Source organism: Dermacentor andersoni, chromosome 7, assembly GCF_023375885.2.
Source record: "Dermacentor andersoni chromosome 7, qqDerAnde1_hic_scaffold, whole genome shotgun sequence".
Lineage (NCBI taxonomy): Eukaryota > Metazoa > Arthropoda > Arachnida > Ixodida > Ixodidae > Dermacentor > Dermacentor andersoni.
Genome location: NC_092820.1, coordinates 166,093,871 through 166,165,704, shown reverse-complemented (window position 1 = coordinate 166,165,704; position 71,834 = coordinate 166,093,871). Strand labels below are relative to the sequence as shown.

Sequence of the window (71,834 nt, the reverse complement as noted above, 5' to 3'; positions counted from 1 at the left end):
GGTTTTAAGAAAAATATGTGAATTAGCCTTCCTTCACTTATGGGGATGCGAGCTGTTGCAACAACGGCGATAGCAAAACTTGTGTCGGCGCCTGCCGGCAATTGGAGAAAACCTCCCTGATCGACTACTTTCTGCAGCTGCCGGCAGGCGACGACACAAGTTTATGCTATTGCCGTTGCTGCAGCAGCTCACATTTTCAGCAAAATTTGAGCAAGAACAGTGCAGCGGTGAACTCAAAAGCTTTTTTCGAACAGGCGCAGCGAAATATGCAGGACCCTGTATAATTGCATTGTGTGTGTTATGTACACGTCAGTGCACTCCTCGGCATTGTCCCTCTACCGCTGGCACACCGGGCACGTAACTCCATCCCCGGTAAAGTGCAAGACCCACGTACCCCGCCCCCAATCCCCGAAAATAATTTCTGGCTACGCCACTGCCGGATCACAACTTTACGGTTAATTGTAGTATACTGGAATATGTTAATTGCTGCTGAAGTGCTGTCGATGCACTGTCCCATGTCCCACAGATATCCGACGGATATCCAGATAAGGACTTCTTTCTTCACAACGGTGTACCATGCAGCGACCTTTGCATATATTCAGCTTGCAAGTTCGTCAATACTGCCACGTAATCGTCCCATATTTTGCATACATCTGCCCGGTAGAAATTAACAAGGAAAGTTGGGGGGGGGGGGGGGGAAGCGTAGGTAATTTTCTACAAGGGACATGAAATGTATTGCATGATGTTTGAAGCGAAATTACGTGACGCCTTTACGCTGCGGCACGCCATCTCGCCGTCATTGTATGCTTGTGGCTTGTCGTCGATGTGGAAGCATGATTCAATTTTCGCGCCATGTCCGCGACAAAAGCTGCTAGCGCCATCTGTGCGAATGTTTAAAGCGCTCGCTGCTGAAAATAAAGCTAGATGTAGTTTCTTCTATTTTGATTCCACAACTTTTAATTGAGTGTATGGCCTCCTAGCGCAGAAGATTAAAATGATAACTCCAATGCAATCTCTGGATCACTTAACAACTGTTCTTGGAAAAAATATTTTCGGTTCCTCTTCAACACAACTGTTGCAGGTTGTGCCACTTTCCTCGGCTGCGCACAGTTCGCTTTAACCTTGACATGAGCAACCGTGTGACATCTTCCTGAAGAGAAAGAAAGAAGCGATGAGTGGAGTAGTGTATGTACTGCGCGCCCCTTTCCCTGCATTACATCAAAGCCTCTCATGGCGGATTCGTTTCCCCTATCCCAAACTCACAAAATGTACGAGACGCAAGGGACGCGTGCGGTGGTGCGAAACGAACATTGCAAACAATATGTACGCAACCATTGTCCTCAGCTGTATTTAGCTGTGTACACACGCATGCCCGCAGCAGACGACGTGGACTTGGCGTGTTCTTTTTTTGTTTTTTTTTCTCCAAGGGCACGGCAACGCGATTAGCCCTCCTCGCCACCGCTCCAGCCAACTGCGACGACCGCGGGAGGCCGTGCGAGGATGAGTTTGGAGACACGAAGATAAAAACAAGATAGTTTCGTCTATACAGAAGAAATAAGAGGGAGAAGAAAAAGCAAAACTGGGCGCTTCCACGTTTCCTGCCCCGACATCCACATCATCCGTGCGTGCGCTTGGCGTTGGCGGCGCTGTCGTAGGTTATACTGTCCGTGCTGCTGTGTCGTGTCTCGCGCACTGTCACGCATCGCCTGGTAAGACTTCGCAGAAGAGACGGTTTTCACTGTTTAGTGAGTTAGCAATTCTATTCTAACTGTTTAATGTCGACCTGTGTGCGGCCTAAGCCAAGGCTACGCGAGGAGCGCCCTAGAGAGGCGTGTCAGTGTGTATACGCTCAAGGAAGCAGCAGGTGGTTGCTGCACGAGGATCGACGTCGCACGCGAGTTGCAGACTTCTCTGGTGTTTGGCACATCCTCTCATTCCTGCTATTCTCTTTTCTTTTTTTTTCATCTTCAGGTCGGCCGTGAAGGGACTCTCTACGCGGCGATCACAACGGCGGCATCATGTTGTTCCGGTTAATCAAGTGCGCTTTTCGATTCTTCATTTACTTCCTAATCGTTTTCCTCGCACTGCCGTTCATCCCCCTTTCCCTGGACTTCGAGCCGGTTGCATACAAGTGAGTTTCCTTCTTTTCCGCGTCTTCGCTTTCATGTGTGTCTTGTTCGTGCTTTGCAATCGAGATCGCTTCCTGAAAGAATCTCTCTTGCTTCAATGTCAGATTATTGCATATTCTCGCATACGACAAGAAAATGATATGTCTGCTCTAACCGGTCTGCTTATCGCCAACATATCCGCCAATTATCGCCAATTATCCGCCAATTATCGCCAACATATCCGTAATCTGCGGCTCCGTACGTCGTCTGCACTTTCCTAAGCCAAATCCATTTTCTATGTCAGTTTCTGTTCTCAGCGCTGCGAACCGCTCTTTGCGATTGCGGACAGGAAAAAGCGAAAGAGATCGCAGTTTGCAGATTATAAGCACTTGACACTCCTCGCGTTTAGCCGAACTACGACCTAGCCGAATGCGGTATCGTCGTACGTTCGAAAACAGCTCACTCGGCTTATCAGTTTAGTGACACCGTATAATCAATTGTCTTGTTTCATTTTCTTTCTTTATTTTTTTTTCGCTTGGGAGGTATACACGTGAAGCTGCAGGTTGGAGAGTTGTTTGCGTATTGTTTCTCTATTATTTATCGCACTCTTCGAGATACTAAATGATTGTTTAACAGTAAACAACTTGGAATGTTTCGTTGACCCTTGCAAAATTAAGTGTGCACTTGTTAGGGTGTGCAAACTGAAGGTCTACAAATGGTGTGTTTTGCACTATGCAAAAGCTCCTTATTTGTACAAGCAGCTGCATAACTATTCACATTCAGGAGGCCCGCAAAACGTGCTTGCACGGTTCAGCAATGCATATAAATGTGCAACGTTGCCAACATTATTTTGAAATATCATAACACTTCCAAAAGTATTTTTCATTATGCCAGTCGACCTAGTAATACTATTGCTGTAAACTTATGCCCATTTTAGTAAAGCATTTTCTACACTGTTGTGCTTGAAGAAGCAGTTCAGCCTTGTGTGACTGCAATGCATTGACGGAGTTAAGCACCTTTAGTATCTTTAGGTTGTTCACTGCACTGAAGCCACTGCTTTAGGTTGTTCACTGCACTGGAGCCATTCTCATGTAATCATCCTAGCGAGGTTTATTCTTTCACCCTTGATAGGTGATAAAAAGGAGCCAGCTCACCTCCATGCTTCTTTCTCTGAAGAAGAGCCATTCTGAATTTGACCAGTCTGGAGCAAAGCTCATTATATCCTGCTCAATGTGTGACTAATATCGGTGTCACATAGGCACTTTCAATCACAAACTGAGCCTGATCAGGATCTAATTTCGCAATCGTGATTAGCTATTTTGTGCAACCTGTGGAAAGGAGCCAATTGCAATTAAGAAATTTAGTCATCATCGAAAGTGCCCCATGTGACGGAGTATAAGAGGCCTCGCCACGCAACCTACTCCCCTTGACCTTGAATTTGCCAACTGTAGCAATTATAAGTACGCTCATTGGTGTAGCCAGCGGAGGAGGGGGTTGAACCCCCTCCCCACCCCCAAATTTTCTGACGAACCCCTCCCCTCTTTTGCACGAAACAGAAAGTTTCAGGAGGTGGGCTCCAAAAGAGCGACATGGATGAAAGGTAAAACCTGGAATGTGAAAGCAAGGCGGAAGCTAGTGGCAGTCCAAAGGGGTGGGGAGGTGTCATGGGGGCGATTCCCTCTCCCATGCACAGAACATTGCGGTCCCACCCATGGGACGCCTCTGCCTCATGCCGGATCATGTTAACCATAACTGCTGAGGGGAAATCAGCGCTAAATATTCCACACACAGATAAAGATGGAACGAGCACATGCATAAAACGTGGGGGCATTGTTGATTCCCTCCATACATTCTGGTACTTGACTGAATTGACGACCGTGCTGCACAGAAGAAAACTATTCCGAAGATATTTCGACTTGCCTGTCTAGGAAATTCATAATAAGCACCCCCCCCCCCCTTTCTATATCTTTCTTTCCCTTGTCTCTGGCTTTCATTATATTAATAAACTTGAGGAGAGCTTGCTGTTAGGCTAGTTTGTACACGCTGGTAAGAATGTAAACTGGACAAAAAACGAGACAAAAAGGAAAGACCTGCCGAACGCTGATTTGCGCATGGTAAAATATATCAAGGATGTGGTTGCTGGGCCAGGGAAGCTAAGAAACTGCCACAACAAACAAGTGAGAGTCCAGGTAAGTGAATGGCCTTGAAGTCCACGCAGAAACAGAAATATAGCATTGCTAGGAGCCACCACACCATTCAGCAACCTGGTGAATGTTGAAGAGTGCAATGGAAAATAATTTTAAGTAGGGGAGTGAGGGGATGGATACGAGGAGTGGCGGGACGCGCATAAAAGGCGTCAAGAACAAAGTTGCCAGATAATTATGGACATAGGGAGAGCATCTTGTCACTGCCTGGTCTCTCAACACCAGATGGCCGTGGACAATCATTCAGCTGAAGCTCACCTACTATGTCATAACATGTGCTGCAAAAATTTTCCATATTTCTGCTCCAATTTTGTGTTCATTTGGGTACAGTTGACATTCTGAAGTATTCAAGAATTATTCGGAAAATATTCGCATTTCTATATATCGACTATTCTAACAAGAACGATTCAAATAGGACACTGTTGGATTCATTATTCAAAAGTTTCAAATATTTACACACCCCTAAAATTTGCCTTCACCAACCCTTTTCGGTTAAAACTAAATTCTGTTAAAAAAATATTGTGGTGTAGCTTTTGTCATGGTTTTTGAGCTGGAAATGCTGCACCATATATGCAGCTGGTTTCGTTGCACTTGGCCTTTAGTACAAGGTCAAAAGAAGCAAAGAGACACAGCACCATGTTTGTGTTCACTTCTTTCGTCCCTGTTCTTAGCGTGGAATTCACTGTGGCCATTAGTTATCAAGCCACCCAAGCTTTTACAGTCATTGATGAAGTGCACTGACCATCTCTTCTTACACACTCCCTTCACTAGGGTCACACTGCCTGAATTCAAGGGTGCACTAGCCCCTAACCAGGCATTGGATGGTGTCGAGTACCTGTTCCTAAACCAACTTGTGGGGCCTGAATCTCTTGAAGCGCATGGAGGTATGTTTATACCCGTGTCTGGTTATTTCCTTTCTTTTTACATACTCTTCTTTCGATGCAGAATAGAATTGACTGCAAAAACAAGTACAGCTCAGGTGATCTTAAGTAGTTCTAGCTCTGTCAGCTGTAAAAGAGTGCTATCTTAGGCTGGTTGGTGCATGTTGTAGCTAAATAGAATATAACAGTGCATGGGACAGGACAAACTAAAAGAGTGCTTCTGTAACAGTGCTTCGCCCATTTCCTTCTGTTGGTCCTTTCTCATTCCCTGTTACTCTTTGTCGCTATCTACTGTGTAGTCCTCTGTAGTGCACATAGGTCGGCAGAATAAGTATCAGCTCACTTATACCCACTCACTCATATTTTTGCAGGCTATGTATTCACTTGCACTCGTGTATACTCGCACTCGTCAGAACTCACTCATATTCCTATTCACACCCACTCATGCTCATCAACAGTCACTCACATTCATATCCGCTTTATTCACGCTTACTGGCACCCACTCACACTATTATTCATGTCTGCTTCCATTCACCAGCACTCACTGACATGCATACTCATGTTGATTCGCTGAGAATAAATCACGTTTGTATTCGCATCCACTCGAACTCACTGTCTCTGACCTTCCTTCATACACCCTCTAACTGGCGCTCTCATCAGTACTCATGTTCAATCACACCCTCCGTCACTCACAAACCCTCTGTCTCACACTGTGGAGCGAATGTGTACTACTAGGTCAAGTGTGAACCACTGTACTTGTGAGTGAGTATGCCAACATATGGTAGTGCATGTGTCTCATAGCCACTAAATTAGCTTCATAGCTTAGTAATAAATGTCCCTAAACAATAGAGGATATAAGCCACGACTTTCCAAGGTTGAATCACTGACTGCAAAACACCTTTAAATGTGTCAGAGACGTGGTTCAGGATGAACGTAAAGCTGGCAGCTACTGTGCGCTTCATGTCATCGGGAAAGACTGCAACATTGCACCTTTAGCCCTGTGCTTCACATGTACAAACTGCACATGTATTTAGAATACATATAGATAGCTTTCACGTGACGTCATGGACGTCACACGAAAGTATGTCAGGTCTGCCATCTTGATCTTCCAACATTGCTACTAGGGTGACGTCAGTTTATTATATTTACTGCTGCGGGTAACCTACTTCAATGTCATAGAGACCTGGTGAGAACGCTGCTGGCCTCTGTGGCATCTTAGAATAGGGATGCCTCCATGAAGCATCATTCGGCCAATAAAAATGTTCTCTCTCTCTCTCTCTCTCTCTGTGCAAGAACCACAGCAGAAGCATTGTGTGCAACACAAACAGACACAGCTTGTCACAAAGCTGACCCTCCAACATGACAGCTAAGATGATGTCAACGCAAGCCATCTATGTATTCGTTGACCTCATTTCTAAGCTGCACTGTCCACAGTACCCTCAAAGAACCACACAAACATAAGCATTAAAGGCCCCTCACCAGGCCACATAGCAAATTTCGGTTACGTGCTAGAAGTTGTTACGCGCCCTCTAGGGAGCATTCTACCACAATAATTTTTTTAATTGGTTCATTAATAGCCGAGGTAGAAGTATTTCAGTGCTTCGAACCCATGATTTCAGGAGGCGAGCGCCACTGCCAAGAGAGACACTCTCTCCACTTGTCCCGTCTACCCTCCACAAGCGAAATTCCTTGCCTGCGTTCTCTCATACCGGAGCTCGAGGATCGTGTGACGCATACATCACGAGCCCGGCCTTCATTTTTTTTCCCTCACTTTTTTGCTGCGTGGTGCACTTCCGCTGATGGCGTCGCGCGCGAGCTGTTACCATTTGTCTGGTTTCGTGCACCGCACGATTTTGCGCGATGTGCACGAGAACACCAGACTAGTGGTATGTCAGTGCTACACAAATACCGAGGCAGACACAAGCGGATTACAGAGCATGATTGCACGCTGGAACGCGGTAGAAAATGACATAGTTTCGTTGCGAGCACACGACTGCACGACGTGTGAACAAGTAGATGAAACAAAAGCACATCTCGTGCTACGGTACAGAGTAAAGCAAAGACACGCCGACATTCTGTTTGTAGGTTTTGTTATTTATCTAAACTTCAATTCATCTATTGAAGCAACAGATTACACAAATAACAGATGTTGCCTTGAATAATTCTCGAAGTCACGAGTCACTAAGAGCGATGTCGCAGCAAAGACACATGTACGTAAATGCATTAGCACGTGTTTGTCATCCGTCCGGCTCGAAGGACGGCACCTGCGAGTAGAAGGGCAAACGGCGTTCAGTTTCAAATTTTAGCTCTTTCCGCAACGTGTAGCGATGTAATACTTAGCAGACACAATCGTTAGCGCACATTATATGCGCTGCGCTTATCAGCTCAAGATGATCAGACCTGGTGAGGGGCCCTTTAGGCAAACACCGGCTGTGATCTAACATCTGTGTTCTGTTTCTGTGCATGTGTGTGTGGTTCGGGGTGCAGGTCCTGAGCAGAGTGATTTAGAAATTAAGACATGCCGTACCAACTAGTCCCCATCTTCAAATGGGATTATATGCAGGGAATATCGCATATTCATTTTACCGCTTAAGTTTAATTCTTAAGTCTATCCCTTTGTGTTGGCTTTATGTATAGAAACAACAGCCGCTATTTCAGTGTTAAATCTTTTGCACACTTCACTAGTTACAAGCCCATAATCTGTGCCATGCGATCATTTAGAAGCCCTCAGAGACAATAGCAACATATAAAAAGACGTGAAGAAGCACGAAGTCAGTCTAGACAGACATATTACTCATCCAAAACGCTCTGCATTCTTTCAACGGTAAAGGTTTGCCCACTAGCTGAGAAAATTGAAAGTCAAAATATTTTTACAAGTTTCATCGCAAAAGTATGTCTTAGATAAGCCGGACATGTAGATAAGTCAGTTATTGTTAAAGCAGGTGAGTCGTGCAATGATAATTGCACACATCTCCGTGTCTTGAACCTGCAGGCAGCATCTATACTGGCGTTGTCGGTGGACAGATCTTGAAGCTGACCGGAACAAAGATCGCCCGTGTGGCCAAGTTTGGCAAGCAGTGTGGTAAGTGGCAAACAAGCATTTGGTGTGGTTACCTGCAAGATAACGAAGAAACATGAAATGGAGTTAAGGGTCATGTAGCAAGTGATAAAATGTAAAGCTACTGGTCTAATATCAGTATATAGAAACATGGAATTATTGATTATAGACTACACATGTACACAATACTCCAGTTGTGATTAAGAGAAAGAAATGGTGTTGGTCAGGTGACGTGATGCAACGTGAGGGACATGTTGTGGGCTTCGGCATGTTACAGCATACTCCTGTGTGAACTAAAATTCGGCAGAGAAACTTAGGACTACTTACATGCGGGAATGCGAAAGCTTTATACCCCTTTTAGACCTCGGAACGTCATGAACGCAGTCATTCTATGCACTCGTGATATGGCACCACCTCCTCCTCATTGGCTGCACCTTCACGTGCCCAATGACGGACGCGCTAGGCCACAAGCTCAGTCAGCCAGAACCATGGAGCCGCCGTGACATCGAGGAAGCGTACTCATCTCTCACCCCGGAGGCCCAGGTTCAATTCCCACCCAGACCAAAATGTACCATATTTTCTTTTCAAAGCCATTAATTTACTTTGTTTACAGGAACCTCCCTGAGAAATTTGATGTCAGTCCATGCATTTTTGATGTGTTTTTACTCTTTGCGCCATCGTTCAATTTTGGTGCCATCTTTTGGTCACGCTGACTACAACAGATTTTTGCTCAGTTCAGCGTAGAATGCTTTCGCATTAATATAGCATTGCTAAAGACATAAAAGACATATTGTGTAATCTAACGGATTTGGACAGTGCTCTGAGCAAGATCATTTTACGTCACAGCTTGTGGTGTCAGTCGATCAGTAGTGCACATCAACTGTCTGTAATTAAAACCTAATGAGACATGCCGAATTGATTTTAGTTATCCATTGTTCAAAGGAGGTGAATGCAGATGACAGGCATGGGCACCTTTCAGGACTTTGTGAAACTGTTGAATTACAAGTCTGGTCAAATAACAAATTTCAAATTAGCAATGTTGAATGCACTTGGCTTTCCTTTCATTTCTGCCCTATGTCAACAAGGCTGCTGTTGTGCTGCAAGAAGTAGTGAATGATCGTAGTAAAACCGTAACAAAGTCATAAATAAGGTCTTTGAAAAATCGGCTGTAAGAGATTAACGCCTGTGTTTTGTTGAATTCATTATTGTATTTACTCGATAGTAATGCAACTTTTTTTAATGATTTTCGTTGCCTGAACTTGACCTTCGTGTTAAATTCGAATAACAACAAAATTTGTTATTTTAAAACAAGTATTCTAAATTCTATGGATTTCAATGTTACGTTGGCAGCCTGTGCGTTTCGTCTCGACTCAATCTATAAAGTCGACCGAAATCAAAACTTCTTTGTTGGAATCAGCCCCGTTTTCACTACGCTTTTGACTGGTGTTATGGTTACAGTGCTGCATTACCCTGCAGGCTTTCGCACTTTGACTACGGTCATTCATAATGTTATGGTGATGCAGAGTGTTCGGTATGATGGTCGCTTCGAGAGACGAGCAAGTTTAATGGCCGAGAAGCTGGGAAACTCTGCCGCTTCTCAGCGGCTTGACGTCGATGAGTCAACGATTCCCGGAGGACAGCACCAATGGGAGACCCTTTATAAATGCGGAGCTGGTCGGAAGGGCCTCATAGTGGCCTGGTACTATCTCCGAATGAAATGGTTTTGCAGTCTTTTAAGAAGTACTTAATCTCAAATGAGCTCGACGGCACAGATGACTTGATTCTCGGGCGATCACTTTTGGAAATAGTTTCGCTTTCGTGAGACTTGACTCATTTTGGCACTGAACCTCACTATATACACGGCCGGCAGTGCTCTTGGCACTGATAACGAATTTGGCACAGCTTCAGAGACACTTGTCAGGGACGCTTACGGTGCCGAGTCACCTGAATGTTCACGAAAGTGAAACTATTGCCCAATGTGATTGCCAAGGAATACCACCCAAGGAAAGCCTCGTCCCCTTCTCGGACGATGACAAGTGAAGAGAACTCGTGCCCGAATTGATTCTTTGAGAAAAAGGTACCATTAGTCTTTCTATTCATCTCGCGTTACATTCTCAGTTTCATTTTTTTCTATTTCGCTGACTGAAAAGTCGACCCTCGCGTTACAATCATAGTCGCATTACATTCAAGTAAATACGGTAGGCAGTTCATAGCCTGGAATGTTTCCTGGCATTTTGTAGCTTGTGCTGTGTGTAACTGTTCGTCTTCATTTCTGAGCATGCCAGCTTTCCTAAAGCAGTGGGCTGCATCTAGTGCTCTACCTCTGTACAAAAGAGTATTCATTTGCTTATCTTGAATGTACACTACTGTACTTCCCACTTTTAAAGGAAGCAGTAAAGTTGTTGTCAAACCAACATAACTGCAACGATTCATCTTGGTTGAAAGAAGTGTCTGGTAAGACATGTTACACAAACAGGCCAGCATAAAGAAAATATCTCTCAGCCTTCTATCATATCTTGAGCATTAGTGATGGGAGACAGCAAGCTCACTGTTCCCTCTAAGAGTCAGCTATACTGTACATATCATACATCAATTTTTGATATGCAGTTAGTTGCACTACTTGTTGCTTGTACTGTGATCACACCCTTAGAGCACTTTCGATCGCAATCGAGCCCAATAGTATCCAATTTCCCAAACAAGGTTCGCTCCCTTTCATAGCTTGCACAAAGGATCCTGTTTGATTTGAAAAATTTGATCCTGATGAGGCTCGATCGTGATCAGAAGTGCCCCATGTGACTAGGTGTTTAGTTGCACCATATTCAGCTGTACAGTCTTTCATCTTTTAGGAAACACCTGATAGCATTCATGGTGACTTAAATTTGGTTTTAAGGTCTGCAGGTCATTGTTTTGTTTTTACCTACTCATGTGACACGTTACTGTGCTAACTTTTTTTATCATAAAGTAGAAGCTGTGTTGAAGTTGCGTTGGAGTTAATGGTGATGGAATTACTAACTAGTGATGATAATGATTACATAGGGCATGATAGAGAAATAATCTCATCTTTCATGCTTCCCACAGAGGGACCATGGGAAGAGGGCATTTGTGGTCGACCACTTGGTCTGCGCTTTGACAAGAAGGGCAAGTTGTACACCATTGATGCATACAGCGGTGTCAGCGTGGTGGATGTTACAAAGGGTGAGTTCTATTGAAACGGAAACATAAAATTATTGATTAGTATAATTAAGTACTTTTAAGCAAAAAATACTTGCATTCAAAGTAACATTTGTTACATTCTCTGTGACCATTAAACAAGGATTGCCATTTTTTTTTTATTGCAAAGGTAACAAGCATTAGCCAGAATACTGGATCCTGGTAAACAGTTTTGCGAGTCTGCTAAAATACCTGTGAATAAAAACTTCACATAGAACTGAGGTCTAAATAATCCACTCGCATATTAGACTATCAGGACTAGTACAACTGATGCCACAAATGCTAGAAGGTCATGTCTGAGACATACAAACCTTTATGATATGCCACTTGTGGCATTGAGGGCAATGGCTTATTGAATACTTCTTGCAAAAATGTTCTATGCTTTACAAGATAAAATTGATCAGAAAAATTGTATGAGCAGACATTTCACAATTACATAAGAAATTAAGTCAAGCATTATGTTTTGCAAATTTGTCACATACTGCAACAAATAGCTTCTCACACAACTTCGCTCAGTGTAAGAAATAGCCAAACATGCTGACAGGCATGGCAATGCCAGTCATGCGAAGTTTTATCGCCCGAAGAACCTGGTAAAACAAAATTGAAAATTGACTAGAAATTACCATATACCTTTGTGAATTCATTAAAGAAATTTTGAAATCTCCTGAAAATACCTTTCTGACCTCTAAACCAACTTCATATCTGGTAGATCTAGCGGGAAATATATGAATATATGAAGACTGTCATTGAAATGCAGAGATGTGTGTTGACTGTCCCATGTGTACATTCCAGGCTTCATCACGCCATTGGTACCCAATGGCATCGATTTGGATGGTCATCCGCTGGCATTTCCCAACGACCTAGTCATCGACGCCGATGACAACATCTTCTTCACCGAGACGAGCACCAAGTGGCCACTGAATAAGATCCTCTACTCAGTGCTCGAGCACGAGAACTCGGGACGTGTGCTCATGTACGAGGCGAAGACCAAGCGCACCCTCATCCTGCTCGAAGACCTGCACTGTCCCAACGGCATCGAGCTGGGCCCGGATGGTGACAGTATCATCATCGCCGAGCTCACCATGAACAGGCTGCTCAGGTGAGGCTGCGTCTGCTTCATGTGCTCATTGTCCATTGCGGAGCTTTAAGGACATCTCCAGTGATTTTTTGATGTCAACGAATTTCAATTAAATTTGATGAGTGCATTCCTCTGCACACTTCCGTAATTTCTTCAAAGCAGAGGGCTTAAGAGTTGCACAGGTTTTCTACAAATGAAGTTTGTCAATTCTCTCAAGCCACCTGCCTTGCCTTTTCCTCTTCTACTGGCCACATTTTGTTGTGACCTAGACGGTGTCATATGCAGAGCATGCTGGGAATTAATGGCAGACAACAGCGTCAACGAGCCAGCGATTGTGAGCTAGTCTTTGAGCGAGAAGTTGATGTTGCAAGAAGTTACGTCCTCTGTGCACAGACAAGTGGTGTTGCATTGTCAGCGGTATGAACTTCAGCCCTTGCCAGCCACACATACAGTTTGGGCTAGTGTAAATCACGTTCAGCTGAGATTAGGCCTATCACAGTCACTAAGTTCATGCATCTACTACTGGTGGATCTGAGCAACTTACCTGAAGTTAATTAAGCCATTAGAATAAAGAAATGTGCTTTTGTAGTTTAGTTTTGACTGTACGGATTTGAAATAAACCATTCTTCATTTCATACAGTGCACACACGAAAATCGAGAAGCGATGAAATGGCATGCTATCAACATCGGTATGTTGTCATTCTTTAAGGCTACCAGTCGCACTTGCAGGCCTTTCTTTAAATGAAATGTGACTATGTACGTGGGTGTATTGTTACGTATTGTCATGCTGACTCATTATTTAGCTTCCGAGGTGCACCGTTTGCCTGGTATCCCGAATGGCCAGCGAGCAGAGGCCCCTTCGATACAGCAGTGTAAACAACAGGTTCTTTCAGCTGCCAACAGTGTCAATACTGGCATCAGTGTTCCCGCGAAAGAACTTGCGTTCTCTAAATGAATGATTATACACGTAATGTCCTAATCCATGTCTACTGTACAGAACCCACTAATTGTGGGCGTGAAGAGAATATGAAGAATGATAAGCAAGCAGCATAATAACGCATACTACGGTCTCCTGCTCGCTGCTTTCGAAGCACAACTCAGAGTGATGCAGCAATGCTTGCATGCACAAAATCTTTGTGTTTTAATATGTTTTAATATTATTCGATGTCACTGATGTGCGGCTTGCATCATATTTCAAGCGAACGATGAGCGGTCACTCTACCATGCAACAAATGCACTGGTCAGTGCTTTAGACTGTCAGCGACATTCTTCCAAGGAAATTATGCACTCTATAAATCGACATAAAAATGTGGAAAGCAATGCTCGGCAACATCTTATAGTGAGTAAGCCAAACACTTGCCTGAGAAGGGGTAAAACACTTGAAATAGAAACCAGCATGTATGGAGCCAGTGGTTAGGGCTACCCTTGGTTTTCATGTTGCAGTGCGACATGTTGCGCATGAGCACTGGCTCTTGTGTTGCCAGTTCGAATGCAAACAGTGATTCATGCTATTGGATTCAGCAGAATCGTAGTTTTCACTGTTTGACAGCTCTGAAAAGCTGGTGCAGCTGACAGCTTCACCCGCAGCCATTGTGCCAATGCTCCGGCATGGTCACGAATCAGCTGAGCGTGTGCTCTTCACTGCTTTTGTTTGCCGTGCTGGTGAAATTGGGATGCCTTGCGGGCATGCCATTGTTCACGTTAAACAATGGGGTTCACTCCATTGCTCAATCAGGTTTCGTTTTTGTTTTCATTTTTTCACTTTTTTGCTTATTTAAACTTATTTCCAAATTTGCGAAGAACGCGCAGTCGTTCTTGAGAAAATGATTTCCCAGTTAAGGGGTTAAAATATGCCCCTTACATTGTTAGACATTTCTGATTGTACCTTTGCTGCAGACTTGAATAATATATTATAACAACGTGGGATCGACGAGGATGCGGAGCAGCACCACCAACAGATACACTTTATCAGTAGTGAAAGAAAAACTAACCCACGTCTTATTCGTCTCCAGCCTTAGCCTAAAATCTCGTGCAACTTCAACCTCGTCCCCACTGGCACATACCCACAGCAATATAGTCGTGCCGTTTGCTCCCCCGTTAAAAAACACCATCATCCCGATGATAGAGGCTTGGAAAACAGCAATAAAAAAAACTGCGCAGTCTTGTCAGTCTTCATAGTACGGCTTCATACGAAGCACGTGAATGATCTCGATTAAATGCTGTCGGCGCTTTGAACAGTGAGAGCCGTCTGGAACGACTTCATAGTTGACGTTACTGATGCGTCGGATAACTATGCAGCTCCTGAAGTATCTGCGCAGTAGCTTTTCAGAGAGCCCTCGCTAATGAATAGGTGTCTAGACCCACACTTTGTCACCGATGTTGTATGTTACAGGTCTGTGCCAAAGATTGTAGCGTCTGGCATCACAGTCCTGTTGTTCGTGGATTTGCAGATGCGCAAGCTGCCTAGCCACTTCTGCGCGTTGTGTGATCTCATCGGTGCCCGTCTCGTTGGCATCAAGTTCATGAGGAAGCATTGCGTCTAATGTTGTCGTAACCTCACGGCCGTATACGAGACTGAAAAGTGTATTGTGAGTGGTCTCTTGACGAGCCGTATTGTACGCGAAGGCGACATAAGGTAAAACCTCATCCCAGTTCTCGTGCTTTACATCTACATAGAGTGGAACCCCGGTTATACGTCCTCCGGTTTTGTGACGACCCGGGTTTTACGACGGATTAGCGCAGTCCCGGCGAAGTCCCCATAGAAGCAATGCATTAAAAACCCGGTTATTCGACGCAATGTTACGCCTGACCTGCGTTATACAACTACCCTCACGAAGCGCAGAACGGAATGGCGGACAAAAGAAAAGTGCCGCGGGTCTCTTTCCTCGCTCCATCTTTCCGCATGTGGAGCGCTTGACACCGCTCGACCGGTTCACTCCAGCACAGCTTTCTTCCCTGCCTCGTCTCATAGTTTGTTTCTCTCTCCCCCACCAGCAGCCGCCCGCGACGCTCGCTGTGCTGAAATAGCGCCTTTTCTTCTCCACAATCACTTTCTCCCTCTTTTCTCGGCAGCGTCGCCTCTCATCGCATTGGGGAAGTGTTTCTCTCCTTCCAGTTTCCCAGCAGCAGATCGCCGACAAGGTAGCGCGGAGAGGCCTAGGTTTATCGCATGTGTTATTCATCGTAATCCTAGCGACCAGCGTTCAGCGGAGGTTTTGAGTTGTGTGGAGCAACGCGACGCACGATGTTTTGAAAGAGGACAGTTCTGTCGCTCGGCGATAAGCTGAATATTATCGAAGAAGCGGAAAAGCGCCATGGAGCCATGAAAGCCAGCATTGCGCGGGACCTTAGGATACCCAAATCTTCGCTTAAGACAATCCTGGCAAACAAAGCGGTGATGTTGCAGAATGCCAACAAGTTTGGGCTCAAGCGGAAAGTGGCAAAAGAAGGACAGCATGAGAAGTTAGAAAAAGTTCTCGTAAGTGGCTGCATCAAGCACGGAGCTCTGCGATCAACCTTGACGGTGCCATTCTAAAAGAAAAGGCGGTCCTTGTGGCATTGCGTCTGGGTATCGATGACTTTCAGGCATCGAACAGGTGGCTGGATCGCTTTTAAGAACGAAACAGGATTGTGTACAGCTGCTCCTGCGGAGAAAGCACTTCCGTGGTCGTTTCGACGGTGAACGAGTGGATGGAGTCGCTGCCAGAGGTGATTGCTGCATACAAGCCCTGCGACGCTTTCAACGCCGATGAGAGCGGTATTTTTTACCATATGCAGCCAGAGAAAACCCTTGCGTTTAAGGGTGACAGTTGTCATGGTGGCATGCATAGTAAAGAGCGTGCGATGGCACTATTCTGTGCTAACGAGGACAGTTCTGAGAGGCTGCCCATGCTCATTGTTGGAAAGTTTGCAAAGCCACGGTGCTTTAAGAACTTGAAGACGCTGCCATGCAGCTACAACTTCAACAAAAAGGCATGGATCACATTTTCGCTCTTCAGCAATATTTTGCACCAGCTGGATAACGAAATGGGTGCTAAGGCGAGGAAAATATTGCTTTTCATGGACAATGCACCGTGCCACCCACCCGATACATGCAGCCTGAGGAACATAAAGGTTGTTTTTTTTCCGCCTAACTGCACAAGCCAGCTGCAGCCGCTGGATGCCGGCATCATTAAGTGTGTCAAGCAAGGGTACCGGAAGCGGTTAGTGCAGCGTCGGCTGGCGGCTATGGAGCACAGCGAGTCGGAAAAAAAGATCACTGTGCTCGACGCCATGCATTTTATTGCCAGTTTGTGGAACGCAGTGTTGCGAAGTGCAATCGCTAACTCGATCAAGCACTGTGACTCAAAACGAGAGACTGCCTCCTCTGCTGAGGACACAACAACCTCGATGCCGCTTGAGGCCGATGCAGGCTTCGCCGACAACGATTTCGAGGGTTTAAACCTCACCACGACCTTCACCGAGTACGTGGAGGCCGACGACAACGTTGCGATCTGCGGCGAGGTGTCGCTTGATGACGCCATCGAGGAGGCTTTGCCTAGTGCCGACACCGCTGCGACATCGGACGAGAACAACATCGCCACAGATGCCATGCCTGTGCCTACCACGTTCGCCGAGATGCTACGGCACATAGGTGGCATCCGGAACTTCATCTGTTCATGCAATGCCGCAGCGGACCTCCTTTTGGACGTTGCCTAACTCGAGCGAAAGCTCTTGGTTCACGGATCAAACAAGGTCCAAAAGAAACTGACCGACTTTTTTTAAAGTTCGCGCCAGCTGGTGGGAATCGCGGCAGTGGGCAGTGGAGTGCCATAAAGGTTCATTTGAATAAAGCATAATTGGTACCTGTACTGCAGCATTAATTCTTATCGCATTTACTTTTTTGGTAATTTGGCTTTCCAAGCCCTGCAGAGTATGTTAGTAGTTTACATTGAAGTTTCTCGTAAATCTATCATGTGAAATAAGTAGTATTTTTGTAGGCACAATTTATGTTTGGATTTTACGAAGCCTGCATTTTACGACGCTTTTTCATGGTCCCGAGAAAGTCGTATAATCGGGGTTCCACTGTACATGCTTATCATATCAGCCAGTGTCGTATTGAGTCAATCCGTCAGTCTGTTCGTTTGGTGGTGATAGGCCGTTGTCTTCCGGTGGGTGGCACCACTTAGACGTAGAACGATGTCCAAGAACTTGACCATGAACGCAGTATCTCTGTCCATGACGACTACTGCAGGAGCGCCATGCTTTAAAATGATGGATGCGAGAGAAAATCGTGCCGCTTCATCTGCTGTTACCCATTGCAGAGCACCTGTCTGGGCGTATGTAGTGAAATAATTCGTGGCGACGATTATCCACTGTTGCTGGTAGTAGATGTTGGGAAGGGGCCCAGAAAATCCATGCCTACTTGTGCAAATGGTATGGCCAGTACTTGAACAGGGTGCAGCAGGCCTTGACGGATGGATAGTGGCTTGCAACGCTGCCAATCCAGACAAGTCTGAGCGTAATGTTTAATGACCACAGTAAGTCTTGGCCAGTAGTAACTCTGCCGAATCCGTGCCAATGTGCGAGTGTAGCCCAAGTGCCCAGCAGTCACTTCGTTGTGGCAGGCATGTAAGATTTCATGTCAAAGCGATGAGGGAACAGCTAGTAAGAAGTTGCTACCACTAGGTAAGAAGTTCTTGTAGAGGACGTTGTGGCGCAAGCAGTATGACGCCAGCCCTCTTGCAAATAGCCTTGGCACACTGTTGGTTTGTCCTTCCAGGTAATCAGTAAGCAGCAACAATTCAATGTCATCTCGTTGCGGGCATGAAAGATTGGCAGTGTCCACGAGTCCCAGAAAGACCGTGTAATCATTGTCTTGTGCTGCCAGCTCAACAGGAGACCGAGAAAGGCAGTCGGCATCTGCGTGCCGTTTTCCCGACTTGTACGCAACAATGAAGTCAAACTCTTGGAGTTGAAGACTCCAGTGTGCAAGCCAGCCGGAAGGATCTTTCAAATTAATGAGCCAGCAGAGCGAATGGTGATCACTAACGACAGTGAAACACCAACTGTACAAATACGGACAAAATTTCAGAACTGCCCATACCATTGCGAGACATTCTTTTTCAGTGGTTGAGTAGTTAGCCTTGGCTCAGGATAGTTTCCTACTGGCGTAAGCGATTGCCTTTTCGCTGTCGTCCTGCCATTGTACGACTGCCCCTAGATCGACATTACTAGCGCCCGCATGCAATATCGTCGGGGCGTCTTCATCGAACTGTGCTAGCACGGGAGGCGCTTGTATGTGAGCTCGTGAAATGCCCACTGCTGGTCTTCGCCCCAAGTAAATGGAATATCTTCTCTGGTGAGCTGTGTTAACGGCCGTGCCATATGCAAGAAATTCACAATAAATTGCCAGTAATATGCAGAGTCCCAGAAAACGTCGCACAGCCTTTTTGTCTGGTGGGGGTCTGGAAATTAGCGACGGCAGCAATTTTATTCGAACCAGGTCGGACTCCTTGGCTACTGACGACATGACCAGGAACTGGAGCTCTTGAAAACCAAAATTGCACTTCTCTGCCTTCAAAGTGAGACTGGCAGAGCGTATTGCTTCAAAAACACATTTCAGCTTTCGTAAGTGTTCGTCAAACGTTGTGGAAAAGGCAATCACGTCATCCAGGTACACTAGGCATGTTTGCTATTTGAGTCTAGAGAGCACCAGTGTCCATTACATGCTGAAATGTTGCTGGCGCCGAATGCAAACCGAAGGGAAGTACCTGAAATTCATAAAGTCCATCAGGTGTCATCAAAGGCGGTTTTCTCACGGTCTCTCTCATCCACTTCGATCTGCCAATAACCGCTTTTGAAGGCTATTGACGAAAAGTAGCAAGCGTTTTGTAACCTGTCCAAGGAATCGTCAATATGTGGCAGTGGATAAATGTCCTTCTTTGTGACCTGATTGAGCTTCAGATAGTCGACGCAGAAGCACAGGCTACCATCCTTCTTTTTCATTAAAACTACAGGTAATGCCGAAGGACTATTAGATGGTTGAATAATGCCATCTTCCAGCTTTGTCTTCACTTGTTTTTGTATTGCTTCGCGTTCCTTTAGGGCCACACGATAAGGGTTTTGTCGAATGGGTCTGGTGTCGACATTGGTAATTATGTGGTGTTTGGTAACGGCCGTTTGACCAACTCTGGATGCAGATGAGAAACAGCCCTACTACTGAATGATGAGTTCAAGAAGACTCTCTCGCTCAACAGCCGTTAACATCGGACTAATGACTGCCATAGGCGCAGCTGTGGGAATCGTAAAGGCCACCTCCTGCTCTAAGTGGCAGTCTTGTATTTGTGTTACTTCGTCGAAGTAAGCGACAGCAGTGCCTCTAACAATGTGTCGGTGCTCCTTACTAAAATTCATCAGCAAGAGTTTGGCACTTCCGTTGATTACATTGATAAGGGCTCTGGCAATGGAGATGCCGCAATTCAGTGCTAGTACATTGATGTGTTCAGCGACTACAGTCCCATTCTGCAGGCTGTCACAGTGCACGCGTACAAGAGAGCAACTCCACTGCAAAAGTATGACGTTGTCCGCAGCAATACATAAGCGAGGTTGTTACTCCTCATGGTTGACATTATCCGAACTTGTGGCAAACGTGACGCTTCTGTCACGGATGTTAATCACGGCCCCGTACTCACGTAGGAAATGCATGCCCAATATAAGTTCCTTACAACACTCAGTAAGAATGACGAGAGTGGCGACAAAGGTTTAACCAACGATTAAGAGTCGGGCCGTGCATTTCCTGACAGATGTCATCAACTGACCTCCGGTGGTTCTTATGTTGGGCCCGTGCCATGGCGTCTTCACCTTCCTTAGTTTCTCAGCAAGCTGTGAGCCTATGATTAAAAAATGGGAGCCAGAGTCTCAACAAGAGTGGCTACTTAGTGGCCATCAATACAAATGGTGAGGTCAGTGCTGACGACGTCAGTTACATCTTTCGTAGTTGTATCCATTGTATTCATCATTGCATTCGGCGTCTTCTTCGTCATTGGAGTCTTCGTGTCGTCATTTGTCGATAATGATGGATGTGTAGAAGTTAGAGTACTGGCAACCTCACCCTCGAAGATTGCTGCAGCTAGTTTCCCCGTCATGGGCTAAGAGACCTCCCCTAGTGCCGTCGGCAAAACTGCAACAAGTCAGTGAATTTTAGTGCGCTGGAGATGGATAAGGAGAATGTGATCGGGGTGTCATATTCTGCGTCTGACTGTTCACAGGGGCGTCATTGCAGGCGCGTCAACCATCATACGGCGAACAGGTGTAGTTGGCAGAAAAGCTTGGGTATTGAGCGGCGTGATAGTTGTTCCATTTGTGGCAAACTCAATAGGCATGTCCAGCTTCACCACAATGGTAGCACACTGGTCAATGGTCGATGGTGCACCACAAATCAGTTTACCGACGCTGATAGTTCAACGGCAGCTCTCCATAGAGCCAAGGAGTGGCGCGCGCATGTCGAAGATACGGCATTGTGATCGGCAGGGTCGGTAGAGTCGACGAGGGTGACGATATCGACTCTGTTTGTAGCATAGGTGATGTTCTAGTTGTGGGTGCCATCGGTGTCGAAGTTGCATTGATTGGACGGCGAACAGCCTCCGCATAAGTAAGGCGGCGCAGTATGTTCCCACCATCTGGCGCTGAAAAAGCTTGCCAGACTCCTTCCCGGACCACGTTAGCTACAAAAGATAACGCTGGCACCGGTTTCGTAGGCACAATAACAAATCCAAGCTGCTGAAGCTCTTTTCGCAAAGCCTCTCAGACAACTTCACGCAGAGGCCTGTCGTTACTTGCAGCCAGTACGGAAGTGTTTGCCGCTGAGGTACTCATGTCATGCTGGGGGTATAGTTGCTATAGGTTCAATGGTTCTAGCCTCTTTTCTGAACTCCACCACTGTTGTCGGTGGATTTCTCACAAGGCCGACAAACAGTTGCTCTTTCACTCCCTGCAAGAGATACCACAGCTTTCTTTCCTCTGGCATGCAGGGGTCTGCCCTACGGAAAAGACGGACGATGTCTTCTGGGAATATAGCAACACTCTCATTGGGTTTTTGAATGCAAATTTCAAGGAGACACTGTGCATTTTCACCCTTGTTGATGCTTGTAAAAGTATTGAGCAGCTGTGTGCGGAAGTCGTCCCATGTGGCAAAGCTTCTTTCCCGGTTGACGTACCACGTACGAGCATTGTCCTTCAGATAGAAATAGACACTCAAGAGTTTGTCCTCCGAGCTGGTCTTGTGGTTGTACTTGGCGACGTGCTCAAACTGGTCTAGCCAATCTTGGACGTCTTCAAAGGACGTCTCCATGAAAGCTCTCCAGAACCACTCCGTCTTTGTTGGTTGCTTCGAAGTCATTCCTGGCCACGTGGTTTCTCAGCCTCGTTTGACTCTCCGCCAAAACAGAAAATGGCTCATCTTCCCGCTGATCGTCGGCAATGCACGACGTTGCCAGTGATTAATAAAGGGAAAATTAGACATCCACCCAAGCGTAGCTAAGTGCTACAAAGGAAACCCATACGAGTTTCCAGCTACACTTGGGTGGATGTCTCATTTTCCCTTTATTAATTACCTCTCTGCACTTTGCGAGTTTCCGCAGAACTATTACGTCAGACGTTGCCAGTGGAAAGTGAGTGCATGGCTATAGATTTGGAAACTTAAATGCTTCCAGCCGATGAGGCGAGCGTCGTGAAAATGCTTGCATTAGCTAGCGATGGCGGCAGTGATGACGCGGTAGGGCAGGCTGCCTCTACATTGTCCTCACAGGAGGCCCAGCGGATGATTCAATCCCTCCGGCGCTTTGTTATCACGAGGAACCTTCCGCTTCACTACGTAGAGCACCTGGATACCTTGGAGAATGTTGTGGGCAAGGTTCATGCAAAGCAAGCAAGGCTAACGGACAGGGAATTTTTTCATGCAAGCCAGTGAGAAGTACATGGCGAGATGCTTGTGGTGATCTCGCCTCAGCGTTTCTTCTGGGTTTCTCAAGCTGACAGGCTGCCGCAGAAATCTACTCGCATTTTTTAAAGGCCCCTTTTGGGGCCACCACAGCGACACCTTGGCGGAGCTTGCATATCGCTTGACGCCCAGGACCCCTCTTCGCAGTTGTTATAGCAGTGCCATTCTTTAACGCCAACAGCTGTGGCTTGTTGAACATTATTGCAGTGCAGGCAGTTAAACGAGTGAACACAATCAGCAGCCGGATGGAGGAAGGTGGTGGGGACAGGCACTGGCCTCCCTGCCATTATAGTTTTCTCACAACGGCTCTGCCATCCCCTATTTTGACTTTTTTCATGCAACTCGGTGAGAACGATGCAATTTTCATGGCACTTGAATATTGTTATAAGTGGGTTCGACTGTACAGCCCACTTATAACAATACCTGCTTTAACAATATATATATATCGGATAAAACTGTGAGCAGCCGCTGCATCGTCAACTTCTCTATGTGTTCCATGTGCAAATAAACTACTTACTACAATGCTCCTATGCCATGTTATTGGTTATAACAATTAAATCTCGCTACTAGATATGTGCACCGAAAGAAAAAAGAAAGCAAAATGCTCCAAAATAAGGAAATGCAAGCCACTGCATCTGGCTGCATGCTGCAACCTTCACTGCACTTGTCTGTACTGTGCCGTGTGTGCAGCACAAAGGCATTTGTGGCAAATGTGTGCGACGCACGGCCAGGTGCGGCATTGGCTTGCATTATTTCCTCTTCTTCTTTCTCTTTTTTTTTTTAAGGTTGTCTGTTTTTCGGCGCAGAAACACAGTAGCCAGATTTTATTGTTACATCCAGTAGTGCATCATGGGAGCATTGTAGTAAGCGGTGTACTTCACCCTAGAACACACAAGAAGTTCGCAGTGTCAGGGCTGCTCATTGTTACATCCAAGATTGGATGCTTGTCTCCTCTGCTTTGTTTGTGCTACCCAGTTATAACAATTATTGGTTATAACAATGAGATTTTCTTGGCACTTTAATACAGTACTGTTATAAATGTATTCAACTGAGTTGATGTGACTTGCTACTCAAGTAGCAGCAATGGCAATTCTCCTAAAGCTTTGGGTCCGGTTAAAATGCTCTTATACTGTTGGCCAGATACTACTACCGGGGTCCACACAAGGGCGACCTCAACATCTTTGCGGACAACCTGCCAGGAGAGCCAGACAACATTCGACGCACGCCACGCGGCGGCTACTGGGTGGCCTTTGCGTCAGGCCGCTCACGCGACAAGCTCTCAGTGATGGACCACCTGTCCGCATACCCACTGGTGCGCAAGTCAGTCGTGCGTCTCCTCCACCTGCTGGGATCGGCCCTCAAGTATGCATCCACCTTTTACAACTGGGTGCCTCTAAAAGATGTAGCGTCTAGGGTAAGTATTGTAATTTCGTTTTTATGAAAAAAAAAAAAACAGACTGCAATAGCAAGGTTTGGCGTTGTGCTTGAACTCTTCGGGCGCTGTTCTAAATATACACAAATCTGACTGTATGTGAATGCGAGATATGAGGGTCAGCAATATTTCTGGCATTCTTGACAGCTGTAACATGTCGTGTAGGGCCTGTAATGGCATCACACAGGTGCCACTGTGCTGCCTGTAAAAAGGGATGCCAGGGAAATTACGTCACTTTCAGATTGTGAGCACTGATGTTGTTTTTCGCTTTTCAGCAGTCTGAGAAGACTTAAGATAAAAGCTAGGAATGAAATGTTGTTTCACGACTTTTGTTTTTACACTACAATTTTGAAAAAATTCAGAATAATTTAGTAAAGCATATAAAACGTGGTCTGAGCAACTTTGGCAGTTTGCTTGGCAGTTGGCATTTGAAAGGTGGACAAAAGAGTGGCATATACTAATCGAGTGGAAGTCGTGAGTACAAAATCTTGGTCCTGAGGCAGTATTCCTGGTGAATTACTTTAATGGCGTAAGCTGTTATGGGCTCATTCCAATAACCGTTTTGGTTGTCGATGGTGTCCGCTACTGCTGGTGTCCTTCTCGGGTATCACCGGAAATGAGAAAAGAGATTCCCAGTTCCCACCGGGATTGAACACGGGCCTGCTGTGCGGGAGTTAGCTACTCTACCACTGAGCCACACCAGTGTTACTAGCTTGCAGTGTAAAAATGCCCTTTAATGCCAATAAATCGTCTTCATTAGTATTGTAGCATGCCACTTGTCACGCAATGTGGTATGCGCACCACGTAGCATCGTTACGTCCAGACTTTGCATCGCAATTGCATATTATTACAGCAGGTGCCACATCATGTAACTGTTGCATAGGTAGCTGTACAAGGTAGAGTGAGATGATTTGGGGAAGAAAGATAAGATTAAGGAGATGTATACAAAATTCTAGAACAAGAAAACATATACACATACCTTATTAAATGTGACATGCGTGAGGTGTAGTAGTATCAATACATGGAAACTGGATTGCAGTTGTGTTATCTTTCACCAGATGTCCCAGCATGTAGAAGTTGCATATAGCATGCTGCATGTAGCTGGACCTCATGAACTCAAGCAGGCTAGCTGACTATTTGTCACCATCCCTTTTCGAAGGGGATGCCAATAAACCATCATCATCATCAACAGCATCATATCGTGCCACAGGTCTGTGGATGTGACATGTGCGCCACGTAGTTTGGATACCTGCGTTTACTCTTTGGTACATGTTATGGTGCCTTCTCGCAAGGTACGAACTGCTGCTGAAGAAGCAGATCGTAGATCTACTCGTGCAGCTGCAACCAGGCAACATCGGGCTCAGCAGATTGCTGTGCTGAGAGCAGAACAAGCCACAGCTTGCTGTTGACGCCAAGCTGACAGTTGAGATCGTTCTTGTGAAAACGATGCGAAGAGACTTCGCTGCGAATACCCTCTAGTGCGCACTGCCGAGAATGAGGCTCCTATGGAGCTACTTCTCCAGCTTACGCTGTGACTGTGCTGCGTGTGCTGTGCAGGCCTGTGACTTTTTTTTGGTTTGCAAGCACTTTGGTGATATTTCGCACGACTAGTGTTTGGGCACGTTGGTGCCTACGTGCAACAGTGTTTGCTTGGTTCTGTGCAAGAATCGCTGTTGCTCATAGAGGCAGGTGCTGAGTCACACAATATCTTGCAAAAGTGATCTACCGAAAATACCACTCCTGTTATGTTGAGCTTTTGCAAAAGGTTTAGCGGCTACTGGCACCTGTTTTGAAAGGCTTTATTTATTATTTACGCTATATCTTGCATTGTGTGTGGGGGGGGGGGGAGGGGGGGGGGGGTCATGGATCACAACACACCCAAATAGCAATAGATTGTTGTACAAGATTAAAGAAGAATGGAAACGTGCAAATTACGCACAACTATACAGAATATACAAAATTCACCACGAACATACGTTCCAAAGAATAGAGATTCTTCGAAAGAATAACTACATTGATGTCAACTTTATCATAGGAAACAGAAGAAGAGTTCATTATTAGTTTTGTTAATGATATCGTCTGGGAGCCGGTTCCATTCTTGTATCCTTATGAAGAACAAACTACCAAAAGTGTGCGTTTTGAACAGGTATTCTATTTTCGTGAATTATCTTGACGAAGTGAGATGTACGTTGGTTGTGAGAGGTATTCATGGGGATTAATGGCATTCTTAATATAATAAACACCGTGAAGAAACTTAAGCCAAAGTTTCAGCCTTCTTATTGTTAGTGGCTCCCATCCCAGTATCCTTTTTACTTTCGGTATACTTGAAAATGAATTGCAGTTATTACTTACAAATCTAGCGGCTTGATTTTGAGGTCTATGCACGGCCAGGGGTTTGAATTCACTTATCTCGAAATGTTTCCTGCTTTTTGCAACTTCAAGTTAACAGTGTTTTACTGTATAGGGGAACACAGTTTGTTTGGACCACTGGAGGCTTGTGCCCCCTATGAAAGAAAATCCTGGCTATGTCCCTGGTTTGCACAACATTCTGTGCTCAGCATTGTTTGCTTCCAAAACGTGTACCAGTTAGCTCACCTAGTTGTGTTATTGGAGCTTTGTAAAGGTTTAGATAGCTCAGGACAGAACCTTTTGAGGCCTTTGGGCATGAGGTCGCTTTAAGTGCCCAAAAGGGTTGAAGCAAGGCATGGGTAAAGGATGAAAATGTGTGCACTATTGCACTCACATGTACTGTGCTATCAAGAAAGAGCATGCACTCTGATGACCACTCTGCCGATGTTTCAGATCGACAACGGCTGGATCCTGTATGAGGCAGTTCCCAAGTACGGCCTCATTGTGGAACTGGACGCATCGGGCAAGCCTATTCGCAGCCTACACTCACCCGCGGGCAAGATCCACCTCATCTCCGAAGTCCTCGAGCACGGTGGACACCTGTACCTCGGATCCTTCCGGAACCGTTTCATCGGACGAGTCAAAGCATAAGACTGAGACTGTTCAAAGCCACATACACACCCAAGCCAAACCACGTGTCATGCCGGAACACGGTTCTCCAATTGTGTCACTTGTGAACGGGAAAGGAGCTATGTCTTCCGGCTTCAGTAGACAGGGCTGGAAGGTCACTTCACACATGTAAGGTCATGAAGCAGATCTTTTGGTATCCAGATGAGCGTCTTCAAAGGAAAGGCTTCTTCAACGTAGGCTGGGACATTCGAGCCTCTCTGTACCCTGGGTGTCTGCCACCTGGCTTCAATATCCGTGCTTCATTCTCCAGGCATCTCTTGAGCAGTTGCTTTTGAACTTCTGGGGATCATTGCGAAAGCTGTAGCCAGGCCTCTAAATGCCAACAAATGTGGGCAAGGTTTTTCTTTAGTGTTGTTTGGAGCCTTGGAAATTTAAACCAGGGATGAGGCTTGGTTGAAGGCATCATAGAAGTCACATCACTACTCGGATGGTTCTATCATCAGCATTGTTTTGCAGACATTTCTATAGAAACCAACTTTGGTTGACCGTATTGCAAAAGGTCGCCTGACTACCTGGCCGGTTAACATGTAATGCTGTCTAATGACCCACCCAGCAGAACATTTGTAGACCGCTGGAGTTTGGAAAACTAGTGTGAAATACACCATGACTGAGGAAAGTTTTGAACATTTCAAATTATTTGAAAGCTGCACAACTCCATCAGATGCTACCATTTCTGCCTGCACACTTTGCTTCCTTTGATTCTCATGGCTTGAAATGTGTCTACATCTAATATTTTAGAAAGTAATAACAACAAGGCAAAGAGGTTACGCATTACAACACTTACAGGCCACATGCCTGACTTATATGTAATGGCAAAACCTAATGCTCGGTGAAGAGCTAGAAGTGATCACATTTAGACTCTGTTGTTTGCAGCTTACTGTGCTGTCATCTAGGGCACAAGCTTAGAATCTGTTAAAGGCAGGGTTACTAAACTTAGATTCCCACGACTGAATTCCAAAACAATTCTTTGTTTCACAGGCACTAAATTTTATGATGTGGCCCTGTTGCTAAAGAGACACACCAAAAGAACATTTTTTTTCCATGGATTGTTCACAGGACCTATTTTTCACAGTGTAAGCAATCCACAAAAATTACTAGTACATCATTTTATGGTATTTATGCTGTTGTCTCTGGAGTGGTTGTTTTTCTGTGCTGTGTAAGGTAAAAAAAAAAAATGTTCTATGCAGGACAACAGCACAGCTAGTTGTTACGTGCGATGCGACTGTCGGCCTTCTACTAGTAGCTTTTCAGGGTGGAGGCATCGACAGCAGAATTGTTTCCATGTCAGATGGGCTGCTTTTGTCAAGTCAAAGTCTTGATCCAGAAAGAACCAAGACCTGTGTGTCAACATCTTAACGCAATACTTAGTAGTACATGAAACTGATAGCACATTCTTGCCACCTACCAAGAGTCACAAGAGCTCTTGCTACTGTAGCTAAATTTCAAGTGAAGTCCCACCACACTAAACTGTCCTTATAATCAGTAACTAGTGGTGACTGTTACAGGTTAGGCCTGATCACAGCTGAGAGCTTTGCAGAACTGTGTACGCCGTCACTCTAAACATTGTTTCCTTCCAACTCTTTACAAAATGTGCGAACGACAAAAGAAGAAGAAAGGAAAAATGTGCTTGACAGTTTCAAGCTTTCTTTTTGTGTGTGTGTGCATGCTGTACCAACTGCCTGGTCACACTGAATTCGAAACACGTAATCATGGTGCTCCTCATCTTGATTTTTTGTGTGACGTTTCTATTCTTTTATTTGAAGTTTCTCATCTCTGTTTGGCATCTGTTTAACGATCACTGTTTACGGCTCTAACGTTTGTACAATTGTAGCAGTGGTCTTGTGAACTTGATGTAGTCAGTCAGCGTGACTATTGCTTTAGGGAGACGTGCAACAACTGTGACCGCCACCATCGGTTAGTTTGAGTTTCACATATCAGGTTGCAATTGCAAAAGCAAAATGCTTAGCTTGAGTCTCGACTCAATGTGTTACAAACTACTCTATTCGTTCTGTGCATCTGCAAAGCAGTAAGCAGTTAATCAACCTGCAGTGAAATCGCAGCTGCAACTGTCCCTAACTTTATTACTTGACAACTATTTATGACATATTGTATCAATGTAATTTACTAATGTCTTCCCTACATGTGCTGGCTGTTGCGAACAGTGAAGCTGGTTTGTTATGACAAATGTGTTGGAGATGGTGTTGTCCAACCAGCGGACCCTTCTTCCATTTCTTAGCAGTCAGTAATTAGTAAAACACACAAATGCATACCTTCCTGCTGCCTCATAGGAGAGATAGGGGCTCCGTGAGACTTTCATCACATACTCAGTGTCTTTGTACTAACATGTTGTTAAGCTTAAGGCTAGTACAGGAGCAGTTGAATTCCTTGTTCTTAGTTTTACACAACTGCAGTTTTACAGCAGTGCATGTCATGGGCCATTCCGCGGCTTGGAATGAGGCTCGACACCTTGAATGTAGCCAAAGGCCAAAAAGAAATCCCACTCCACCTCAGGATTTGATCCTGGGTCTGTACATTACCCCAGAGCTATGTTGGCTACTTCAGGCATGCCAATTTAAAAACAGCTTATGATGCCGCTGAATTTCTGAGACTTGCGCGACATTAAAGAAGACAACACTATCATGCATGGCTCCTAGTACACCCTATGTGACGCACTGAAACCAAGAAAAAGAAATTCTAAAGACGTCAGTGCAGTTTTCTTGCTTTTCATGTAATGCAAAATGAACGCTACCCCTGTCCGTCTTTTCCCAATTACCAACCTGTCCCTGTGGAGAGGACAAGGGAACGTGATTAAGTCATAACAAGATGACAAAGTTTGCGCCATTATTGCTGTGGTTACCACTGTGAATGTACCACGAACCACAAAGTGTGCATGACCATTTTTCTTTTTCTTCGCTGTCTTTTGCTGCATAATATGTCATGCATCCATGAACGCCACTCACTGGTGGAAGACATTCCAAATGCTTGCTACTGGGCATTCTCTTCATAGTGATATAGTTGTAGTGCGTGTTTTTATTTTGCATGTTTAATATCAAACTTAAGAAAATTAACACCTTCTTGGTTTGTCGAACATTCATGCTTTTCTTTTCTCTGACTGGAAGTAGTTTATGGGTCACTGATCATTCCACTATATAGTTTTTTTACAAATTGCCTTCGCTATCTACAAGGTTTATCCTTTTTATGAATACCGTATATGACATTGTAAAAAAAAAAACTGTTGTGGAAATAAGATGAACGAGGTGAAAATCAAACCTTTACTTACTGTGCATTGCCAAAATGACTTTTGTGTTTACTGTAGTTTGTCACTTATTTAGTTGCTGAAGGACGTTTGCTCATTAGTCATTTGGTTGTGCACACAAATTGATGACGAGCTGTGTGTGGTGATTGTGATATGCAACACTTCGTAACTGACCTCTCATCCATGGACATTATATTTTAATTTTTTTGAACTGTTGTGGTTCGACAAGGCACACTAAGGTGTGACCCTTCTTTTCGAAGTCTTATTTCACTTGACGAGGCAGAAGAGTGAAGTCTTGTTAAATGTGCACACGATTACCTCACGATGCCCTCTAGATTATTTCGGTTACTTGTTATATGGCATTACATGTGTCAGGTACAGTGAAGGTATTGTTTTTAGGTACTACATAGATTGTTTAATTTCAAAAGCATTCAGCACATAATAAAGTATTGTGCCAATTTGCTGAGAAAGAGTGTTTGAGCCATATGTGTACAACTACTTTTGTACAGTAGTCTTGTGGGCATTGCACGTAGCACTGCATCAGAAACTATGTATGTGGGTTTCTTTAACGCACTGTTTTCTACTTTGTGTGTTCCACTCTGAAAGTGAGATTTCGGATTCAAAATTTGTGTATTTACAGTCTGAAAACAAAGAAAAATATACATATATACATTCTTACGTGTGTGCATTCTTGTGATTCAGCTTATTTTTTTTTAAATGTTTCAGTCAGCCAGTTGAAGCCTGTTATGGCGTGATTAACATGCACATGTTAAGATAGTATAGGTGCTGTGCAAGAAGTACATTTACTGAGTTAGGCAACTGTCGTGCTCACAAAAGAAGTTTCAAAATTGTTGAATGTATCAAACACATGGACAATTTAAACTATCTATCTACACTTTAATTCTGGCGGCTGCACTGATCTTCTACCGAGCACCAAATGACAGGACATTACCTAATATGTTTACGTCTGTGTTGCAAATCATGTAATGCAAAAAACTAAATGTCGTAAATTTTGAAGGGGCGAAGCATTGAAACGACAACAAGGTTTAGAACTGCGTTGAAGCTCCTCAGATGGTGTTCTGATATGCAGGCGTTATGCAACAATAGCATGCATGCAACACATGCAACAATAGCATGTGAGGCAACTGCTGCTGCACAGCAGAAACAACCCCACCCTGGCAGTTACCAGGTGTCTCAGAACGCCAGTGGCATTGTAGGCATAGCACCTCTATGGTACATGAGATGTGGATGAAGGGAAACCGTTGGCGTGACTGTTTTCCTTCAGTCTCATCTCATGCACCATCGACGTGCGGCGCCGCAACACTGCTGCCAGCGTTCCTCATGACGCCAGCGTTCTGAGAAACTCGGTAGCCGCCTGGGCACCTTTTCTGTTGTTCAGCAGCAGTTGCTTCATGGGCTGCGTTGCTCCAACGTGCCGCCTCCACATACCAGAATACCATACAAGGAGATTCAGTGCAATGCTAAACCTTTAGGCAGAACTGCCAAATTGAAGTTTACTGTCCGTTCCATTCAGACCACTGTATGGACCACAGAGGATGTTAGTGTTTGTGCACACAACGCTCATGCTAGCAGTGGAAGGCACAACGCTGCCCTGGCTGTTCTGCAGGGCATGACTGTGCGTCCATTTATTTGGCTTCATTATTTTTGCAGCCAAAAGCACTGCGTGTCACATCTCTGGAGACATTCTAAGCTGCCACATGTTGTCTTGAGCGTGCGCCTTCGATACCATCACGGCGTGATGGTGCGAGCAGTGAAAATGCAGCTCAAATGTTTGTGTAATTGCTGTCATAATAGGTAATATCAATATGGCGATCATTGCTGTTGTTCACTTTAAACACATGTGCCTGGACAGATTGTCAGGTGATGTGCCGGCCTGGAATTTAGCTAGCAGACACTACCTCCACACGCCGTCCGCTGACATCATAATGTGGCCGTTAGGTCCACATCAACAACGCTTCTGTCAGTCACAAGCACAAAATTTTACATGCAAAAGCTCGTACTGTAGCTCTTGCTGTGATGATTGCAGAAGTAAATTAAAGGAGCCGTGTTGCCAAAGGAATTCATCACTGCTTAAGTATTCTGTGCTTGCAATTTTTTTTCAAAAAACAACTTTATGAAAGCTACAAGTGAAATTTGGGCAACATTGGTGTTTGTACGAAGCCAAGCAAAGATATTGTTTGCTAGGAGGCGTCCAAAGATTGCCTAGGAACATGTAAACATCCATCAGATAGATGACCTATGAATAGAAGGAGTAACATTATTGATGATGCAGTTGCACACTTTGAAATTTTAAGGCAGTTTTTTATTAAAAGACATACGCTTGACAATTCACAAACAGTGCAGCTTCATTGCCCGGCCCATCCAGTTTTAATACAAATGGCTTTATTGGCTCTTTTGCCCATTTTCGTGGTAGTCATACTTTCACCACCGATATAAATTAAGGCACTGATGCAAAGGGCGCGTGCCCTTGCTCAACCGAGTTGTGGGGAACATTCATTGCCGAATGCTATTATAACTCTTGAGATGCATGAGCTGTTGCGCGAGTACTTTGGCGTGTCTGAAGTTAGATGCTAGCTGTGGTAGAGTGCTCAAGGACAGCTCTTTTCTTCTCCCGCTACCCTTCACTCTGTGGCAGCTGTGGGCGAGGAGAATGGCAGTCATCTTCCACGTGGCACTCGTACCACCAGAGACAACACATGTTTGAGGAATCGGCTCATAAGAATAGCCACCTGTGACTCTCTGACTCTGTTCTCTATAAAATTATGAAAATGGACAAGTGCTACCTAAATATCCTCTCTGCAGCAAACATACACCTTCAACCACACATTTCCTTTAATAAAGCGAATAGTTTTCCGGAAGCATTCGGCTATTTGCTTACATTGATAATCATCATCAGTGGTTTCTGCACGATTTTTTATTATTTTTATTGCTTTAAATTATAGGGGCTCTTGCCTCTCAGCCTGTAGTTGTAAGTGTAGCAAGAATGTATACAAGAATAAACAGTTATCCGTTGCGCCGAGAATGCAGCCGAACATACGTAAATGTTTCGAACTTTCATTTCATGGGTGCACATGTTGGACCTGCTTTGTTTCAGTGTTGGACAGAGCATGCTTGCAGCTGGCTTACATTCTTTACATTTCAGTTTGTTCAATGGCGTCAAGCGTTTTTCTTTATTATTTCATTATTAAAGAGCGCAACTGCGTCGGCGTCGGCAGGGTAAAGTCCCTTGATAATTATCAAGGGGCTTTACGGCAGGGTAACTGAGCGAACGAGCACAGCGAAAGATGAGAGCCAACGCGGCGCGTAGCGGGGGGTCAGAAAAGCGGCGAGTGCGAGGAGGCGCGAGGAGGAAAGCGGAGAGGAGGGTGCAGCGGAACCATGAGGCGGAAAGCGTTGACAAGAAAAGCGTAGTGCAACGACGATGGCTACGACATGGCACCAGAGTAGCGCGCGTCGTTAGAGGGGTCCTGTCAGCGGCGGCTGCTGCGAATCGGGCCCACGCGTCACCCACGCGCTGGCTCTCGCGATCTCCAAGCTATAAACTTTTTTTTGTAAGTTAAGATTAGAGAGTCATGCAGTCGCGCCACATTTCACTCCGTTGACAACGTGCCGGGCGTGCACGAGGCGGTTGTCTGCGCCAGCTAGTCAATAGACAGTTTTAATGAAAGCACGTATAGAGCTGCGCTCAAATTTCGCATTAGCGAGTATTGTAATCGTCGGCGAAATTTTTTTTCAGGCATTCACAATGCAAGGCTATAGCTGCTTCATATTCCCACGTTTATCATGTTTTTTGATAAATTGGTGCGCGCAAAACAGTTACATGTCTGGCCTTCTTATAACGATAAGAGCAAACTTGTGCTAGAAGTGCTTTTTATCATTAGCATGAGTAACTGAGCATAGAAAAGGTAATAAGGCTATAATAGTATCTTGTTTTTGCACACGACGAGCAAGAAACAAGGTATGGTTATCTTATTTGATGAAGCACAGACTTTTTGTCGACATCCGTACCGGTATCAGGTGGCATAGTTTTTCTGCTAAATATTAGTAAATTATACGGACAGTTTCAGTAGCGGTCAAAAGGTGCTGCTGTATCTGAGAGCATTAGTAAAGTGTTCGGAACAGCCTCTGTTGAAGTTTAGCAAATTATTTTGCTATTTGCATTAATGGTACACAACAGCGTATGCCTGTGAGAAACATTCAGATCTGTACAAAATATATAACACGATATCTCACATTAAGAATGTGAATGGTTTCAATACGCTTATATATACCGGGTGCTGTTGCTTTTTTTTTTTTATATCGTACAAAAAATTGAATAACTGCTTGTGGCAAATAGCATAGTACCTCATGTTTGACGACGCATATACCTCGAAAAATTACCGGTGCCGTATATGCTCAGTATTCGCTCCAACTACATATGCCTATAGCAAACTCGCCGGCTGCAATTTGCAATATGTGTCGTAAAGTAACTAATTAAAAAGAGCATTAATAATGTTTGTTAAATAGCTGATGACGCATTTCGTTTTCTCGTGCGCGCAATGCCCGCGACTTCGAGTAATCCAGCGCTACCTGCCACAGGCAACTTTGAACAATTCTGTGATTAAACAAGAAAGAAGAAGTACATGGGCATCGGTCAAGCTGTCGTTTTTATCACCCACTTGAGCGACGGCTGGAAGCGCCTGCTAGACGCGCGCGGGCTAGAATTTCCCCGATAGCGCTCAGAACGCCGTGCCGAAAACAAGTACTTGTGTTTAGCGGATTAGAAAACTGCAGGATGAAATTTCACAAGGCTGTTCTTCAGCTGTGTCCGGTAAATATTTGAAGCAGCAGGGCCGCGCATGCGTTATTCGTATTTTTTTTTTTTTTTTTTCAACTGCGCATGCGCGTGGTTGTGGGCTGTCTAGATGCCTCGCAGTTAGGCGGCATATGTCCCACTGTACGTTTGACAATTAAAAAAAAACATCACCGCCCAAGCACTCCGTACAGATAAATAGTTAACCACCAAAGCTGAACCGTGCGGCCCCGGTGTTTTTCACTGGGTTAATCCCGACGGTTCATTAAACGGCGGCTTGGTAGGCTGCCAGATCCTCGGTATACAGTTTCTGCTTGCGCTCGGCTGCACGAGCCTGTTCTTGTGCCCGGGCTGCAGCATCGGCACGGCGTAGACGAGCTCCCCAAGCAACAAAAAGACCGTGGCAAAAAGTCGGCCCGACGTCTCCGGCCGACTGCAAAACGGTTGGCCCGACCTCGGCAACCGAGGGCGGCCCAGCTTTGGGGATTGACATTGGCCTAACGTCGGCCGATCGTCGGCAATCGATGTAGGCCCGACCACTGTGGCCGACTTGGCCGACGGCGTCCCATACGAGGGCCTACCAAGGCTTTAGGTACGTAGTCAGTCGGCCAGCCGTAGGGCCATTCTATTTGGCCAACGCAGCCGAGCGCATGCCACACGCGGGCCAGCCATGGCCCTGACGACAATAATGGTCGGCATTGCACCGGCCCGGTGCTGAAAGCCGACGTTGCTTTTGACGCCCCGAATAATCGTAGCTTTTGCATCATGCATTTACAACAGCATGCGCATCATGCATCATGCGTGTGGTGGCCGGCATAGAAGTAGCACACGAAAGCGAACGCTTTTTTGTACTTTTCATGCCACATAAATGCCAGGCAAAAGATTCTGATACAGTTCTTTATTTCTTGTAATTGTATATGTACACCGACACGTTCACAAGTTTCAAACACTAGTTCATATTTGGTGGGCTTGAAGCAGGGTCACGGCGCCTTCTTTCATTCCGGCCTCCATCCCTGTCAGCTGCTCCAACCAACCGGCGTTTTGCGACTCCAGCCACTGATGCTAGTGAAGCGTCAGGGAACGTGCTCCTCACAGATGCTGCAAAAAAGCGGCACATATAAGAAAGCTGCCCCCGCTTTATAGTTCAGTTGGTGAGTCGCATTCCATTTGAAGAAGTGAAACAATCAAAAAGATCATAAGTCAGATATTCACGAAACATTAAAGAAACGACAACAAAGCAATATTAGGGACGTGCAAATCAGTATCGAAGCTGTCAGGAAGAGTGGCTGGACGACACAAATCGTGTAAGTACCGGATAGTTGGTAATTTATATGTCGTTAGCAATAGGGGGAACTGAACACGGAACCATAGCAAAACACGCATACACAGTGGCTACTGTGTCTATAGGTAGCGCGGCTATTTACACCACGATAGGTCTTGTTGCTTCCCGTGAGCACTGTATGAAACAGCCGAGTTGAAACGCTGAGACAAAGAACGCGCCGGAGCCCGGAGCGCGCCAAGCGGCACAAGGAGGTGAATAGGTAAATCTCTGGAGAGGCAAGAGGGGAAGCTTATGGCATGATACATATACTTGCTGACATGATGGCAACGATTATAGGTCTATGTTTTGCAGAAAACAGTTAGCATACATGGGTTAAAGCAGAAACAGCATATACAGCATATATTATATGGTGAAGCAAAACAAACTCCTCAAAAGCAGTGGCAAAATATGGACGCCGCAAGTAGAACTCACTTATTACGGCATTATTTTATTAAAGAAAATGCTAATACTGGACGCAGCAAGATGCAATAAGCAGCAGCTTGTTTGAATGAAGAAAAAAAAAACTAAGCATGCAGTTGGTACCGATGTTCGCAACGTGCACTAGAAAGCTGATTGTTATGCCATATTTCTTACTTATATTCGTGATGGCCATGAGCTTCACGAAGGCGTGCTTCCTCCCCTGCGACCCTTACCAGCTGAACTGCAGTGCAGCTTCATTTGTAAGTATGCCCTGCAGAATAGTGCTCACGGCACGACCGGTGTCCGTTCCTCCGTATCTGGAAAAAAAGTTCGCCTGCACGAACCAGCGCACGTAGAGTTAAACCAGACATCCAAATACGTGGTTATCGTGGTCTGTAAAAAATAATGGCCAGGATAAGAAACGCTCTCGTTTTAAATGTTTTAACCACTTAAAACAAATATATCTAGAAACAACGTTCTATGACAGAATGGCATATGGCTGCGGTATTGTATGAATGACAAAATGAAAATCAACCAAATATTAAACATGAATACATAGTTTCTCTAAAAAGAAAACACAGCATGTCATTCACCATCTGTTCCATGCGGGAATCTGAAGCTAAATATTCCTCTAAGATACGCTTTAGAGCCGCCCAAGGAAACATGAGGACAGGAAGGATAGGTTTATCGACTTTGGTCGGAATATCAGTGAAAAAAAAAAACCATCCAAGCAGCTCGATAAATGAATACAACACATAGTTGCACAAACAAAATAGCACGCAGACTGCCACGAGACAAATGTATAGGTATACATAACGTCGAGACCGCGGTGACAAAGTATTACACGTAAACTACGAAAATGCAACAAAAGAAAAATTGAGGAAGAACTTACATATGGGCTATCCGCAGGGTTTCACATACGTGTCTTCTTGTCTGATGTTCCTAGATCTACTCTAGTCCACATGCGGTGAAGCGCGCCACACACAATCCATTCTTACCTGCAATGCACCAGACGTATATCATACAGGTATTTACAGTTATGTTTTTTCATCTGTGGGAAGGAACGAAAGCAACTTCTAATTAATTATGACTTTTCCGCAATAATAACCAGACAAGCGTCTTACCCAATTTCTTCCCGAATGGTGATAACAGTTCCGAGCGTAGCAGGTCATTCGCACACTGTGCTTCAATTTAAGCAGTGTCGTTCCAGTGTTTCCTAGAGAAAAATTAACGAGAATACAAGACGAAAAAATAATATTAGAAATATATACATACGTACGTCTCACATTTCCCTGTCCCAACTCTCGAACGCTTGATCCGTTCTCATGTAAAGCCTCTTTTTTTTTTTTTTTCCTGTCAGAAAAAATAAGCCCGAAAGACAAGGAGTTTATCATACGTTGCAAAACCATTTACACAATACAAAGCGACCTTTGTTCACTTGAAAAAGACAGTCATGCATTACACAACGTGAAATTAAAATGCCACTTACGAGTACGCATATCTTGAACGGCGAGATACGGCGGCTCCACTGCATGTAAAGGGCTTGCGCTGTTCTTGTCCATGTCACTTTTGTGTAGCTTGCGTTTATATGCGCAGTCCATGATAACAGAAATGCACCAACTAGTCTACCATGAGACGCGGAACGAGCTGGCATCCAGAGCTAGCATTTGGCGGCAACTCACGCACCCGCGCCATTTGGCGGGAACTCGCCTGCGCCCCTGCAAGCAAGCGGCGTTGGCCTGACGAAGAAAAAATAGACAGCAAGGAAAGTCCCGTTTCGCTTTCTCGCCCCGTCCTCGCTGGTGGGAGCTGATGCTGACAGAGAGAATCGCCCGTCCCTGCTTTCCAAGAACCTCTTCATTCCTTCTGGGAGAGGGAGAGGCGACAGCCCAAGACGACCTCGGTTCCCCACACTTTTCCTTTTTTTTTTCGTTTTTCAGGCGCTTCCTGTGAGCGCGTTGCCGTTTCCTTTTGGTGTGTGTGCTGTGCACGTGCGTGCGTGCGTGTGTGTAATGAAAATCTGCGTTCTATATTTTGCAGGGATTGGTAGCGCTATACGAATATGTATATACCTTATATGAACAATAATTTTGACTTCTTCAACGTGTCGAACAGTACTTTGGGTGCTATGTACGTTAGCATGTAGGTTCTGTTTTCTTGTTTGGGAGTATTGTACAAATATCGTATAATCTTGATTGGTTTCCTTTTGTACTTGCTCAGTATTGTATACCTGTTATTACCGGGTGCAATTGTCTTTGTTTTAAAAGTGTCGCTGTAAAGGCTCTGCCAAGCGAAAGGGGGCTGCGGCTTTGTCAATCTGTATCTGACAGCTTTTTCTGCGCCTCTGCTGTCTGTACCTTTACAAGGCAGAAATAAATAATTTGAATTTTAATAAGTATTTATCGTCAAAGCATCACGTCTATATGTGCACGAAGTTCGATAGATGCATGCATGCATACACAGTCAATACGCTTTCCAGAGAGCTTTGCACGAAAATGGTAGATATGCTTCACAGGAGACGGCGCTTGAAAAAACACTCATGATATACCATGAATTTATTAATTCTTAACTGCTTGATTGTTGAACGTCATTAGTTAATTGAGCGAAAATTGGAAGAATTTGATCTAACTCTAGTTCTTCCCAATCAAATCCACGTCGACAGCAGAAATGCTCTATTTTATGATTTACATTGATTGGCATGCAGCCTTAATTATTCTTAGACGAATCGACAATAGCTAGAAAAATTGCAGATTTTGACATCTCTTCACAATTCGCCTTCGTATAATCGCTTCTTTCACCCTCCCCAGTGAAAACATTCAACTGAAATGTTTCCTAGAACTGTACAGTCCACGAGTCGCCTGCGCTTAGTTCGTTTGACGATTTTTTCTGTGCTGCGACAGGGCCGTTTACAATTAACGCGCCGTTCGCGAACAATTTTGCTTGACTCTTTCTGCAGTTCAGATGACTATTACGAGAACTGTCTAATGCAATATCCACTTGATTAAATTTTGTTCCCCGTTAAATAGTTATTTTCTCGATAGTTTAACTACAAAAGAAGAAAGCAATAATGAACGACACAATAGTGTTGCAAACATATCCGTTTTTGAAGTATTGAAATCTTGTGCTTTTTGGTAAAGCAAATGTAATACTTACGCGATATGTCTTCTTCTTGCGACTTGCACACTGGTCTCCACGTACTCTTGCTATCATAATAGTGGTCGTTGCATGCGCACCCGCATATATGGCGAAAATAAATTTGATTCTGATTTCATTATTCACTCTAATTACTAGAGTTCTATCAGTCCAGAACAAAACACAGAACCATCCTTTAGCCGGAAGGTGATCTAACTGCCAGATGAACTGTCACTGACGTCTGTATATGATGGTTGCTGTTTTTCCCCGTGTGATGAACCGCCGTCATCGCTTTTGTATAGCTGGTATATATTCCGTCATTATATATATTCGTCCTTCAACATTTGTTACGCAAAAGCAACAACAACAAAAAATTGCTGCCTCTCACTTCTTCAAAGGACTGCGCAGCCTGTCGGAACGCACTGGCGCGTGTGAACGCATGGCCTGAACCACTCGTGAAGACCTTTCGTGCCCCGTTACTTTATTATGCTAGCTTTTCTTGTGACCGATGACAAGACATAAAATTTTGCGGCCTCTGCAAGACTAAGCTGCATCAACACAGCTTCTTAAATATACGAATTGGCTCAGCGGCTGTCGGACAGTGTGCATGGTCCCTTGTGGCACGTCACTAAAGAACCAATTAAACGCTTAGCGTATATGCACAAAATGATGCGACCACTAATATAACATGAGAGGGGACTTTCGGTCTCACAAAAAAAAACGATATATATATATATATATATATATATATATATATATATATATATATTACACGAAGTGCGCATGCGCACAAGCATGATGCATGATGCATGCGCATCATGCATCATGCTTGTGTGGTGGCCGGCATAGAAGTACCACACGAAAGCGAACGCTTTTTTGTACTTTTCATGCCACATAAATGCCAGGCAAAAGATTCTGATACAGGTCTTTATTTCTTGTAATTGTATATGTACACCGACACGTTCACAAGTTTCAAACACTAGTTCATATTTGGTGGGCTTGAAGCAGGGTCACGGCGCCTTCTTGATACCTGATAATATTTTTTTCACTGGCCTCTTTCTATAAGAAGGACGAACATTCTAGGCAGCGAAAAAAGTACGAGACATATTTCGTCCTGGGGTAAATCTTTTATTCATAATATTCATTCCCAGAAAATATGATACAATGAAACGTTGATGCTTAAAAGCAAAACTTAAAGTTAAAGCGTTTTCAGATGACTGAGAAAGCGTAAGTCTATACGAGTTTGGTTTAAATGCGCAACGCAGTAAACAAATCCTTTAATGTAGTTTGCACCCATGATATTTCTTTGCTTGTTCTTGGCTTTAAGTTGGTTGCACTAAAATTGGCCATATGCCGCCGGATATGTTACATATTGCATACCATTAAGGCATATGCACATCACTAGTGCCTTTTCTAGGGATGTGTCATCGCTCATCTCAGCGTTTTCCTGCTGACGGCCGCATATGAGGAGCCTTGTTTCCCCCCAGACACTGCATGACCTTATAAGGTCGCTTAGCGCTATCTGAAAAAAAAAAAAATTCTTTATACGCAAAGTATAATACTTTAGAGATGAAAATATGTTTCCTTTAGGCTAAATGTGTTTAAACTAGTACCTCTTGCTTTTTCACTGCTTTACCATTGATTGCACTTCCGAGATTTCTCCTACTGACTGCTCTTAAAATGTTGCGGTCCGGAAGTTTTTAGAATTTGGGGATATGGGAAAAATGGTCAAATCACCGCATTAATGAGAGCATGCATTGCAAGCCTGCTTCTGAAGCGACGAATGAAGGCTCAGAAAATTTCAGTATTTTTGATAAGATCAGAAGGAACATTTTCAATTTTGTTCATTTTTATCAATCCTACTTCCAAACATTTATTTGCTTTCAAATGGGACCTGAAAAACAAAATAACGATGTGCAAAACGCAATTAGGTGAGTCACATAGCTGCAACTGATATTATTCCATTATACTCTTGATAAAAATAAAGTTTAAAAGTTCGAAGACAAGTGGCAACGCTTTTGATAGAAGCTTTCATTGTAGAAGCAAAAATGAGCTATAAAAACGCAGTTACGCTTAATTCTAAACCCAATGGAGATGGAAATTCTGACAAGAATGGCATTCTACGTGAACTTATCACACGTGAAATTTCACTGTGGACATAGACATGTTTGCAGCTGGAAATCAAGAGCTGCAACGGGCAGAGTACATTCGTGTTCATCGAACACAGTCACACTTCCTCTTTTTAAAGCTAAAAATGTAAAATATGCAGAGCTACACAAGATAGATACCCTAATGCAGAGTGCAATTGAGGTTACAAATTAAGTAGCGCGTGTGGTTGCAACCTCGCATGCAGCGCTTCGGAGATGCAGGTTACTGTCAGTCGACAAATAGCTCACAAAATTATGAATTTTCACATTATAGGCCGCAGTATACTATGAGCGGCATACGCGGCAACTACACGGCATACACGGCACACCACATCGATGCGTCACTAACAGAGTTCTAAACCATGAGAAGAAGCACAGTGCAAAATGCAGTGACAACTCCAAGCTCGCCACCCTTGCCCGAGGCGAAATGGCAGCGGGCACAGAGAGAACGGTGAGTTGGCGAAGATAAATTAAAAACAATAGAAATGGTGTGAATTTGGTACTTCAGCGCAATTAGCTGAACAATTCAGAAAAATCCAACAGCCCGGTGTTAAAACTTGTTAAACAAGCACGATGATGACTGCTATCTATTTCGATCAACGCTACTGCTCGCTTTTCAATAAATTCACCATTACGGCAAATTTCGCACCACACATCATACAAGCACATACCGGAAATCATGACCAATTGGCAGTCAGCCGCTATTTAACAAAAGCGAACCATGAGTATTGTTCTTACCTGTATATTTATATCGTCCATGAATAGCAGGTGAGGGACCGCTACATATATCCATTATCCATATGGCGCTGCAGCCGTCAGACCGCGGTGGATTCTCTCTCGTAAACTCTCGTAAACTCGGCACAGTGCACAATGTCTGCAGACACCACCGGCGTTGTACGCCATGAAGGTCTGTAGAAGTGAGCGTGGCGATACTATGGCGATACACACCAACTCTGACAATTAGACCGGAAGCTCTGCGCTGCAATGAACGAACGTCGCTCGTGGCAGTCCGCCGGAAAATCCACACGAAAAATGGCCGGGTGCAGTCTTCAAAACACCACGGTCTCCTTCAGCCCCCCCCCAAGAAAAGTTTCGCATTCACCGCAGGGCAGTGAGAAGACACACAGCGTTGTTTTCCCTCGCCCACGCTCCGCGCAGATCCCGTGATATAAAACGGATCCGCTATTCGGATTTTTTATATGGGTGATGGAAAGTTCCCACGCGAGCGCTCTGCGGGATGTTAAGCGTGTAATTTGCGTTTCTCACGCGTACGCGGCTCGCTCACGCTCGCACAAGACAGAACCATGGCAGGCAGTCTTGTCCTCATGCTTGCACAAAGGAATGTCACGCTTATTTTCGGTCACGGGTGCCTGAAACGTCATCCGCGCCTCACTTACATGCGCGTCACGCTAAAACTCACAGTTTAGCGTGAGATTAAGCGAGGATTTTTTTTTTTTTTTTGGTGTATACTGAGGTGTTTGTGTTCTTTTACTCGAGGTATTTCCTGGCCCTGTATTGATACTGTCTGTTCACTGTTTTCATTGAGTACTGTTTACCATAAAAGCTGATTTCCTAACACTAAATTTCAAATGTTAAATTCTCACCTTCATGTGCACATATATTCTACAGGCGTTGCATAACACTCCGCTTGTTAGCTAGCAACACAATGTCGTCCGCATAAAACGAACCTGGAAGCTACTGCTCTACTATTTTAACCGCCTGTTTGTATGAGAGATAAAACCCAAAATTGCTTCCCTCTAGCGCCCTTTTCATACTTACCATGTACATCACAAACAGCAGTCCCTAGTTGATATCAACTTGCTTCTTGCTCCTCATCCCTCCCCATTCAACGCAAACTGTATTTTCTAGGTAGGTCTCTGTCAAAAGCTATATAAAGTCGTTGCCTATGCCTTCCAGAATATCCCACAAAATTTTGCGGTCTACGTTGTCATACGCTCCGGTAATATCTAAAAAAGCCACATAAAACAGTCTCCTCTCTTTGGATATTTCAATACACTGAATAAGAACAAATAAGTTATCATCCAGACGCCTATTCTGAACCCGTTCTGAAGTTCTCCCATACCATTCTCTGCCCATGTTTGCACTTGTAATTTAATTACCTGTATTGCTAACATGTATATTGCCGATATAATGGTCAACGGTCTATATGGGTGAATTCAATTCTTTTCTCCGTTATCTTTATACATTAAATTCATTCTACTTTGTCTCCGGCTGTCTGGTATTCGCCTATCTTGTAAGCCTTTTTCTACTGCTTCCCACAGAGCTTCCTCACTTTTTGATCCTAGTTCGCTAATCAGCCTAACGGGAACCTCGCCTAACCCTATGGCTGTGCGCTTTAGAATTTTCTCTGGTTCTCGTTAACGCTCCTCTTCTTTAAAACTACTTCATCATTGCCTTGGAATGATTTGGTCGTTATTTTTCGGATGTAATTTAATGTCGCATCCCCTTCCATTTTTTTTTATCTTAGTCTAGGACATGCTGTTGTGTTCCAGACTTTCTGCTTAATAAGTTTGTGTGTTTTCAAAATATTCTAGGCGCGGCCTTCTTTTTCTCACGTATTTCCGACAACCAACGTTCACTTTCACCTTTGAACTTTGCTTGAACCAGTATTATAACAATAGATTTTTTTTTCTTCCGGTATACTTCTAATTTTCTGTCTACTTCAACCTGTGGCAACTGCACTTTCTATGCCTGCTTATGTTCTCGTAATGCTTTCTGTCGTTCATCGATCGCTTCGGGTATCACGCTGTTCCACCAGCTTTTTTGACTTCCTTTTTGTTTTCCAACAAACGTGTTGCTTCTCCTTCCTAATTTCTCTCGTCATTACATTTAGAAGCTCATTGTATTCCCACTTTTTGCTTGGCCATTTGCCGTGTTCTTTCTCGACTCCCGCGGCTATATTTGTTATTTGTTAAGCGTTCAAATTTTGACTGGCCATTCTTCGCTCCGTGCTCTCCTTCACAACTACATATCCCATTTTCAAAATGGTGCGTTTATGGCCAGTCCTTGTGTTACTACAGTCTTACTCGCCAATGGCTCAACTTATCTCAACTGATCTGAACTTATCATAAATATCTTCCGTCATCAGACAGTAACCAATAGTCGATTGCCTATTTCCAACTTCCCATCTGATCTGACCATCAGATTTACGGCCCGTAATTACGATAACGAGGTTACGTTGCTCACAAAGGTCCAGCAATAACTTCCTGTTGTTGTCCGTATAAACGTCTAGATCCTGTATGTGGGCATTCATGTCACCTAACAGGGTAATTTCGGCATTATTTCCGAAAACGCCTAATATCAGCACTTAGGCATTCCGCTAAGCCTTGGTTCTTCTCTCTGCAATGTTTTCTCGTTCATAAATACGTTAAGCCCAGCCAAGTTTTATTTCCACTCATTGTGCCTGAAAACCAAAGATGCCCTTGACACTTTGAATATGCTTTTTCCCATTTGAACATTCCGGCCCCCCTCCCTTTCCTTTCGATTTAGTTCTGTTGCAACCTTCCCAAACATAATTCTCAATGACTGGTGCATCTTTTAAGTCTCTAAGGTGCGTTTTTTATAACCGCATACACCCCGATTTGTTCTCTATTTAACTGCTCCTCAATTTAAAAGCGCTTTTCCTTTCTTCTGGCGCCCTGCATGTTTATGCAGCCTATTGCATGGCGAGCTCGCTTTTTTTTTCCGCCTTTCTCTGTGGTACTAATCTGAGGTACCGCCACCTACCGGCCGTGGCCACTCAGACAGACCTCAAATGGCAGCTAGAAAAGGGCTTTGACTTTCAGTTTCCGCGTAACAGAATTATGTTTTCCCGCATACTCGATTTGCAATCCGAAGTTATCATGCCTGAAGCTTGTGCTTAAGTTGTATTTTACGTATTTTCTGACAATTTACCCTCAAAGATTCATTTAGTTCCATAAGGCTCTTGCGCTTGGCGGGGGCCATGTATGCTGCACTTCCGTATACATGCGTGCCCGCGTTACGTACGTCGCTTGTGGTGTTAGTGGTGGTTGGTTTCTGAGTAACGTCGTCTAACGTCGGCAATCGTTTCGTTGTACATCCACTTTCACAGGGTGCAATGGAGGAGGGCTTTTTTTTTTTTTTTTTTCTAAGAATACTGCAGGGAACCTGCTGAGAAATATGCGCACAAAGCCACAAACGTGCGAAACCCGCGCACAGCGTAGGCAGAATGTAGCTGTGATACCTTACGTTCACACACTATCCCACAATTTGGAAAAGGTGGCTCAGCGTTACGAGTGTTCGCTGCTCCCCATAAGCTGTAAAAGCTTTGTAGAATGACCGACCCGGAAGCAAGCCAGTAACGTGACTGCGGCATAAAGCACAGGCCGCCTTTTATTGAATACGCATAAGGGGTAGTCTATGAAATTCTTTTAAGGTGCGGAATAGTGTACATTGGCCATACTGGGAGATGTGTTAATGATAGGTTAAGGAAGCACGCAAACAATGTAAAAAAATCCGCGTGAAGGAAAAGATTTCGAAGGTTTTCTGGCAAGTCATTGTCTGACTTGCAGGGACTGTTCGCCCGACCTTGTAAACACTTTCGTTATTAAGAAGAGTAAAACTCGTGTTATACGGGAAATCGCAGAATCTGAACCGATTTCTAGAAGTGAACTTGAACTTTATTTCCATCATCGATGGAGGAGAGGAAAAGAAAGCTGTGTAAGCATGGGGATGTGTCAACATGGCATCCATCACGCTGTCAGACAAATAGTTGGCATATTTACGAATGCGCAGATGATTACACCGGGCTCGGACAGCATGTATATATTCGTGATTCATTCACAATAAATGTTTTTGGAAGTTCAGCACCCATCCTTGTCCTCTCGTCTCCATCCGTGTCTTCTTGCGCTACCGCCTTTTCAAATTCTTAGGATATATCACGCACTTTCCACTGTGTGTTTTGTGGGGCAAGGAGTAGTATACGCGCGCCGGCGCGTTTCGGCGGCAGGAAGCCCGCTCCTCTCCCCAGCCCCGCTGTAACATGATCGCCGCCTGCACGGCATGAATGGTCCCCGCCTGCTCTCGCGCGACGTGTTGGTGGGGAGAGTGAGGGGGCTGTGTTCGTCTTAACATTCGGGGTCGCGGAAACCAGCGGTTCACTTGCCGCCGAACTCACAACTTTCTTTACCAGTGATCCAACAAGAAGCTGAAAAAGAAAGAAAAAAAAGGCCAGAACAAGTTTCGTCCCCTCAGGCTCCGGAGAAAAGCATTCCGTCCGCAAGCAGCAGCGCGAGTTCGAAAAGAAAGGAGACTTCACAGTCTCGAGCAGCGCCGCGCCGTCCGTCACGAATCACCCGAAGAAGATAATAATTATGGGGTTTTAACGTGCCAAAACCACTTTCTGATTATGAGGCACGCCGTAGTGGAGGACTCCGGAAATTTCGACCACCTGGGGATCTTTAACGTGCACCTAAATCTAAGCACACGGGTGTTTTCGCATTTCGCCACCATCGAAATGCGGCCGCCATGGCCGGGGCACATGCTCAGTCTGAAGGATTAGACTGAATTGCGCGCAGCCAGTGGCACATAGCGAATGATAAATCATGAATGTGAACATAAAGCACTATTCCATTAAGAGGTCGGTGTGCTGTAGATATACATATGAGCCGAAATCATACGTGTTAGATTTTTTATGAAGGAACGTATTTTTTGTTGCACCGAAGAGAAACGCGCTTACTGCGAGGATACAGTTGTCTGTTATGTATGAGTGCCTAACAGAGCGCTTGCCAGCCCAACTGGAACACCGGAAAGCGGCGTGCCGAGTGTCAAATCGGCAGCCCGCACCATGAGGGAAAACCTTGCATTGCTATTTGAAAATCGCCCACGCGGAAACTATGCGAGAAAACCTGGGCGAGCGCGAAGTGCTGCTGCAGAAGCGTGCAACAGAGAAAGTCTTGCTGGGACGCACTCGTAAAAAGGGATCCTCGAGCCTTTGGCAAACCATTTCTTGAAAGAAGAAACAAAAATTTAGAGAATGGGTAGTGGGACTCGGTGCCGTAGCAGATGAATTGCGCCGTCGTAGCAGCCAAATCATTTCTACTAAAAGGAAGAAAAGATTGGCTGAGAAGATTTCGAGATTGTGTTGCTGTAGGTGCAACACCGAAGTTATACTATTGATGCATTTACGTTACACAGTCCCGTAGCAAAGCAGGAACAGAAAACCCCTGGCGCTCCCCAGTCATCTCCTGCAAAATGAAGACATCAGTACTTTTATTAGGGGAAGTTAATTCTTAGTATGTCGCATAACGTTTGCTTGGGCTATTTGGCTCATGGGAAACATCATGGCGTGAAAGACGAGGACACAGGGCTCATTCTGTTTCTAGTCCTCTTTTTTTCTTGCGCCACTGTTTTTTTGTTTCCAGCGGTTTCCACATAATATGCATTTTCCTAACCGTAGTTCTATTCTTGGTTCAATACAATTCGCGTTCGCCTTTTGGCAAATGCTCAGCGTGCGTTCAGTGTTATCACCTCGTCGCGCATGTTCTTCCGAAATTTTAAATTGTGAATTCATATCTGACCAATTCATTTTGAGTAAACAATATATCTGCGCCAGCTGTAGTAAATAGATGTTTAACTAGTTTTCTGACACTTTCCTTACGTCAAATATCCAAAAGAGGAGGATACGAATAGTCTTGCCGTGATAAATGAAATATAAAAAATTCACTGTGGAGCAAGGCCTGCATTAGTTTTTCTGTTTGGGAATGAAAGCATCACCGCTCGGTACTGCCTGCTGAGCGGAATTCAAGGACTCCTAGCTCCACAGTCTGTAATAATTCGCATAAGTTAACTTCAGGCTGAGCATACGTATGTTCTGGTGCACTTGTCGTTCACACGAGTGAAAGCGCTATTAGTTGATGCATAAAGGAGCTTGAGGGAGGCAAAGAAAGATGCCAAGCATCGTAAAACGCGTCTCTTTTTAGTGGTGGCTGAATGCAGTGGGTGGGGAAGGCGCTTCTGTGTTGCAGCTCTTGGCGCGGAGGCGGAGAGTCCGGGTGGAAGAGGGGGGTGACATTTCTGGAGAGGAGACGCTTGTGGGAGGGAGTAGGAGGAAAACTAGCAGTGCAGCGAACGTGGCAGCGCGCCGAGGGCAGCGCTAACAGAGCGATGCGATGTCTGGTCGCACTAACCGCTTCAGCGCTCCGCCCCAGAGATTCGTCGGCGCTCTATGATGGCATCTCGGAGGCCATGTTTAGGGCGGTAGGTACAAGTTTAATTTAGTGACGTTTGCTTTGTTAAACCCCAAATATTTCTAGAAGTTTAGTGTTTAAATTACAGTAAAAAAGAATTAGCGAAAATTCATAATATATACCACAGCCCACGTGAAATTCCGCATGTTTACAGAATTAATCCTTGCAAGCATCCCGAGAATTTCCCTTAAAGAAGCATGGCCGGTTAATTCACATATTTACGCGTACGACGAGTTTCATATTGCTTCAGAAAACGGTCCCACACACATATATCGCTGTTTCTGAACGCATTGCGCTATAATGCAGCTGTGTATATATGTAATAGTCACGAAAAGTATAAATTATGTAAGCATAACAATGTATTACCTTCACCTATAACAAATTTCCCTAGTGAGAATTTTATAAGTATAGACCGACAGACAGGAATTGATATAAAAATTAAATTATGCTACTCATCGGCCTCGGGCGTTGGTCCGACGCGTTGCCATCGTACCGAGCCGGCGACCAACTGGCGGGTCGGGAGTCAGTCTGACAGAGAGGTTGGCAAGACGCCCTCTGCCGACTGCCCGCCGGTAAAGGCGGCGGCCGTTGTCATACCGACCTCTCGCCAACCTTCGCTGGCCAATATAGTCGTTTGACGATCATTTCCCGACGATCGGCCAAGCAGCGGCAGTTGGCCAAGGTTGCTTGGGTCGTTCCCGGTTCTGCTCGCGACAATTGCTGATCGAAAGCTGCCTGCCCTTCAGGAGTGCATATGACGCGTGACCTACCCATTTCACAGCCGGAGAGAAAGTGCTGCGCGCGTGCTCGGCTGCGACGGAGTGCAACGACGTCACTACTGGCGCAGCCGATCGCGCGCCTATTTTCTTTTTTTTTTTTTCGCATGCGCATCGGGTTGTGCCGGAGTTTTTGGCTTTTTGGCGTATACCTAGGCGACAGACGGACGAATCGGCTAGCCATAACCATAGCCAGGCTGGCTGTAAAAAAAGGAACAAACAGAAAAAAAAACGAATGAGAAGTTTGCGCGACATGTGCACGGGAAACGCACTTGTTACCCAAAAAGAGATAAAGTGCTAAATCGGACTGCGCGTGCGCTGTCGGTCCTAGGACGATGACCGGCCGCGCGCGCGCACGTCTGCCAAGCTTCGCGATACGCTCAATCCTAGACAGTTGACAAATTAAAAAAAAAAAACAAAGTAAGAAACGCTTGTCAGTTACGCGTCGCGTCATCGCTATGGTTGGGATGAGTTGGAGCACATATAGTACGCAGTGGAACAAGGTGCGTGCGCATAGCGAGGGACTCTGTACGCGAGCGAACGCCTCGGGGCGTTTTGAGGGATCAGTTTTCCTTCCTCCAGCGCCGCTGCGGTGTTATCTCTCGCCCCTCAAACCGGTCGCTGTAGCACATCCTCACCTCACGTACCTGCGCGCGCCACGCCGCCCGCCGGTCTCACGGTCAAACGCCAGAACGACAGCCGCAATTGCGCTCAAGGTACACGCACGGAGGAATCAAGGCAAGTTCGCGGAAAGTTCTTTTTCTACGCTCCGTAAAGGACTGTGTCGTGTCGATGACGGCCCGAGCTGCCCGTTACTCACAGTCGAGCGGCCACCATCTTTGAAAGCAAACACCCCTCGAGCAGACGACAGTGCGAAGCGAGCAGCTCGAGGGATAAGTTGCTGGCGCGCCTTGGCATACTAGCTGTAGCTTCGACAGGTTAACGACCTTTGCTGAACTGCGTCAAGGATTTGAAAGTCGGATTAAATCCTTGCGTAAGAGTCGAAGGAACTTTTTTTCTTTTTTTTCCTCGGAGTCCATTTTGTGCTTTTATTAACTTTCGTTCCTGTCCGCGCCGCAGTGGTTGCTCAGCAGCTGACAAGATGGTCACGCGGACTTTCAAACCGATATTCAAGATCACCGTGTACGTGCTAACGTTTGTCCTCATCCTGCCCTTGATTCCTATGGCGTTGGACTTCGAGCCTAACGAGAACACGTGAGTATGTAAAGCCCTTCGCGCCGCAATTTTTTAGCGCTGTTTACCGGGGACGCCGCAAAAGTTCACGGGTGAGGAGGATATGAATGTGCCGGGGGTCATGTGCGAACGCGCGCGCCTGCGTGGTGTGCCATTGCGTGACAGTTCCGAAACTGGTAGATGGGCGTTCCCGAAAACCTGTCTCGCGAGATTGAACTTGTATTACGCGTCGTGAATAGCAATTTCTCCGTTGCCAGCAGCACGTTTCGACATACGAAGAATGCACTGCGGTTATGTAATTAAGTGCGGCTCGCCTGCTGAATTCACTATCCATTTGCATGCGTCGTGGACTGCGATCTTGTACGCGGGATCGAGGAATAAAAGAAATGCCCGTAACCGTTGCGAAAATTCTTGTCCAACGCAATTACGAACGTGTTCATGTTACATTTTCATTCAGGGAAGCGTTAAATTCCGTGTATTGTTATTTTCCTGCGTGAGAATACATATATCTTACGCTTCTGATATATGTGTGTGTGTGTGTGTGCGCGCTATTAAGAACACGTATCGGGGATCAATAAGACATATGGCAGAGCCTATATGTCATTCCTACATCTGGCAGTAGTCTGCAGCTACGAGGGTCATATTAATGGGAATGTTAATGGGATTGTTAATGGGAATCTGTTAAAGGGAATGTCAAACTCGCTGTCAAGCTGTGCAAGTGTTTTAGCAAGTATGAAGTGCATGTGCAATATATATATCGACTTAAATTTACAAACATTTGTAACATACCTTTGAAACTTCTGGTTTAAACCTTTGCCTATGTACCATATGCGTCCCCCACATAACTTGTGCCAAAAAAAAAATAAGTGCCACATAGCTGGACAGAACCAAGGTAATGTTTCCATCGCTTGGAGCAAGTCTATTTTTTTGTTTTGCCTAATTACAGAATTTGTTATACAACCAACCTCTCAAATATTATATTCAGAGCAGAGTGTCAGACAAAATTGGAGACAATTCTGAAAGATACCAGATCCAGCTTTCTGTTTCTGAATATGTGCCACATAAAGATTATTTCCAGAATAAGCCTGAAGGAAGGCCTGCACGAAAAAGTACTGCGCAATATAATCGTGTGGCACTTCTTTATGCAACGCATTACCTCAACACAACAATGTACAACAATGTGTTGCACATTTGTACAACACATTTCATGCAACATTACCTTGGTTCTGTCCAACTACATGGCACTTGCATATTTTTAAATTTTGGCACAAGTTATGTGTGACGCATGGTACATAAGTCAACGTGCATGTTTCTGTAGCTATTGCACATCATATACGTGAGCAATCATAGTAAAAAGAAGAATGTGGTGAAACATTAATTTCTTGCATTCCTGTACAAGAAGCTTTTGCCTCATGAAAAGGTCTGCTTGTTCAAATTAGTTATGCAGAAATCTGCAAAACGTAGACAGACTGGTAGAAGTCAAAATTGGTTAACATAGCCTTGCCATGTACATGGATGCTAATCTTTCCATTTATGAAAACTTGTCATGTGAATTTGACTAATCTTCACATACTCTAGCAAAATAAAGTGCGTATATAGCAGATGTGTTTCTTTAGATCATGCAGAATTTTTTTTAAATAACCTCCGACACATAGCACAATTCTAGTCCTTGAGCTGGTTTACTTGAAGAGGTGAACATTATTTGTATGAGAAATCAAAAGGCATAATTGACTAATGAAAAAAATTTAACTGTTTTCAACAGATTACATAAGTTGTTGCACTTCACAAATTGTAGCTGGCAAATTTGCAAGGCATACGACATGAAACAATTAGGATTACACCGGTATGGAGATATTTATAAAGTGAGCAACAAAATACCTTGTCAGTCCAGTGATATTTGTGCTTCAAGAACAAAACTGCATTTTGGTAAAGTGGAACAGTGCATATGTAATTACTGCAACTTTGGCACTGCATATCTTGAAACTCGTGCCATCTTCACATTTCGTACCAATTGGATAGACTTTGTTAACTGACTGGCTACAATTAGTAAATTGCAGTGTGTTGTATAATAATTAGTTAAAAACTTCATTAATGAAATTGTGTTAATTAGCCCATTATGCATTTCAATTCATTGTGCAAGTAATGTCTGCCTCTTCGAGCAATCCAGTTCAAGGATTAGAATTGTGGGAACCACCACAGGCAATCTTTAAAAAATTTTGTACAGTCTGTGAAAGGAAAGTCCATTTGTATGAGGCCACAACACGTTGCTATTTCAGGGCTGGCGTGCAAGACTTAAAAGGGCCTTTAGAACCGAACGATAAACTAGACCATGTTGAGTACCTCTTCAAAGATAAACTTCGTGGACCTGAATCACTGCCCGTGTACAAAGGTAAGGCAAATATACAGCATTTTTCCTACCGCCACCTATAACTGCTCTTTTTTTAAAGTGTAGCATATGCTTTTATCTTACGAAAGCTATGTCTTTGACTGATAGCCATGTACTGTTCTCTACAGGAATGTTCTTTGTCCAGGAAAGTGTGGCAATTATTGCTAACGTTTCTCCAATTTAATTCCTTCACTCACAGGTAGCATTTACACTGGGACTGAGGGAGGCGAGATTTACAAGATCACTGGCAATAAGGTGACACTCGTCACCAAGTTAGGCAAAAAATGTGGTAAGTTATTCAGGTTGTGCACCAGATTTATAGCACTCGCTTTTCTTGCATTGCACATTTATTGCACATTTAAGCACTGCAGCAGATAACAAAGGGCGCCTAATTACTGTTCCTGCACCCCTTGGTGTTCTTTGAATGTAAAATTTAGTAAGATATAGTGCTGAATACCTGCCGTGGTGACGTAATGGCTTTGGCATTGTTCTGTTAAGCCAGAGGGTGCAGTATCAAATCTCTGCTGCAGTGGCCACATTTTGATGGGGGCTAAATGCAAGAACACCCATGTATTGGGTGCACGTTAAAGAACCCTGGATGATCAAAATTAATCCAGAGCTCCCACCACGGCATGTCTCATGACTATGTTGTGGTTATGGCAGGTAAAAACGCCATAATTTTAATTCTAGTGCTGAATATTTTAGTTATTTGTATTAGTCATGCAACATTCTGGCTTCTGATTCGATGAGTTATGTACAGTAAGGTCCACCCTTAAAGTGAACACTTTACCTGCGCTGACTGGGGATCACATTTCACATGAAAGCCTACAAAATAATGCTTGCTCAATGCTTAACAGCAGCCATATTTTTCCTGAAAAGGTTCATGTGTACAATTGTGTCGCATCCAGTAGTAATTAGCTTTAACATTCATTTTAACAGTGGACGGTACTGCACATTCTGGGCTTCCTGGCTCTGAATATTAAGTTGCTCTCAAGGTTAAATCAATGATTTTCCTGAGCGTTATTCACAATCATGCAGATGCAGAATTTGTCCAAAATCTCTGAAAAAACCGAAACCTGAACAAGTTGCTGCACATTCATCATCGGAACAAAGTGCCAACAGACAAAATACAAAGTGACGAAACTGAAGTGCCACTGTTTGTCTCCTTTAATTGATCTTTAGTTCATTGAAGCATTATTCTGTGGATGAGAGTGTGACAATTGCCTACGTGATTTAAAAATTTTACCATCTTTTTAATGTAACTTCGAATAACATGTTGCAAATGTAGAATAGAAGAATCTGAGTGTACAAAGCAATTACTCGTTTCTTTACCGTCCATTTAAAATGCAGTTAATTTTAGTGAATATTACTCTGCACTACATCTGCTGGAGGAAACTTGCATCTCTCAAACAACAAACAATAAATACGTACTTCAAAGTACTTGTTGTTTGCACTCAGACATCACACTTACAAAGTGCAAATGTCATGCACCTAAATAATGAGTAAGCAGCATTGCTAAAGAAGTCTAGAATTGGCTGCTTATCCAATCTTTCCTGTCATTCTACAGAGGGCTTGTGGGAAGAGGAAGTGTGCGGTCGGCCACTCGGAATGCGGTTTAACAAAGACGGACGCCTTTTTGTTATCGATGCTTACTATGGACTGTACGCCGTCAACGTGGAGACTGGTATGCACAACTTCATAGACAATTGACACTGTGCTGCTGTAACTTGCAGGCTTCTGCAAAACTATTACGTCAACTTCCATTCATTTTTGTTTGTGTTAGTTTGTGCAAAGAAATTGTCGTAATATGTTTGCAATCATCTTCATTTCTTGTTATCGTATCATTTAGTCCAAAGTGTTTCTAGCTTCTTCTGTTTTCCTTGTAGCGTCGACTCATGGCAAACATTGTAAGTGCTAAAATGTGAAGTCCACACAGTCAATCCATTCATTGGGGATGTGAAGGAGCCTGCATTAAATTGTTTCACTCTTCTGTTCGTGCTATATTAAGGTGTCGCTTGTGCTGCAAGTGACAAACATGAATTTTGCAAGCCTCTCTTCATAAATCTAAGTGCTTATTATGTTATCTTTGATGTATTGACCTGCTTGTCGAAATACCAGTTAATGCTCTGCAGCTGGTTAAGCTCAAACTGAAATTTCCCGATGGCATCCACTTTCCTTAAAAGGTTCTGTACAGCACCTTCTGCCGTCTAGCACTGAAATTGAAGGAAAGAAAATTGTGTTCGGCGATGACATTGATATCGATGATGACGGCTATGTGTACATCAGTGAAGCGAGCAACAAGTGGCCCCTGAAGAAGATTATCTACACTGTCCTTGAGCACGAGAACACTGGCAGGTAATTCTGAATTTATTGTTGCATTCGTTTTAACTTGTAAGGGAATTTGTAGTGACGTGAGATATATGTACAAGTAGTGTTACCGTGGTATGAGAGCTGTCTTAAAATAGCAGTAAAATCTCGTTAAAGAAATTTGCATCCAACACAAAAATACTTCAGTATATCGGATATTCAATATAATATTTATTTTCATGACATGCTGATAGCTACGTGAAAATTATTCTTTAATTCATTATATCAGTGTAAATGAGGTTTGATAATGCTATTGTAAAGCAGTGCTGCAAATTTGACTAACAGATGCTGCACTGCAGGCGCCTTATCAAGTCCTAACACAAGATGGGATGCTTTCGTAGCTCCCTGCTCGCTTGTGTTTGTGGAGAATTCATTATCAATAATTAAGATGTTGAGGTCGCTACCGAGGGCTTTTCTTTCAAAAATGTCTCCCAGGAGGAAACAATTTGAGTATTTAATCTACATTGCAATCGCTACGAAATGTATGCAGAAATTTATGTTCTTGAATGCCTCAACAGGTTTATCTTGTGAACATGGGCATTAAGACCCATTGTGGTGACTCTGTGGCTGTCTTATTCTGCAGATAAGCACGGGGTTGCAGGTTCGATTCCTGGTCTCCATGGTCATATTCGGGTGAAGGCAGATTGCAAAATGCTCATGTATTGCACTTTTGGCGCATGTTAAAATATCCCCTGGTGGAATCATTGATGTACATTCAGCCACAAAAGCCTATGGGACACAGGATTTACAAAAAAGGCTATTTCTGTGAAGCCACATTGCCTTGAATTCAAAGTTTAAATCTGCAATATAACTTAGGTAAACTATAATGATTAATTAAAGTAGAAATGCCACGTGTTAACTGAGCAGAAAATCTCATTTGTCATGGAACATGTGTTCTGGCCAGCTGTCCATACATGCCCACTGATGTTGTATCATATATGCACATAGCTACAACTAGCATAGGAACACGTATGCATTAAATCAATAAATTATAAATGCCTCAATAACAAAGCTGTTCAGAACACCCAATAAAGCGTGAAGGTTATGGCACACCACAGGTGCCAGGTTCTATTGTGCGACCATTCGTCACCATGACATATTCCTCATACAAAGTTTATTCTTGCCAGAGGCTACATGGGGCATTAAAAACAAAATAATATCTGCAATACCAGCTGTTTTGGAGAATGTGACAGCAGGAAAAGAAATTATAGAGCTTGAAAAGCTGTGATGGGATTACGAGGAAGATGCACTCCCTTCACTAGAGCGACCTTGATCATGAGGAAGGAAGAAATTAAGACGCTTGGCTCATCCATACGTTCCAATGGTCTTTCATGATGACGTGTGTGCAAGCATTGCGTGCCTCTTTCCTTACTGAACTCTTGGAAGCGTGCCAGGCATGCGTGTATATAATGGAGCTTCCATTTTCTTCTTTTTTTTTTTGGCATCTGACTATATATTTACTGTTTTTATTGTTTACTATTTTTCTTTCCATTTCTGACTTTGTGGCTGTCTTCCTTCCAAGAGCTTTTCTTTTTTGGCAAGTGCTGAGAAGGATGCTTTCTGTGAATGAATAAGGTTAATTGTAATAGTTAACAAGAAAAATCTGTTGGCAGTGACTTTGTTTAAACGCTTTCTGGTAATTCAATATCTTTTAGAAGTAAAACGTTATTCACAACCTTCAATGAGCAAAAATTACACTGGAGTTGTTTCTGCTTTTCCTCATTTTTAACTGTTAACTTTGAAGTTAAGATATTCACAGAATGCCACAAGTGCAACCTGAGCAGTTTTGCTTCATTCTCAACATCAGCTTCAGTTGTGCAGCTTGAACAAGATGTGCAGAAAAAACTCTTTGTACTAAACCCCATACCAAAACAAATCATCCCAGAAAATTTGGCTTTTCATCTTCAATAATCCATGCAAGTGAGTGTTCTCTAATCTCATCGCCTTCTACTTTTCAAAACAAGAATTCTCAAGTTTGATCCCAAGACGCAGAAGACGACTGTGTTGATGAAGGGCCTGCACCTTCCCAATGGAGTCCAGATTTCCCATGACAAGAAAAGCCTCCTGGTGTGCGAGCTGTCCATGAATCGCATCCTAAGGTAATTGAGCCTAGCTGTTGGCGTAAGCGCTCTAAAGAATTTTCTCTGGAATGCACAAGACTGTAGTATCCATGCTTGTGCATGTAACCTTGTTGTATTTATCATCACACTTTTGGCCTACTTCAAGGAAATGACATTGGGCCATACTCATAGAAGGTTCATTTTTGAAATTTCTAGATCTTTGTTTCTTTCATGTTGTGTAATGACTGCCTGCACGCTTAGGCTGCTTTCCTGATTGAGTTTGAGCTGTGTCACAAGGCCCGACAGGTGCTTTCATTCATTCTATATATTTTGCAGAAATATCGGCAAGACAAAAAATCTCTCATCAGGTTTTCGCTTAAGAAATGCTAGCATAGAAAAAAAAAAGTGAGAGGTCTATATAAATTTTGTTGGTCCGTCAGCTGCTTTCTATGCCATTACATTGTGTGAGAACAATGCCAAACTACAGACATGCTTTGCACCGGTACTCGTGTAACCATGCAGTGTGATTGTGTGGAATTGGCATGCTGGCTGCAGGCCAGCCAACTCAAGCCACTGGACATTTGAGTTGTGTGCGTGTGTGTGTGCGTGTGCGTGTGTGTGTGTGTGTGCGTGCGTGTGTGTGCGTGTGCGTGTGTTACATGCAGACTGGTGTAACTAATTACATGCAATTTGTAATAAATTACATTTTTGTGATTTTGTAATTGAATGATTACTTCATTGTAACTTCAAGTAACTCTCATTGTAAATAAATTATTTTTTCGATAACCAGTTACATGTAATCAGTTATTTATTGATGAGACAAGCTTTAACGTGTGACGCAGCTTCGCGAACCTTAATTTGGCAAAAACTACAATAGAATGCCAACATCGTGCCGCGTAGCACTCATAAATACACATGTTCAGACAGGCAAACTCGGGGGCTCAACATACGTTTCCTCATTGAATCGGTGCTGGTATTTCCTGCTAGCGATCTAATGCTACTTGGGACGTTAATGCAAAGAAATTGGACAATTTTCCAGCTTTTCAGTTTTCATTGGCACAGCTGGTAGCTTCAAGTCCCAGCAACAATGAAGCACCGCAGTTTATAGATGATTTGGCTGGCGGAGTAAACACATTGTTGTCCTCAAGATTCATATAAGTTGCAACACTGCCCTACCTCCCATAGCTTGCAATGAGCGAACTGACTAACCTCCCCGTCTTTCCCTATATTTTCCACCTCGAGCAAGTTTTTAGTGCTGCTGCTGATGTCTTCAGAACAAAATTGAGGGACGATTACCGACAACTTTTAAAAAGAAATTGTTAGTGCAGATAATTCAGCAATGTATGAAGGGCTGCAGAGGATGCACTGAAAGTGCCAGGCCAGCTCGTTCCATTTAGGTACTGTATCTATGCAATGCTAACAAATGTTGCGAGGAAAGCAACAAAGAAGTAATCAATTACTATTGATAAATTCCTAAATTACTATCATGGGGCAGTAATTAGTAAATGTGGTCAATTACATTTTTGAATGAAGTAATTTTAGTAGGTTATTTTGTTTCTGTGACATGTACAAGTCTGGCAATACATATTATAATATTGTAATATTGTTCAAGTTATAACTTCTACAATAAAGCTTGGAACAAAACAGCTACTGAACAAAGCAGTTTTCTAGTGCAACTACAGTGTTGACTCTTCTGTTAGTATAGCAGATTGGAGCATTGCCTGCAAATTTCAAGCCTGTCTCCATCCCTTTCAGGTACCACCTCAAAGGTCCAAAGCAGGGTCAGACAGAGGTGTTCGTTGACAACCTTCCAGGCTGGCCCGATAACATTCGGCCAAGCAAGCGAGGCGGCTACTGGGTGGCATTTGCGACGGGCCGCTCCTCCAATGACACAAGCATCATTGACTACTTCATCCCCTTGCCATTTATCCGCAAGGCAACCATCCGCTTTGTCTATCTTGTTGGAACGGCATTGAAGACGGCCTCCCGATTCTACCCTATGCCCGTCATTAATGATTGGGCAGCTCAGGTTAGTCTATGTAGCACACGTTGCCAGTGTTACCCGACTTGTTTAGTATGTCCACTGTAAAACCTAGGTATCTCCCAGCAATCTCCAATCACCCCTGTCTTGCATCGGCTGATTCCATCCTGCAAAATTCCTAAATGTTCAACGCACACTAGTGTGCATAACATGACATGGTGTATGTAACATGGTGGCTTAGCGGCTATGTAGTTGCACTGCTGAGCATAAGGTCACAGTTAGACTCCCAGTTGCCGTGGTTACATTACAATGGGGGTGGAATGAAAAAACTGGTGTGCCGTGCTTTGGGTGCCTGATATGGTCAAAATTAAACCCGAGCCCTTTACTTCGGTGTCACTCTTGGCAATGGGTTATGATAGATACCTTTTAACAGTCACCCACAGTTAGTTTCACTGCAGTTGGCCATTAAAAGCCACGTATTGTTTTAAAGTGTGAATGTTTTTAATAAGGCTTGCTCTTTCATCAGCTATTTGATTTTTCCACCCGCCGTGGTTGCTCAATGGCTATGGTGTTGGGCTGCTGAGCACGAGGTCGCGGGATCGAATCTCTGCCACGGCAGCCGCATTTTGATCGGGGCAAAATGCGAAAACACCCACGGTGCTTAGATTTAGGTGCACGTTAAAGAACTCCAGGTGGTCCAAATTTCCGGAGTCCTCCACTACGGCGTGCCTCATAATCAGAAAGTGGTTTTGGCACGTAAAACCCCATAATTTTATTTTATTTCTTTGACTTTTTACCCGATTTTGTTCTATGCATGTCAGTGCATTAGAAAGTTGGGAGACAAGTGGAGAGCTGTGTTAACAAGCACGTCTTCGGTAATGGTGCCTTTACGACTGGTAATCAACACTGCGGGGTCTTTGCAGCTGAGTGGATCAGGGTAAAAATGCTTTTTGATGACGGTCTAGTCCTGTGACAATGCTTCCAGCTGCCTTGTGTAATTAAATCTTGTAGCACATAGAACGAAAATTAGAAGAAAATGTAAGAGCAGCTGTGCGCTGTGGTAGAACCTCATCGTGATAGTTGTACATGACACAAGAAATGCCTTCATTATATTCAGTATGCATTACAAGTATATTATATTCATTGCATGCTGATATCAGTAAGAATTTTATATTTACTTCACATCTGTGTTATATAGTTTTGTTGCATGTCACATGAAGTTTTTTTTCCTCGAAATGAGCCAAACCCAGAAACCGAAACTAGGTTAAATTGTGCTCCAATGGCAAGCACATATAATCAGCTTTCCTCTAAAAAGCCTGTTGGAACAAATTGGTTCAGATAGCACCAGCAGCACAGGTGCACAGATCCTGTTTCAGATCAGAAATTGGCCAGATCCTGCTGGTGTACTGATCAATATGAGTCAAATTCACTCGTCCTATAGAACTTGCCACACGGTGTGATCAAGGCACTATGGCAGTCTCTTTGTGAGTTGTCCCTGATTTTGTTACAGCCTTCAATGCAGCTCAAGAAAGAGATCCTGTGAGACATTACGAATGAGGCTCTCTATGCTTTCAAGCAGATGAATTTGGTCCCTCCAAATATTATTCTCAGTGTTCATGAGGCATAGCAGTGCCCCTAATTGCCAATGTTCCAATAGCTTTTCTACTACAGTAACATCAGACTGTTCTAAAGGTCATTTTCAACAATGTTTTCTGACCAAAACCGCATCAAATCGAGCATTTCAAATCCTGACTGTAAATGCTAATATTGGTCAAATGTGCTGCATAAATTTTCCTTACTTGTCGCTGTGAAGTTGCTCTAGCTGACATGTAAATTTGCTTTCATAGCATTGCATTTCGGTCCGATAACAATTTTTTTTCGTTTTTCTCAAGTTCTGTTTAGGTGGATTTGACTCATTTAGAAAAAGCTCATGTGCCTGGAATCCTCCGTGGCCTGGAAGCAGTTTAGTCATTAGCACTTTGAAACGTAACACTTCACTGGAGTACAGAAAGCGTAAGGGCTCTGCATGGCCTCTGAGGTAGTGGTGCTCACTCTGGTGCACTGCCTGTACAACATACACAAGTAAACCTCATCAAAGGCAAATGTTTCGGCAAAATGAGTTCATTGCTACTTGCCATCAGAAAAGCGGAGTATCTCTTTAAACTAAAGCAGGGTTCCGTGCACTGTGTTACTCATGTAGCATCAAAGTAGCAGCTACAAATGAACAGACAGCCTTCCAGCCCCATTTCCCTTTTATGTGGCAAAACCATATGATTTTGAGGCATGCCATAATGAGGGACTCCGAATTTTGACTACCTTTGATTTTCTAATATGCACCTAAATCAAACTACAGGAGCATTTTTGTACTTTGCCCCCATCGAAATGCGATCACAAAGGTCGGGATTGAACTTGCGACTTCCAGCTCAGCAGCGCAATGCCATAGCCACTAAGTGGTCCAGTTGCCAAATGCTATACTTATAGTAGTGCCTGTGATATAACTCTCTGTGCAGTGTGCCTCATCATTCAGTATGTCCCAGTCTATTCATGGCCCATTAAGCCATTTCCATCTTTCCATCCTCTTTTTTTCTTTCCTAGTTTGAGAATGGATGGATTCTTTTCGAGACAGTGCCACAATATGGCCTGGTTGTCGAGCTGGCCGCCGATGGGCGCATCCTGAGGAGCTTCCACTCGCCCAAGCACAAGGTTCACATGTTGTCTGAGGTGCTGGAGCACGACGGCTACCTCTACCTGGGCTCCTACCGAAACCCGTTTCTGGGCAGGATCAAGCTCTAGTCATTGCACTGCTTAACACACCTGCCCATCATCACACCTTCACTCACTCTCCAGAGACACTGGCAACAGCAGTACCAGCATCCTCCAAGACATGCACATACTCGCACCAGTAACTCTGGCACAACGCAGCTCTCCGAATATAGAATACTGGTGCCATCTACAGGGACACACATACACAAAAATGAGAAGCTCGTGATTAACTAACCAAGTTCATAGCAGCATTCAGATGTTTTAACGGTGCCTTATGCTCTTTCTGATAGTTTTTCATAATGCTTCCATCGTTGATCTAGCTTGGCACAGGTAGTTTGCGTCATGGGAAGGACACTGCATTAAGTAGACTGATCTAGTAGTCATGTCATTGTAGGGAGCTTTCAATGTTTCCTTCCTTCTCATCTACGTTTGGAGCTGTTTACAGTTACTCAAAGCAACTATCTCCCTCAGTGTGAGAAACAGTAAACAAGGAAAACCCCTTCAATTTCAATCCTTTTTATGCTGAAAGTGCAGGATCATATGACAGTTGCTTCTGTCAATACTGGTGCGACGATCTTCATATCATGCCTGACTAGTATGCTTATACCTTTATATACCATGAGTGGGAGTGCGAGCAGCAGAGTGAAGCACGGATGTTAGAGATCAATGGTAGTGCTGCTCTCGACTAAACTAGTCTTTACAGGCTGGACAAGTCTGATGCAGTGTTATGACTGCAAAGTGTAAAAATGAAGAAAGCAGCAGTTGAAGTTTATGGTGTCTGCCAACACCAAGAAAGATGCCAGCTAGTCAGCTGAGATGCCTGAGGGCATCGCCATTCGGTCGTCTTGACCTTCAGTGAATTTGCTTACGTTACTGACGTATCGCACGATACTGACAATTACAAAGTAGCTCTTCCAACATGCTTTGTCACTGTTCTGCCATTGTTCTATTCGAGCTCAAGAATGTATGACCAGCAATGCTGCATGTAGCGAAGCTCAAGTTTCAGAATGAAGGACTGCCGTGGCAGTCTTGTTCAACCATGACACGAACACACATGCTGCCACAATGTAAAGCTTGAAGCAGGCAGTTCCTGATGCTTAGCTCAAATCTCACTGAGGGGGAAGTATAGGCCATGAACTCCTGCACTTGGAATACGTTTACAGTACAATAGCGCAACTCTAACAAAGCTAAACTAAAACTGAAATGCTGGCCACATATTTTTAATACCTGGGTAAACTGGTTACATGTGGTGCAGAATGTTATGTATGCTTGGTCTATGTTCTCGGGTCAACTTTCAGGTACTTTGTTTCATTTGGAGTCGTGTCTGCAGTGAAGTGGAGTTTATTCAACATGTACAGCAAAACCTCGCTAACACGTAGTTGGCAGTGAACGTGGATCAGGTATGCACTAAGCGATGTACTAATTAACCGACAATGGCAGATGAGTGGCTATAGACTTGCTGCCCCCCCCCACTAAAATGTTCTCACTCACACACATGCAGAAAAGTTTAATATGCGAGCAGGCAGCATATAATCTGATTTTCACTTGCCGCCGTGGTAGCCTTGCAACGACGATGTCATCCTCAAACATGGCAAGGCTGCGAACCAGTTCCTCCATCAGGCCCCACTTCTCTGTGAACGCCCTCATGACGGTCAACGCACTAGCCACGTCAGGTATAAAAGAGCCGTCATCCACGTCATCATCCTTGATGATGTAGAAGCGCTAGTAGCTATGGGAGCAGGAAACGAGTCATGGCTGCCATGTTTTGATGTTGCCATCAGTGGTAGCTGCAGTTCGGGAAAGGCCTGTGCACTGCAATTTCGCTATCTATGGTATGCGTGCACTACATTTTGCCGATTCCATGCTTGTGTGTGCCAACAAATGAAGTAAATACTACGCACTAACCGTTTGGCATCTGTTAAGCGACTACGGCTTAAGCGGTCCGCCAATACATAAGGTTCAGTGGCGACATAGCAGGGATTCACCGCTACTACATTTGAACCGGAATTACTTGAGCGGGTATGCATTAACAAGGTTTTACTGTATATGGTGGAACTGTACTTCTCACAAAACTGTATATTGAAGTAATATCCCTGAAAGTGATTAACTGAGAATACAGCTCCTGAACTACCTGTTGTCGCTAGTGTTACGTGTAAATACAGAAGCTTTTGGAAAATGTGACTGTTGTTCCATTACTTTTAAACGTAGCTCTTATGTCTTTCTGCCAAAGTGGCGTACTTCCATTGCTTGCAACATCGGCATTGAGCCAGTTTTGTTAGAGGAAGGAGCAATTGCCTGAAGCGTGAACATGATAGGCCTGAATGGAATGCTGCTCTTGTGTATATGCTATGTATTGTTTATTGAAAATGTTGCTTCTAAAACTATTTCAAGTTTACAACCCTTCTCAGAGGGCTGTTGTATGTCCGCACTTCTGTGAAAGGCAAGAGTTTACCAAATAAAAAAATGTGGTTGATAAAATTTTTTGAAAGCCATACTACACAAATTATGGAGAAGTTTCAAGTCTATCGTACTGCATATTCTAAGACTTCCTTAACATGGCCTGTACATATATGGGATATAGTGATAGGGAAGAGGGTAACATAGGTTAGTTACTGGGTATTTTATAATGGTTAATGGTTGTTTGCTAATTTCTGAACAAGCATTTTTCTGTGTGCACTTGCACCAGGGCATTATAAATACCAGTCGTTTTCAAATTTTTTGCGGCTGTTTCACAAAAAGTTCTGGGTTGTGCAGTTTACGGGCAGATGTTGCAATAAAAGCATTCACTTGTGCCAACAGTTTGCTTTCTTTTTACTTGGTGCAATGATCCTGCGTATCCGGAGCTTTGGAGTTTACGGAATGTTCCAAGAAGTTCAAGGTAAGCCCTACCTCCCCCCCCCCCAAATCTGTTGAATGCCGTTAAACTTATTCAAGTTGAAACTGGTCAAAATTAACAGCACACAGTAGACTTAGCCACTGGTAGAGCTCTTGAGCTGTGGGAACAAGAAAAAGTCTACCAGGCTCGCATCAGGGCTGTATACGGTGTCAAGGCTGCAACTCCTATCTGAGCCAGGTACCCTCCAGGAAGCACAAGTTGGGTATTAGCTAGCTTGATGCAATTGGAGCAGGCTAGAAGCAGCTACAGCTGTTTCAACCCTCGTGTTAACAGCGCAAAACGTAGATGGGACACGTGACGAGAAGACACCAAAAGCGCAGACTTGTAGTGTCGTCCTCTCGTCTCGTGTCCCGTCTACGTTTTGCACTGTTAACACCAGGATAGAAAACAAAGCCCAAGCTGCTATTCAAACTATTTCAAGTTTAGACATCTTCAAGATGGTGTCTCCGAGCCATGCACTTCTGGCCGTTGTGAAGACAATCGAAAAAAAAATGTTCGAATTTCGAATGTAGGAATTTTGCATTTGTTTGTGCTGACGAGAGAGTACTTAGTTTTTTTAGGAGTATACCACAAAATTTTTGTTTCGTTTTTATAGTACCAATTGAATGGATAGCTGTGAACTCTGTAATTATGCTATGGAACCTTAATTGTTTAATGATACAGAACGATTATTAATTAGTACATTATTTTTTTGTGATACAGCACAAAACATGCACAAAGTGTAGTGTGGCTTTGGACGTGAAACAGATGTCTATTCTCGATGTGGCAGTCTCATGGTACCAGACACAACTGACGTGTACACATACACTGTGACCATGCTGCGAAAACAGATCATTCCACACTCGAGAGGATAAGAGGAGAGAGTGTTCCTGCATCTCAAAAAAGAAGCATGCATTTGGAAGGGTCCTTACATCACTGTCAATTACTGCATTGAGCCTTGAAATCCATTAGGTCACACTGACATCTTGTGCTTGAGTTGATTGTGACACCGCATAAATTCCACCTATGGTTTCAGTGATGTGAAGAGTCTCCTGCTTCATGTATAAAATGGTGCTGCACTTGGAATACATTTTAAACTAGCTACACAAAGTGTGATGTAATAATTATTTGTGCTGCTCAAGGAATTGTGGTTCACAAAAGTGGGCACAAAGTTTGTGTGTCAGTGCTCCGTTTGATCACTTTCTCTGGGGCGCATCAATTGATTTTAAAGAGACGCCAAAGAGAAAATTTCTTCTGCATCATTAAATTACCCTTCTACAAAATTTCTTAAATGCGCCAATCTTACCACGATAAGACGCTTAATAAGCAAAAGAGAAGCTTAAAAGCAATATAGAGGTGGCGACGCCACCTTGAATTTCCCGCACCAGGTCGCTGTGACGTCATGGGTTTTGATAGCGTCTTCTAGGGCCTACTTACTTATTTGGCGGTACATATTGACTGCATTGTGTTCCAGAGGAACCAAATATTAAACATGGCAAGTTTGGGGAACCTTTAATGAGCCAACGCAGCCCAAATATGAAATCATACCTTGGAATCCCTGACGTCACACTGACGTCAGGGATTCGGTGCAAAATTCAAATACTGATATTTTGACCTTCATTTTTCTCATCTAATATTCAAACTATTATTTTAAGACAACTGCCTGCAGAGATCTCAAACAATGCTTTATCAGTCTAAACTGACTTATTGTTGTGCTTTAGTGTCCCTTTAAAAAAAAGAGTAATATTCTTGATGCGCAATTTGTTTTACACTGTTGATGTCTTGTTTTAACTTGTACAGAATACTAGAAACCATTGAGCCCACCAATCCCTGAGTAAGCAGCCACATCTTTCTCTGGGGTAGCACGAAGAGGAATTTCCGTAGCTGTGATCTCATCGACCAACTTTCTGCATGGGCGTCTTAGTTGTCCATAGAAGATTTCAACAAAGTATTGCAACAAAGGGTGAAAATCAAGCCCTTCCGGTTAGCAGAGATGGTGGACCTCCTAATCAAAACATGGATCCAGCGCCCACACCGATACCTTTGTGGTAGGCCAGCCACAGGTCAGTTTCAATTCCAAATGGTAACTTTTGAAAGCACCACAAATCAGTGTGTGTGTGTGTGTGCGCGTGCGTGCGCGTGTGTGCGTGCGTGTGTGCGCGTGTGCGCGCGCGCAAAATAAGGCTTTTAGAACATTGGTTACTGGAAAGGTATATTCAAGATAACACTGCATGTGAATGCCCTTTTGCTGCCTTTTAAGCTTTCAATTCCATCCAAGTGCCTAGCCTGTTCCTTCTCTGCACTGTTTGCTTCATATTTGAAAATAAAGTCTAGTACATTTAGTGACACTCTGAAATAAAAGAGCAGATTGGTCGTTGTACCCATTTTATAAACATTTGAATTACCATTTTAAAAAGACATTTTTTAAATTTTTTTGGTGCATTGATAATTAAGATTTCTAAGTTTCCTGTAAAGAAGTTGCATTTACTAAGGACCCAGTCTATTAGTTATATTCATAAGAACCATACTGAATCACATTTGTATTCATGAAAGAAACTGCATTTTTTACTGCTCCCTTAAGCATCTATGAGCAGTCGTGCAAGGTTGTGTCTGTATAGAGACAGGAAAAAGCCTTTCTGCATGCTGTTCTATCTTGCTTAATATGCACTCTTCGCACACTTCCATTCAGTTCTGAGGCCATTAGTACTATATGAAACCGTTCAGAGTGCAGTTTACAAGAGGTGATAATGGTATTTATTGGTTGTATTTATTGGTTGTCGACACAGTGCATTTGTTGCACTGTGTCAGACAGACATGCTTATTAAGTGCACAGCTATAGCCGGCATGCATGTTATAGCGTGCTAATACTGATTCACTAGTATTGCAAAACAATGGTCCTTTCTGACTCTGAAAATGTAAAACTATTTCCAGGCATGGTGCTCTAAATTTGAGAATGGCTGAACAAAATGAGTGGACTGCGATGCTTTACGTACACTCAATGTGTGCTTATGCTGAACTGCTACACTTGTTCTATATCTTAAGTTCTTAAAAATAAAGGGGCACAATGTAAAGTCACTTGTTCTGCTGCACATGCATAGGGGCAGATGTCATACTTTGTATGAAAACCTCCAATAATGTTTCATTACCAACTTTGGTACACATTAAAGTTTGTTAGTGCTGATGCCATTTCATCACAGAAGTGCATATACTTGCACGAGCTTAGGTGAAAACTGTTGTCTTTCAGTTTACAAAGAGTGGGAGAACAATACATAGAGCACAAATACATTTCTTTGTGAACGTTTGGGTAACTGTTTCAGTGCTGGTGCTATGTACTGACAAAAAGTATTTTGTTGCACTGTATTTATTACTTCTTTAAATGATTATCAATTTGATATCTGTGCAGTATTACAGTGGCGTGAAATTAAGGGCTTAACAAGAGCTGATCTGGTTGGGAATTGGCACAGGAAAGACACTGACCACAGCTTAAGTGAAAATTTTACTATGGTCATTGCCTTTCTTACACTTTTGTAGTGGCGTGTAAAATTAGAATTCAACCTTACAGAATCATAAACATGGTAAGTAGAGCTAGCTATAATACCTGCAAAGCTGAAACAAGCTTGAGCATTGAATGTCTACACTGCAGCTACAGCAGTGCTTCCCAAGGTGGCTACTTGCCATAAATGGAAGAAGCATTAGCTGAGCTACCTCATCAACACGGCAAGTCGGGCCAGTTGGTTAGGATTCATTGTAAGGTTCGCAACAGCGCAACACAAGACACGGACAAAAGGAAAGTAAAACAACAACACACCGTGCTGTCATTTTTACCACAACCTCCGCGCGAAGGTTGTGGGATCGTTTCCCACCTGCGGCAAGTTGTTTTTTCATCCACTTTCATTTCCATTAATTTACCGTTTCTTTATTTCATTTATTAAGCACAAGTAATTTCCCTTATGTTGTCCTTGTTGTCAGTGTTTGTTGGCTTCTTATGATATGACTAATAAAAATCGGGCCCCTCGGTTAACCCCCTTTCTTCTCGTTTATTACATAATGAGGGTCTTGAATACAGCAACACTGATGCCTTCAGGTAGCATGTGTGGGTTTATTGACCGGTTACCTTCACCCAAAAATATCACATTCTCGTGACGCCTGCAGCACAAAGGATGTGCCACGTCCGCTGCCAAGGTCTGCGAGTGGTGGCGCTGGCTAACACTCCCAGGGTTCTACAAGGAAGCATAAATACCCAAGAAACTGGATGGGGAAATGACGCCGCAGTAGCTCAATTGGTAGAGCATCGCACGCGAAATGCAAAGGTTGTGAGATCATTCCCCACCTGCGGCAGCTTATTTTTTCATCCACTTTCATTTCCATTAATTTATTGTTTCTTTAATTTATTGAGCACAAGTAATCTCCCCTATGTTGTCCTTAGTGTCAGTGTTTGTCGGCTTCTTATGAGTAATACAAATCAGGCCCCTCGGTTAACCCCTTTCTTCTCATTCGTCACCTGTGAAATGAAATAAATACTTTGCCAGCCTTCGCGAATACACTCGGTTACTATGGTCATCCAAAAGGAAATTTTTCAATCATAATCTTCTAGACACCAAGCGCGTTAAGCCCCCAAAATTTAGGAATTTGCTAACACCCTTCAAAAACAGTTCACACAACATATCCTTGAGAAGAGACGATGGCAAATGCATTCCGCTTTCCAAGTGTTCCGATACAATTAATTCCTATTTCACCTCAAACCAGCGAAACACAGTTATTACTTTACTGAAACTAAATTTTACTTCTATGCCACCTGTCACCATTACATCCAAGGGAATTTCAAAGCTTATCGATAATCTCAAGCTGTCAACTTCACCCGGACTCACCAACATTCCTGCTAGGAAAATCAAAGGGACGAAACAATTCACAAGCAAAATCCTACAATTTATCTTTGTCCAGTCTCTCAACACTGGTCAAATTCCAGATGACTGGACATCAAGCAATGTTGTGCGAGTGTTTAAAACTGGAGACCGTACTGACCCATCTAATTATTGCCCCATTTCATTAACATGCATCTCATGTAAACTCTTCAAGCATATACTCTACTCCCATATTACGAATCACCTCGATCGAAACTCTTTCTTCTTTCCCAAACAGCATGGTTTCAGGTTCTGCTAGAATAGCAGCTTGGGCTTGTCTGTTTTCCATCCTGGTGTTAACAGCGCAAAACGTAGACAGGACATGAGACGAGAAGACGACACCACAGCGCTTGTGGTGTCGTCTTCTCGTCTCATGTCCCGTCTACGTTTTGCGCTGTTAACACCAGGATGGTTTCATGGCTGGCTTCTCGTGCGAAACGCAACTTTTTGAATATACAACCGTTCTTCACCTAAATCTAGATTCTTTGTTTCAAACAGACATAATTTATTTAGATTTCTCAAAAGCATTTCATTGCGTTCCTCACACTGTCCCATCTATAAACTTGCGTGGCTGTCACTCGACTCTCTAGTTTTATCCTGGATTCGTTGCTTTTTAACTAACCACTCAAATTTCACCATCATCACCAGTCATGCATCTGAAACTACTGTAGTCATCTATGGAGTACCCCAGGGTTCTGTTTTTGCTCTGTTTCTCTTCCTAATTTTCATCAATGACCTGCCATCTGGGATTTCGTCACCTGTCCGCCTTTTAGCGGATGATTGTGTCATATATTGCCGCATCTCCGATAACACTGACCAGGAATTGTTGCAAGACGACCTAAGCCGAATCTAGAAATGGTGCTTCAACTGGTATTAGGGTACAAGCTTGGGGCAGTTCATTGTGGTTCATAACGGCGGTGTTTGTGTAGCACACGAAAGTAGGAAAGGAAGGTTAGAGATGAGTAAAGAGTGCTAACTTCTAACTGATCTTTATTTGTGGACGAGCATAATATATATGTGCGGCAAACAGGAAAACACACAGAAAAAGAGAGGATATGTAGAATGAGCACAACGTTGATAAGTCAAATCACTTCACGCGCCCATGATTGGCCTGCGATCGGCCAGGTAATCTCACTCAGGTTGTGACAGAGCAATGGAAGGGGTGCTTACATGGAGGTCACTTAGATTGTGAATGTACTCCGCTTCTATTATTTCTAGGGTTAA

General features: G+C 43.9%; 2 protein-coding genes and 1 long non-coding RNA gene across 8 annotated transcripts; 2 read left to right on the top strand and 1 right to left on the bottom strand.

The window, feature by feature from the left end:
- Window positions 1-1,497: 1,497 nt before the first annotated feature.
- On the top strand, window positions 1,498-30,923 carry LOC140219525 (adipocyte plasma membrane-associated protein-like). Of its 2 annotated transcripts, none has more exons than XM_072289383.1 (8): window positions 1,498-1,709; window positions 1,972-2,131; window positions 5,084-5,196; window positions 8,186-8,275; window positions 11,330-11,446; window positions 12,254-12,560; window positions 23,659-23,932; window positions 26,753-30,923. In XM_072289383.1, exons 2-8 carry the CDS (start codon window positions 2,019-2,021, stop codon window positions 26,948-26,950), a joined length of 1,212 nt encoding a protein of 403 aa, XP_072145484.1. In that variant the 5' UTR covers window positions 1,498-1,709; window positions 1,972-2,018; the 3' UTR covers window positions 26,951-30,923. The 2 variants fall into 2 exon arrangements, with proteins under 2 accessions (XP_072145484.1, XP_072145483.1); XM_072289382.1 differs by having other exon boundaries at window positions 1,498-1,745.
- Window positions 30,924-35,959: 5,036 nt separating this feature from the next.
- Window positions 35,960-40,352, bottom strand: LOC126533255 (uncharacterized). Of its 4 annotated transcripts, none has more exons than XR_011895861.1 (5): window positions 38,289-40,352; window positions 38,079-38,152; window positions 37,924-38,015; window positions 36,974-37,850; window positions 35,960-36,156 (listed from the first exon to the last, which is right to left on the bottom strand). It is a non-coding gene; the product is annotated as an uncharacterized lncRNA (long non-coding RNA). The 4 variants fall into 4 exon arrangements; XR_011895862.1 differs by having other exon boundaries at window positions 38,086-38,152; window positions 38,289-40,351; XR_008612867.2 differs by having other exon boundaries at window positions 37,924-38,152; window positions 38,289-40,351.
- Window positions 40,353-50,116: 9,764 nt separating this feature from the next.
- LOC126533302 (adipocyte plasma membrane-associated protein-like) lies at window positions 50,117-65,630 on the top strand. 2 transcript variants are annotated; one of them, XM_055071611.2, is made up of 9 exons: window positions 50,117-50,821; window positions 51,164-51,298; window positions 53,554-53,666; window positions 53,863-53,952; window positions 55,231-55,347; window positions 55,847-56,018; window positions 57,995-58,129; window positions 59,846-60,119; window positions 62,667-65,630. In XM_055071611.2, exons 2-9 carry the CDS (start codon window positions 51,186-51,188, stop codon window positions 62,862-62,864), a joined length of 1,212 nt encoding a protein of 403 aa, XP_054927586.2. In that variant the 5' UTR covers window positions 50,117-50,821; window positions 51,164-51,185; the 3' UTR covers window positions 62,865-65,630. The 2 variants fall into 2 exon arrangements, with proteins under 2 accessions (XP_054927586.2, XP_072145482.1); XM_072289381.1 differs by lacking the exon at window positions 50,117-50,821 and adding an exon at window positions 50,904-51,077.
- The last annotated feature ends 6,204 nt before the right edge of the window (window positions 65,631-71,834 follow it).

Bases quoted from the DNA above. Each gene is read 5' to 3' on its own strand.
- LOC140219525 (XM_072289383.1), top strand. From the start codon at position 2,019: ATGTTGTTCCGGTTAATCAAGTGCGCTTTTCGATTCTTCATTTACTTC. The intron at 2,132-5,083 runs GTGAGTTTCCTT...TCCCTTCACTAG, and splicing joins TTCGAGCCGGTTGCATACAA to GGTCACACTGCCTGAATTCA. The intron at 8,276-11,329 runs GTAAGTGGCAAA...TGCTTCCCACAG, and splicing joins CAAGTTTGGCAAGCAGTGTG to AGGGACCATGGGAAGAGGGC.
- LOC126533302 (XM_055071611.2), top strand. From the start codon at position 51,186: ATGGTCACGCGGACTTTCAAACCGATATTCAAGATCACCGTGTACGTG. The intron at 51,299-53,553 runs GTGAGTATGTAA...TTGCTATTTCAG, and splicing joins TTCGAGCCTAACGAGAACAC to GGCTGGCGTGCAAGACTTAA. The intron at 55,348-55,846 runs GTATGCACAACT...TTTCCTTAAAAG, and splicing joins CGCCGTCAACGTGGAGACTG to GTTCTGTACAGCACCTTCTG.